General features: G+C 34.6%; 3 protein-coding genes across 3 annotated transcripts; 1 reads left to right on the top strand and 2 right to left on the bottom strand.

Moving 5' to 3' along the window:
- Window positions 1–2160: 2160 nt before the first annotated feature.
- LOC133198254 (uncharacterized) lies at window positions 2161–6422 on the bottom strand. The gene is made up of 2 exons (XM_061334378.1): window positions 2952–6422; window positions 2161–2835 (listed from the first exon to the last, which is right to left on the bottom strand). The coding sequence occupies exons 1-2, from the start codon at window positions 6420–6422 to the stop codon at window positions 2161–2163; spliced, it is 4146 nt and encodes a 1381-aa protein (XP_061190362.1).
- A 3275-nt stretch (window positions 6423–9697) lies between these two features.
- Window positions 9698–13549, top strand: LOC133193952 (cyanophycinase-like). The gene is made up of 6 exons (XM_061329867.1): window positions 9698–9878; window positions 10186–10418; window positions 11278–11414; window positions 12509–12641; window positions 12789–12927; window positions 13071–13549. Exons 1-6 carry the CDS (start codon window positions 9705–9707, stop codon window positions 13521–13523), a joined length of 1269 nt encoding a protein of 422 aa, XP_061185851.1. The 5' UTR covers window positions 9698–9704; the 3' UTR covers window positions 13524–13549.
- Window positions 13550–25534: 11985 nt separating this feature from the next.
- Window positions 25535–53809, bottom strand: LOC133198243 (cadherin EGF LAG seven-pass G-type receptor 2-like). Its single transcript, XM_061334369.1, has 20 exons — window positions 53791–53809; window positions 53104–53181; window positions 52522–52698; window positions 52295–52370; window positions 51888–52066; window positions 51240–51407; window positions 50896–51011; window positions 50559–50739; window positions 49201–49362; window positions 36282–36419; window positions 36075–36197; window positions 35753–35941; window positions 35400–35599; window positions 35029–35153; window positions 31356–31588; window positions 30870–31028; window positions 30331–30547; window positions 29425–29489; window positions 27624–27684; window positions 25535–25607 (listed from the first exon to the last, which is right to left on the bottom strand). Exons 1-20 carry the CDS (start codon window positions 53807–53809, stop codon window positions 25577–25579), a joined length of 2697 nt encoding a protein of 898 aa, XP_061190353.1. The 3' UTR covers window positions 25535–25576.
- Between the last annotated feature and the right edge of the window lie 18280 nt (window positions 53810–72089).

Here is a 72089-nt window from a genome sequence, read left to right as displayed (position 1 = left end):
GCTCTGTTAGAAGTAGATATAAAATCAGCCCTGTTAGAAGTAGATATAGAATCAACCCTTTGGAAGTAAATATAGAATCAGCTCTGTTAGAAGTAGATATGGAATCAGCCCTGTTAGAAGTAGATATAGAATCAGCCCTGTTAGAAATATAATCAGCCCTATTAGAAGTAGATATAGAATCAGCCCTGCTGTAGTAGATATAGAACCAACCCTGTTAGAAGTAGATATAGAATCAGCCCTGTTGGGAGTAGATATAGAATCAGCCCTGTTAGAAGTAGATATGGAATCAGCCCTGTTAGAAGTAGATATAGAATCAGCCCTGTTAGAAGTAGATATAGAATCAGCCCTGTTAGAAGTAGATATAAAATCAGCCCTGTTGGAAGTAGATATAGAATCAGCCCTTTGGAAGTAAATATAGAATCAGCTCTGTTAGAAGTAGATATAGAATCAGCTCTGTTAAAAGTAGATATAGAATCAGCCCTTTGGAAGTAAATATAGAATCAGCTCTGTTAGAAGTAGATATAGAATCAGCCCTGTTAGAAGTAGATATAGAATCAGCCCTGTTGTAGTAGATATAGAATCAGCCCTGTTTGAAGTAGATATAGAATCAGCCCTGTTGGAAGTAGATATAGAATCAGCCCTGTTGGAAGTAGATATAGAATCAGCCCTGTTGGAAGTAGATATAGAATCAGCCCTGTTGGAAGTAGATATAGAATCAGCCCTGTTAGAAGTAGATATAGAATCAGCCCTGTTAGAAGTAGATATAGAATCAGCCCTGTTGGAAGTAGATATAGAATCAGCCCTGTTAGAAGTAGATATAGAATCAGCCCTGTTAGAAGTAGATATGGAATCAGCCCTGTTAGAAGTAGATATAGAATCAGCTCTGTTGTAGTAGATATAGAATCAGCCCTTTGGAAGTAAATATAGAATCAGCTCTGTTAGAAGTAGATATAGAATCAGCTCTGTTAGAAGTAGATATTGTCACGACAGCCGTCGTGTTCTGTTCAGTCAGACACAACAAGATTTTTTTTTTCTATTTACATTTTTTTATATATCAATAAAATCAGTATTAACAATATTTACACCATATTTATATAGTTATAATTTACAATATGTATATCTTAAAAGTCTCTTTCAATCCACGTCATCCTGGTGTTCGCTCACAACCACGTCCAGACACGCCCCGTTTCACGACGGACTCCCGCCAACTGGCTCCCAGTGGGTCTCCGGTCTGTTGAACGTCATTGCCAACACACACATGACTAGATATTATCAGGATTATATCAGGAACCTTTAAATTAAATAACATTTTTAAGTCACACGTTACGTATACCTAAAAAAAAAAAACTAGTCACCATTGACTATCATTGCACAAATGGCACACCGTACAAACAGTAAATCTATCCAAACACTGTTATATATGTAGACAGCGTTAAGAATACACAATTTCTTAACATAAGTGATTTTAACAACTAAACCCACGACACCGACTGTATAAGCGGCAAAACAAAATACATTGCGTGCGTACATAACTTAGTACCTGCACAAAACCAGAACATTACACGCATGAGTAACTCTACTCAGCAAAACTTGTATACGTAAACAGTAACAAAAACATTACTTAACCCATTTTCTTACAAAGTTAACAAATCTTAATGCAATATCAAAAACTAAATAATAAGAAAATTTAACTTACCCCTCATGGAGAAATGGTTACCGTTGTAAAAACTACCTATCTACACATCTTGGATTGTACGTCAAGCATGTAAAAAGTATGAAAACGTGGACCCCGGCTACCTGGTCAGCAATGCAGCGATTTAAATACTCCAAATACAATAGGCCGTAACTGACCAATGCCTGCAATTTCTAAATTTGAGGTTCATTACAGGTAACAGAATAAAGAGGTCCCGTAAAGGAAAAATAAGTAAAAATCATAAACATAAATAAAACAATAATCGGGATTAAATTTTGATTGTGACATATCTCCCAAGCAAAAGAAAGTTCAATGAACTTTTGAAAAAAAAAACACAATCAATATGGCATAAAATCATCTATACATTATATACAACATAACTACATTCTGCTAAGACAATCAGCTCCTACGTTTTCTGATCCCTTGATAGAAATAATGCGAAACCTGTATGGTTGCAGTAATAATGCTCATCGCATTAGTCGTGCATTTGCTACTTTGGCTTTAGTAAGATAAACCAGTGGTTGATGGTCTGTTTCTAGTAGAAATTCCTTTCCATACAAATATCTACGAAATTTTTGAACTGCCCATATTATTGCATAGCATTCCTTTTCAATTGTTGAGTAATTTACCTGACACTTGGACAGTTTCTTGCTGGCGTATGCGACAGGTTTTTTCATACCATTCTCGTACTGGATCAAAACTGCCCCAACACCTCGATCTGACGCATCTGTCTGTAAAACAAAAGTTTCATTCAAATCAGGTAATTTAAGTACAGGTGTTACCGTTAAAGCAGTCTTGAGAGTGATGAACGCATTCTCTTGGGGTGGTCCCCATGTCACTTTGTTTGGCTGGCCTTTTTTGGTAAGATCTGTCAAAGGTGAAGCAACAGCTGAAAAATTCGGAATGAATTTGCGATAGAATCCTACCAGACCTAAAAATGAGCGTACTTGCTTTTTTGTTGAAGGCTGGGAAAAGTTGTGAATAGCGGAAACTTTGTCGGGAAGAGGTCTAAGTTCTTCGTTGCCCGCAATATGTCCAAGGCACTCAAGGCTTCGGTAACCAATGAAACACTTGCTTGGTTTTACAGTCAAATTCGCTGCACGAAGTCTTTGTAGAAAATTCTGAATCACATTGATGTGTTCCTGGAAAGTACGAGTATATACAATCACATCATCAATAAAGTTATCCACACACTGCATTCCATCCGCATCAGCCGACTGAAACTTGCGGAAGCGTTTATCAAGCCAAAGGGCATCACCCTGAACTGAAACAAACCAAGTGGAGTTTGGAAAGCGGTGATCTCCTTCGCTGCCTCATCCAATGGTAGCTGCCAGTATCCTTTAGATAAATCAAATTTGGACACATATTTACAGCCAGAGAGTTGCACATAGATATCATCAGCATTAGGAATAGTTTCTGCATCGAAAACAGTTACTTTATTAATTGCACGAAAATCGATACAAAACCTGTTCGAACCGTCTTTCTTCTTTACGATGACTATCGGGGAACTGTATGGACTTGTCGATGGCTCGATCACGCCAACTTCCAACATCTTCTTTACCTCGTCACAAACAACGTCTCTTGAAATAAACGGCAGAGGATATGGCTTGGTGCGGATAGGCTGGTCATTAGTCAGCTTGATATGGTGAACACCGAGATTCGTCAAACCAGGTACATCTGTTAAAACATCTGAAAAATCGTCTAGTAATGCCTTGATGTCTGCTTTCTCATTTTCAGTTAGTTCACTTACTTTCACATCTGTTGGTCCCTCCTTTCTCGTTTCAACTGGGGAATCGCACAACATCTCATCATCACTTTCTCCGTCATCATCTAGATCAAGAACAGCTGCACCTGCAGTACCTAGAACACCTGTTTCGTCATTTTTGTCGCTTTCTCTGTCAATGTACAACTTCAACATGTTTGCATGAAATGTTTTAATTTTTCCTTTCACGTTTATTCTGTAATCGACTTTTCCTACTTTTTCTATAATTTCATATGGTCCTTTCCATTGCATTTGTAATTTGTTACTGGCAGTTGGCAAAAGAATAAGAACTTTCTCACCTTTTGACATTTGTCTGTTCTTTGCTCCCTTGTTGTAATACTTCCGGTATTTCATTGACGACTTCTGTAGATTCTCTCTCGCAATTCTGCAAGTGTCTTCAAGTCGCTCCTTCAAATCTACAACATACTGGTATGTAGTTCTCACTTCTGAATCTGCTACTTCTTTAGTCCACAACTCTCTCAAAATCTTCATAGGTCCTCTAACTTCATGTCCGTAAACCAACTCAAACGGTGAGAATCCTAGACTCTCCTGAGGAGCATCACGGTATGCGAACAACGATGCTGATAGGTACTTATCCCAATCAGTTGGACGTTCCGCACATAACCGTCGTAGTATCTGCTTTAACGTACCATTAAACCGCTCTACTAGTCCATTGCACATGGGGTGATATGGCGTCGATGTTAACTGTCGTATAGAAAGTAAACGACTGACCTCTGTCATCAGCTCGGATGTAAATTGTGACCCCATATCCGTGAGCATTTCCTTTGGTACCCCAACTCTACAAAATACATCTACCAGAGCCTCAGCGACTCGTTCAGTGTCAATTTCCTTAAGAGCAATTGCCTCCGGGTAACGGGTAGCAAAGTCAACAACAGTCAAAATGTAACGATTACCCTTACTTGTTGCTGGTTGGATAGGTCCTACCAAGTCTACGGCTACACGTCTGAACGGTACTTCAATGATAGGCATATCTCCGAGTGGAACCTTTGTAGTCCTGCCTTTCGGAGTGGTTCGTTGACAGATGTCGCATGATCTGCAGAATCGACCTACGTCCGCTTGAACTCCCGGCCAATAAAATTCTGCTAGAACTTTGCTGGCTGTCCTAGAAGTAGCTAGTTGACCTGTCATAATAGACTCATGAGCGAGAGAAAGAACTTTAGTCCTAAATTTCTTTGGTACAACCAACTGTGTAAATCGTTTACCATTCTGATATTTATCTGACTGGAAAACACGATAAATGATACCTTTCTTACTGATGAAGGTTACCTTGGAGTCGTCGTCTTGGCCCACCAAAGAACGTATCTTGTTTAACGTCTCGTCTTTCTCCTGTGCTGCCTTGATGTCGTCGGGACAGATATCAGCGTCAATTATTTCTGGAACACAAAGAGATTTAGTCCTCTTACCTTCCTTTTGAGCTTGTTGCCTAGTCACAACTGCATGAGCTTGATTAGGTGTCCAGTCTTTATCTGGATCCTTTGGATCTCTTGCGTTCGGGATGTTTCCGATGATCAGGGAATACAATGGATTTTCTAAACACCAAGCGTCTATTTCTCCCACAAAGTATGGAGTGTCTATTTTCACTCGCGCAACAGGTGCTTGAATTCTAGATCCATCCGCCAGAATGCAAATTCGATGATTTCCTGTAAGCTGAACATCATCTATCAAATTCCTGCGAACTACAACGCCGTTACAACCAGTGTCCCTAAGCACTGTCACAAAATGTTCATTTAATTTGCCATTACAGGAAGGCATATCTCCAAGAGATGCACTAACGTTACATGATGAAGTGTTTACAAGGTCCATAGAATTTGATGCCATTGAAAATGTAGATGTGCTTGTAAAGGAAGTAAATGATCCACACTTGCCTTGTAATTCCGAGTTCTTCACCATAGATTCCTCCTCTTTTCGATCAACGACTGCATTCACTGAGTTCCGGTTCTTTTGAGTCTGATGGCACTGAGACGCTATGTGGCCCAGTCTGTCACACTTAAAGCAACGAACATCTTTCTTCATCGGCGTCTTCATATGTTGAGTCTTCCATCCTAGTTTCTGCTCCCGTTGGTCTTGTTCTCTCGATGCCTGACGTTTTTCTGGGGTATTCTCCTTCTTGCTATAATGAACTAGTGTTTGAATATTTACATGTCTTGCCTCTCTATACTGATCGGCTAAGGCACACATTTCTTTGATGTTTTTCGGTATACGTTCTTTTAAAAATAATGTTAATTCTTTGTTACACATAAACAAAAACTGGTCTCTAAGAAACATATCGTAGAGGCCCACAAAAGTCTTGTCTACTCGACCAAGTTCAATCCACCTATCGAGATAACTACCGAGACGAACAACAAACTGTGAGAAAGTTTCCCCTACCTCAGGTCTACTCTTACGGATCTTTTGACGAAACCCATCCTCCGTCTTTTCAAACCTCTTTAAAAAAGCCGTCTTCAAAACATCATAGTCCAAAGCTTTCTCCTGTGGCAGCAGTGCATACACATCCAGTGCACGACCTCTGAGTAGTGCGCTCAAGTTAACAGCCCAACTGTCTAACTTCCATTTCTGTGCTGCAGCATACCTTTCAAAGCGTCTCAAATAAGAATCAATATCATCCTTAACTTCATCGAAGACAGGCATTTTTGGAAACTTTGCATTGCTAGAGTTTTCTGATTTCATTTCTAACTCTTTTACAGCTAACTTTTGCTCCAATGTTTGAATAGTATGCATGAGTTTACTTTCAATCTCTTCCATACCTTTTTTCTCCTGGAGTTTGAGTTTCTCAATCTCAAGCGCTTCTTTACTTAGCACATACTCTCTATCCTGCTTCTCTTTCTCTCTCTCAGCAGCTCGTAGTTCACGCTGATGTGCCTGTTGTTGCTGTATAAACTGCTGTAGGTCCGCACCAGTCAAGTTAAGGCTTTGACCATATTCTGTTATCTCTCTTAAAGACTCCATCATAATAGTAAATACTAAACGATTAAATATGAAAAATATTGCTTCAACCCAGTAAAACAACATTGATTTCCCAAACAAAATGTCAAAAATCTCTCTCAAAAATGTATACTTTTAAACAAAAAATATTTGGTATACAAACTCAATTCATACAAAGCAACGGTAACCTAGCTTTCTCCGTTCGGGGCTCCATCCATAAACCAAGCACTAACACTCCGTAGTTGTCAAAAAAAAAAAAAAAAACGACAGTCTTTGCCTGTAAAAACAACAAAAATGATTAAACAAAATAACAAACTTGCCATATACAAATATATTGCTGACTGAACAGATCTATCCCACTTCTGACACCAATTTGTCACGACAGCCGTCGTGTTCTGTTCAGTCAGACACAACAAGATTTTTTTTTCTATTTACATTTTTTTTATATATCAATAAAATCAGTATTAACAATATTTACACCATATTTATATAGTTATAATTTACAATATGTATATCTTAAAAGTCTCTTTCAATCCACGTCATCCTGGTGTTCGCTCACAACCACGTCCAGACACGCCCCGTTTCACGACGGACTCCCGCCAACTGGCTCCCAGTGGGTCTCCGGTCTGTTGAACGTCATTGCCAACACACACATGACTAGATATTATCAGGATTATATCAGGAACCTTTAAATTAAATAACATTTTTAAGTCACACGTTACGTATACCTAAAAAAAAAAAAACTAGTCACCATTGACTATCATTGCACAAATGGCACACCGTACAAACAGTAAATCTATCCAAACATTGTTATATATGTAGACAGCGTTAAGAATACACAATTTCTTAACATAAGTGATTTTAACAACTAAACCCACGACACCGACTGTATAAGCGGCAAAACAAAATACATTGCGTGCGTACATAACTTAGTACCTGCACAAAACCAGAACATTACACGCATGAGTAACTCTACTCAGCAAAACTTGTATACGTAAACAGTAACAAAAACATTACTTAACCCATTTTCTTACAAAGTTAACAAATCTTAATGCAATATCAAAACACTAAATAATAAGAAAATTTAACTTACCCCTCATGGAGAAATGGTTACCGTTGTAAAAACTACCTATCTACACATCTTGGATTGTACGTCAAGCATGTAAAAAGTATGAAAACGTGGACCCCGGCTACCTGGTCAGCAATGCAGCGATTTAAATACTCCAAATACAATAGGCCGTAACTGACCAATGCCTGCAATTTCTAAATTTGAGGTTCATTACAGGTAACAGAATAAAGAGGTCCCGTAAAGGAAAAATAAGTAAAAATCATAAACATAAATAAAACAATAATCGGGATTAAATTTTGATTGTGACAGATATAGAATCAGCCCGTTGTAGTAGATATAGAATCAGCCCTGTTAGAAGTAGATATGGAATCAGCCCTGTTAGAAGTAGATATGGAATCAGCCCTGTTGTAGTAGATATAGAATCAGCCCTGTTAGAAGAAGATATAGAATCAGCCCTGTTGGAAGTAGATATAGAATCAGCCCTGTTAGAAGTAGATGTAGAATCAGCCCTGTTGGAAGTAGATATAGAATCAGCCCTGTTGGAAGTAGATATAGAATCAGCCCTGTTGTAGTAGATATAGAATCAGCCCTGTTAGAAGTAGATATAGAATCAGCCCTATTGGAAGTAGATATAGAATCAGCCCTGTTGTAGTAGATATAGAATCAGCCCTGTTAGAAGTAGATATAGAATCAGCCCTGTTAGAAGTAGATATAGAATCTCAGCCCTGTTGGGAGTAGATATAGAATCAACCCTGTTAGAAGTAGATATAGAATCAGCCCTGTTAGAAGTAGATATGGAATCAGCCCTTTGGAAGTAAATATAGAATCAGCTCTGTTAGAAGTAGATATAGAATCAGCTCTGTTAGAAGTAGATATAGAATCAGCCCGTTGTAGTAGATATAGAATCAGCCCTGTTAGAAGTAGATATGGAATCAGCCCTGTTGTAGTAGATATAGAATCAGCCCTGTTAGAAGTAGATATGGAATCAACCCTGTTAGAAGTAGATATGGAATCAGCCCTGTTGTAGTAGATATAGAATCAGCCCTGTTTGAAGTAGATATAGAATCAGCCCTGTTGGAAGTAGATATAGAATCAGCCCTGTTGGAAGTAGATATAGAATCAGCCCTGTTGTAGTAGATATAGAATCAGCCCTGTTGGAAGTAGATATAGAATCAGCCCTGTTAGAAGTAGATATAGAATCTCAGCCCTGTTGGAAGTAGATATAGAATCAGCCCTGTTAGAAGTAGATATAGAATCAGCCCTGTTAGAAGTAGATATGGAATCAGCCCTGTTAGAAGTAGATATAGAATCAGCCCTGTTGGTAGTAGATATAGAATCAGCCCTGTTGTAGTAGATATAGAATCAGCCCTGTTAGAAGTAGATATAGAATCAGCCCTGTTAGAAGTAGATATAGAATCAGCCCTGTTGGAAGTAGATATAGAATCAGCCCTGTTGGAAGTAGATATAGAATCAGCCCTGTTAGAAGTAGATATAGAATCAGCCCTGTTAGAAGTATATATAGAATCAGCCCTGTTAGAAGTAGATATAGAATCAGCCCTGTTGGAAGTAGATATAGAATCAGCTCTGTTAGAAGTAGATATAAAATCAGCCCTGTTAGAAGTAGATATGGAATCAGCCCTGTTGGAAGTAGATATAGAATCAGCCCTGTTGTAGTAGATATAGAAACAGCCCTGTTAGAAGTAGATATAGAATCAGCCCTGTTAGAAGTAGATATAGAATCAGCCCTGTTAGAATTAGATATAGAATCAGCCCTGTTGGAAGTAGATATAGAATCAGCCCTGTTGGAAGTAGATATAGAATCAGCCCTGTTAGAAGTAGATATGGAATCAGCCCTGTTAGAAGTATATATAGAATCAGCCCTGTTAGAAGTAGATATAGAATCAGCCCTGTTAGAAGTAGATATAGAATCAGCTCTGTTAGAAGTAGATATAAAATCAGCCCTGTTAGAAGTAGATATGGAATCAGCCCTGTTGGAAGTAGATATAGAATCAGCCCTGTTAGAAGTAGATATAGAATCAGCCCTGTTGGAAAGGAGCAGTGTGCACATGGTTGATAGCCAAAAAGGAAACCTATGATAATTTACTGGTGATAAAAGATGAATAATACACTGATCTTCGATAAAACCAGAGCGTCAGTTGAGGATCAATTCCCTAGTTACCAATGCGATAAAGTACTTTGTGCGATCTACTTGTACTAGTGCACTGTTATCAGAAGATATGGCTTCCATTCTTATACTAGTGACCTCCTTTCTGCTGGGAGGGAGTTCAGCGTTCATTTTGGATGACGCCTTCCTCCCCCAGTACTACAGGAATGGGAGAAGTCTCGTGTTGGTAGGCGGGAACTTGGCCGAGAATAACAGCGAGATTTATAATACCATCATCGAGTTGTGTGTAAGTTGGATACTCATAATAAGGAAATGAAAAATAATAACAAGTAAAAGTTAGAAAATTCACTCTAGGAAATGTGGACCCCCATAGAATCATAGAAAAAATCGTAGTTAATGAAGCACAAATAACAGTTTTCGTGAGAGGGTTAATGTGATACATGTATAGAGATATATATGTACATTATAGCTTTCCTTCTTTAAATAGGATTTCTTTTCCTTTAAAAGAAGAAAATAAATCGCATATCTATATATATGTAGCAGTTACTACCTGCATTTGTTTGTGGAGTTTCTAAGCTCTAATATTTTTGTAGGGCGGGAGAGGTATTGCAAAAATCGGGATCATTAACGCTGCCAGCCTGGATCCGGTGGGAGGGTACCAGTATTACAGGGACCTTTTTCTTAAGTATGGAGCACTGGAGGCTAATAGGATCCCGATTGACGTCAATCACACCCAAGCCAATGCAGACCCAAAGGTTGTGTCACTCGTACGGCAGCAAACCGGCTTCTTCTTTGGGGGAGGCGACCAGCAAAGAATCATAGACACGTAAGAAATACTGTAGAAGAATCTCTTTTTCATGATGAAATTAAAAAAAGTGAAGATAACGAACAGTGATCAAACTCATAAACCCAACAAAGAAAACAAATATGAACAGGACAAAAACACGAACCCCTGGAAATACCAAAGGTGGGATCAGGTGCCCAGGAGGAGTAAGCATCTCCTGTCGACTGGTCACACCCGCTGTGAGCCCTCTGTATTGATCAGGTAAACGAAGTAATCCGTAGTCAAAATGGTATAACAATGGTATTACAATTTGTGGGAAACGTATCAATTAAAATATGACTTGACGACAGGCTGATTTTAAAGGAGATTGTTAAACCCCTGTAATATCAACTTATTTGTCATTGGCTTCACCATTTAAAAAAAAAAACGTACTCAGACCTTGCTTTTGAGAATCGAATCTGTTAGGAGACATAAACACCATAATTATGTAGTTGACTGGGGAATACTACTACATGAACAGAGAAAGTTGACGATGGAAAAGCTGAAGCCATCCCATTTGTAACATAGTAAAGTTGTTATTTGGCTTTTAACGTCTAAAGTAAGTAAAATATTCAATTATGAAGCAAATTTGGCAGACTCTGTTTTTTTTTTCACTGGGATATATCGAATTGAAATATGAATGAAAATAACTATTGTTCATTGATACGTCGTCGATATATCGAAATAAAGAATTGAAAGCCACAATAGAGTTTTCTTTTACTCATGTAGACGGTTTTGAAAACTGCTTTATAAGAGTCATAAAAACATGTCAGCTAATAAAGGAGCACAAATAGTGTCCATTGGAGTTAAGGACATAAATTCAATTTTCTCTTCTGGCATTACCATCTTTCTTTTATTGAAGATTTTACAACCCCACACAGACGGGGCTGATGGAATCCCCAGTTTTAGTTGCTCTCAGGGAGCGCTTTAATCTTGGGGCTGTGATAGCAGGAACTAGCGCCGGTACTGAATGCCAACCAAACAAAATCATGATCAACAGTAAGTTTTTGTTGTACAATGGCATCATAGACATCCATAGTTTTATACATGTATAATAACAATATTTTACACCATGCGAAATTAGGGCACTAGTGGTCAGTTACCACTTCTGTGAAAAAAATGGTGATGGTACCATCTCTAGTTTCCAAGATCCACCCCTCAAGTTTTTATACTTACTATATAATATTAAGGGCCCGTGGGCAGGGGTCTTCGATGTCTACGAGCCTGATGTTTATTCACTTAATTTTATATAGTTGGTATAAAAACTTGAGAGGTGGATCTAGGAAACTAGAGATGGAACCATCACCATTTTTTCACAGAATTAGTTCCAAAATCTGATTGGCGCGAAATTAAGGCTTACTATACAGAGCATGGTAAAATCAAGATATTTGGTTAATCAACAACAGTAACTAAAATGAGCAGTGGTAATATTAGTACATAGATATATATGTATCTCTAACATACCAGTAACATGCAAAATTATTATCAACAATTAACAATATCGTACACAATAATACCTAAAAAAAACAATGATCAACTATAAATTTTGATACACGATATCTCTAACACATTGCACAATCATAGGAACATAAAATCTAGATCCTCAAATCCAGCGAGATTATAATAAACAGAAAATCTCATTACAAGTCAAAATCTCTGATATCTTGCAAGCTAAGCAGTTTATCTTACTGTATGCAACGATTTCTATGTAAAACATAACAAAATCCCTACCAACAGATAGTTATTTAGCCCTATCATAGCTCTAATTTATTTGAAAGCGTCACAGCAGAATTAACAATAACTATTACCATACAAAAGGGTATCTCTGACACTTTGGAAATCAAAACCAGCTATAAATATTACTAGGGAACTCTGATACGGAAATGAAAACTAGTTATATACCTTTGAAACCCAGCAAAATCACCATCTTCCTTGTTTCACGTCACAGTAGATCGAATTTCTTACATCAAGCAAAATGTTCCAACACCCCACAAAACTTTAAAGAAAAGGTGAAATGTGCAATAACAAATACACTGCCTCTATTCATAAGGAATTACATGTCTACAAATGGAGCATTAATTATATACATGTAGGTGGAGAGAGTTGGGAAGCGCTTACATATGGTGTACACACAAGCTATTCTGACAAACATCCACATGATTTGGTCTATAATCCTCATGGTGGGTTAGGATTTCTGGATGGATTCATAATTGATGCCCATTTTAGGTAATGGTTCAACGAATCAATTCTTATCATTGTAATTTGAGGGAAATTATGTTAAAATATTGCCTAATCCCATCTATTCATCGATCGATTGGGCCTATTCTGAGAAAGAATTTGAAATGAATGAAAACTTCTTGTTATTGCTTTCAGTGAACGTGGACGAGAAGGAAGATTAGCAGTGCTTCTGGACGAGACTCGTCGGAGTTCACACATCTCGCGAGGTTTTGGCGTAGATGAGAATACCGCGTTAGTTGTCACACACGCTGAATCAGATGCTATTGTAGGAAAGGTACAACACCAATGTTTCTTTAGGACGCCTCCATGGAACATATAAAAGATTTTTACATGTCTATTTTTATAGACATTTTTAATGTTCCTTAATCATGCAAATTATCAACAGTTAAAATATTTGTGCATTATATTGATATGTAGGTAATTGGACAGAATGGTGTGGTATTTATAGACGTGAGTCATGCCCATCACGATCCACACAGCACCTACTACTCCATCAGTAACGTTATATTTCACTACCTCACTGAAGGAGACCAGATAGGACTGAGAAATCTGAACATAACGTTTTCTCCTACAAAGACCCCAATGAGAGGACACGAAGCTTACGATCACGCACTTACTTCCTCTGATATATTTTACGGAAAGCATCGTGATAGTACGCATAAGCCCGAATTTACTCGAGCAGCCACGAGTGTGTTCGATTCTCGTTTAGACAGCACTACATACGGAGACACTTATGAATCTCATCCAACTTTTCGGGTCACTATGACCCGGACGTCGTATTCTGTTGGGTATGTAGAAAGGAAGTCATCATTCCATACTGATATCACTTCTTATGAAAATCTTGTTGTTAGTATCGCTGAACGAAAATAAACAAATCTTATTATAAAAATTGTCTGAGAACTTATTGAAATTTGATGTCTTGAAAAGACATTATGTAATCAGTGCTTGAGCTTCATGCTACATGTAGAAGAAAGGTTTTATTGCTGGTTTCGGACAATTGCAGAAAAAAGAATACACTTATAGTAAAATACACACTAGTACAGGCTTATATTGGAGCAGTGTTGTTACAACCATTCTAAAGCAACTTCATCATGGATGGGTGTCTGGAAGAATAACGTAATAGATAGGAACTGAAATATGTATCTGCTCCTATGTTTTATCAAAAATGTCAACTGAAACTTAACTATCGTCTAGAAACACTCGACCCAGTTCTATGTATACAACACAAGGTTATCCTATAACACAGGAAATGTATAGCATTTTTCTTGTAGCTGTTGATTCTAGGAATCCTTTACCGCAAAAATGTGTCTTGCTTCCATCAAAGATGGTTTTCAGGTTACTCATCCTGTCAATTCGTTCTTCATTTTAATGTATTCAACCGCTCTTACTCCATTCCTACAGGGGATAATAGGGGTTTAAAACTCTGGAAATGCAACCATAAAAAGTATGTTTTTAGCAGTTTTTAAAAACAGCAACATTTTGTGCATCTTTCAAGTGTTTTGGAAGTCCATTCCACAAACTGGCAGCAGCCCAACTAAAAGTCCGTTCTCCAGAAATCTTCGTGCGATCTTAGTACAACAATTCTGATTGATGTTTCCGATGTTGGTGATCGGACTGGTTTATAAACTTTAGTATGTTCTTGTAGATAGTGCCTCTTAGTTTAGATCACTCATACACATATACATGTAGTTCCTAAGTGTGTTAGTTAGAACACTAAGTCTGCATCATCAGGTGTAGCTATATACAGATGAAGTTGTTTACATATTTTTGAGTGATTTTTATTCTATAGTCACTTCTGAATTACTGAAGACGGAAGGACAGATGGTTCTTATGTCGCGCCTCAACAAGAGATTGATTTCAAAATACACCTAGCTTACACACGTCTCTATATGAGTGCAAAATTCTAGAACGGGACGTAAAACAACATACAATCAATCACTCACCTAGCTTACATATTTTATCTATTCTGATAAGTGTAAAGGTCTTTTCATATATGTTCCATCGCCAGGCATAATTTTTGACGGAATTCATAACATTTCAGAAAATTTTATCGCCATAGGTTATGACAGACGATGGGTTAAATATGAAGGAGAAGACATTGACACTTTGTCAGAATAGATAAAAAGTATAAAGTGGATGTTAAAATCTCATGTAAAACGATGGAGAGGGTACTTCAGATCCATATATCCCTCTGTATACAATAATTTAAAAGTGACTAAAGAATTACCTAGATAACATGATGAATATACTGGTCCCAGGTGATAAACATGCAGGTAACACCATTGTCTTTGTTTATAAGACTCATTATTACAATGCATTTTAAAGGAACTTGGATTTAATTCTACAAGTGGTAATCCAACTTATACAACGTATAGTTCTCTTTATAAGAAAGAAATTTTCAATATGCACATGTCACATGTCACTTTTAATATTTTCAATATTTCTAACAACCAAATTGATTTTGAATTAGCATAACTTTATTGGATTCTAAAACCTATTAAAATCATTACAAATGATACATAGCGGAATCAAGCAAATGTTCCACCAAGCCTCTTTCTTAACTCCTCACGAAAATATTAAAAGCAGTAAAGGAGAAACTTTAGCAGTACAGTGAAACAACATATTTGGAAGTGATGGATACTTATAAACTCCGAAGAACTTATAGAAAATATTAGATGACAAAAATTTACCAAAAGCAATAGCATCAAAAAGAATGAATTAAAAACAAGCATTTTGACATCATAGAGGATAGCTCTTGAAATAAGAAAGGAACGCAAATTTTCCTATCTTGTCACTGGTAATCTACAAACTTACTTTGTTAAAAACCATTCTATTTCTACACAAAGGTACTCTGAAGTTGACACATTTAAAGATGTTCGAGTTCCTCATTGACCAAGTTTTCAAACAATCTTTTGGAATTTCCATGGGTGTTAATTGTGCCTTATTATTAGCAGACCTGTTTTTGTATTCTTATGAAGAAGAACTTATTCAAACACTTGTACATGAAAAGAAATTTCTTGCCGTGGTCTTCAATTCCTCATATCGTATATCGGTGACATGTTATCGATTAACATTCATTGGAAGATCTGGTCTACAAAGACTACACAGATATTGCTAATGAGGTTGGTTGTTGTTGTTTTTACTCATATACCGATGAAGGGCTTCAAATTTGGACCAATACTTGGCACTCAGAGCCATTGAGCAGGGAGGATTCTATATCGTGCCAACGCCTGCCGTCACATGGGTCCTACATCTTTAAGGACATATCCGAAAGACCCGAACAATCACTGCCTATGCTATAACGTTCGTTGTATGTTTGACGGGGCGCTTGGAACAAGAATCGAACTCGTACCTCCCGATCACAAAGAGAACTTCTTATCTTGTTAATGAAGAACATCAGCATCCTTTTAATATCAGCCTCAGAGCACTTGTTTGTAGAGTCAGAATGTAGATGACCAATAACAAAATATGAAAATTTCAGAGTTGCCTTTTTTTAATTGAAGAAGCAGGTTGTCCAAATGTTTGGTCTTTAATTTGTCAAGAGGAATGGTTGTACAAAGTGTTAAATAGTCAACACATTTTAATGCTGTAGATTTTGGAAAAATGAGGTTTATAATAATCTAAAAGTTCTTTGCAGTTTCTCAAGTTCTACTTTAGATTAACACAGTTTTTCGAATATGTTGTTGAAAAGGTCGTCTAAATTTTCTCCTTCACTGCTGTTAATATTTTCTTGAATTGACTGTGTTATATTAATATAAAGTAATGATTCACTTCAAAGAGGACGTAAACAGTGTGGAGTTTTAATTTAATTTTCATTCGTAGGTTTACCTCAGGTCCAGTTAACATTATGCATATAATAACTCAAATTCATAGTAAAATACTGTAGATCACAAAATTTTGGTGACACCTTATTTTCGCGAGATAGGTATTGGGTATTTATAAGCCAGACAAAATTTTCACGAATTCTGGTTATTGGTGTATATAATCTATACTAATAAAAATATACGCGAGAATAAAATTTTCATGATCAGAACATCTAGCGTAATTAGCAAAAATAAAGTTTTGGCAAATAAAAAGTGATTTTCAGTAATTAAAAATTACAAGCGGCCATGTGCAGCATACTTACTTCTGTACATTTTTTCATGACCTGGACCCCACCTCTAAATTTTGAGGTCCGTGTTTGCTATGCTCCAAATTTGTATCGTTTCATTGGACTTTCGAGATTGAATACTGTTCGTTATCTTCATATTTCATTCTTACAGCAGAGGGTATACATGTATATGAAATTATTATACTTTTGTTAAAATGTTTTCTATAGAAAATCTAGTTAAAAAGCTATCTTTTGTAATCTGAATATTTTCACATATAGCAATCTGAAATGAGAAGATAACGAACGTAATCAAGCTCAAAAGTCCAATGAATTAATACAAACTGAAAGCAATAAAAAAATAGGAGCTCTGAAAACATCAGAGTTGGGATCAAGTGCCATGATGGAGTGAGCATCCCTGTCGACTAAGCCGCCGGGAAAACGGAAAAAATCCGTTGACAATTCACAATCTCCTATGCAGAGTTGTCGTTCGTTCCTCTCTCAGACACCTCTGCAATGGGCTCGCGTCAAGATTTTTGACATAAGGTAAAAACCATGATATTCCAAGGATTATTTCAAATTAAACTAATAGTTCTAGATCTACTTAGTAGATATCTGCCTTAAAACACAAACGTTAGTGCAGGAATTTAATTATAATGAATTAAAACAATCGCACTATTTCTTGTGCTTAACACTGTTATATACGCGAGCCAACGACAGAGGTGAATGTATGAGCCGATAGTAGAGAGTGGACAATTCAGTGTAAAAATAGTGGCCTAACAATTTGTATGAAAAACGTCAGTCAACACAACATTCGACCTAACTATTAATTGTATTTGCTAACAAGGTCATTGTATCGGCCATAGAATTTTGCGAAATGTTGACTGAATCGAGATTATTGATATTCTTGTATCATCAACTTATTTGTCTGCCTGTTTTAGATATTGTTCGTATGTAGAGCATGCTCTTGCGTATCGAATTGAATATACTCCATATGCAGATGATAATGGTATAAATAAGGAAAGTCGATGATAGAAAAGTTGAAGTCATCGTGCGTTTATCATAGAATTTAGTTAGTGTGCGATTAATGTCTTTTTCTAGTTTAACATCCAAACGATGTGCCTGACTCTGTTTGTGTTTTTATTTTTAGGAATGGATGAAAAAGGAGAAGATAACGAACACTGATCGATCTCAGAAAATCTAAAAACCACACATATATCTAAACAGGGCAAAAAACACAGCCCCCCGAAATTCCAGATGTGAGATGTGGTTGTTGAAGTACTTTGAACATCATTTGTCAATAGCTTTCCCCGGTTTAAAATTGATCATTTTAAAATTAAGAGCATGTCCTTGCGTATCGATAGACATAAACACCATATGCAGGTGATGTTGGAATATTGCTACATAAATAAGAGAAGTTGACGATGGAAAAGCTGACGTCAAGATCAATGATAAAATTTATACATGTTCATACTGAGACGACTCTCACGAACAAGTCCGTGTTGGGATGATATTATTTTTATGACACGTGACGCGATCATTCAGAGATCCATCTGTGACGTCAATGGTATGCAGTAACTGTTATGAGGCGTGGTCCCCAGAAAGGTCATAAGAGGCCGAGAGATTGTAAAAAAAAAACGCTGTGGGAAATATAAATGTAATTGAAGCATTGGAATTGACATCATACTTTGTAACTCAACAATATTATATTATTATAATAATATAATACATGTAGTTATATTATCATAATAAAAACATATACTCGTTTTCAACTTATTATCAGTTGAGCATGTGCGTGGAACTGTTATTATGTTTCAACTACAACTCGTTGGATTTTTTCAACATAAAGAACATTTATCGATTAAAAAAGTACAAATGCTCATCAAAGGAGGAAATATTTGTGTAAAATGTCTTTATCTTAAGTTATGCTTTTGGAATGTCTTCTTTTGCTTACTTTCAATATCATCAACGTAATGGATAGAATTCTATTGTAGATTGGATGCATTGATCTGTGGCCCTGAAAAGTCAAGGTTGTTGTCAAGGCGATTGATTCACTAGTAAGAGTTCCAGTGTTTCTGGCCTCTCCTTATTTCACCAAGAAAAAAGCCGAATACACCATACTTACTTTTATATATTGGCTTCTTCAAACTATTAATGAGAATTCTTTGTACAAATTCTCTGAAAAAGATCCTTACGAATAATCTATATATAGACAAGTTGCATTTGTTTCACATGGATGGTTTCAAAACTGAAACTGGTTCAAAAACTGAAAAGGCAAAATAAATCGGTTACAAAAGATTATTTCTCAAAATAAATGAAACATAACCCCACCATTAGCTGGAGTTAAGTTAAACGGTGTAGTAGTTATGGTCATAGATAAAGTTGCGGTGTCCAGTGGATCGGCATCAGAAGCAGACACGGTAGTTAACTGTTAACTTCTTTGAACTTTATTAAGGAATATACCTGTTTATGCCAATCTATACAATCATTAAATTGCTTTCTTTTTCATAATTATTAATTGAATATATATTGGGTTTTAGGTGAAGCCGTTCATGCATGAGTTACTATATGCCCCAAGACAGGAGTCAAACCTGGAAATCTACAGTTCCGGGATCCATATCTACATATAACTTCCATATGTCACACCACAGCTAGACACCCTGTAGTCAGGGTATACCAAGTCCTGTCAATCAAAGTTGAAATCAATGCACCAAGACCTGTCAATCAAAGTGGAAATCAATGTTCCTAGTCCTGTCAATCAAAATGGAAATCACCGTACCAAGACCTGTCAATCAAAGTGGAAATCAATGTTCCAAGACCTGTCAATCAAAGTGGAAATCAGTGTACTGAGACCTGCCAATCAAAGTGGAAATCAATGTACTGAGACCTGTCAAACAAAGTGGAAATCAATGTCCCGAGACCTGTCAGTCAAAGTGGAAATCAATGTACCGAGGCTTGTCAATCAAAGTGGAAATCAATGTACCGAGGCTTGTCAATCAAAGTGGAAATCAATGTACTGAGACCTGTCAAACAAAGTGGAAATCAATGTACCGAGACCTGTCAGTCAAAGTGGAAATCAATGTACCGAGGCTTGTCAATCAAAGTGGAAATCAATGTACCGAGGCTTGTCAATCAAAGTGGAAATCAATGTACTGAGACCTGTCAAACAAAGTGGAAATCAATGTACCGAGACCTGTTAATCAAAGTGGAAATCAATGTTCCGAGGCTTGTCAATCAAAGTGGAAATCAATGTACCAAGACCTGTCAATCAAAGTGGAAATCAATGTTCCGAGACCTGTCAATCAAAATGGAAATCAATGTTCGGAGTCCTGTGAATAAAATTCAAATTCAGATGCCTTAATTTACCTGATTATCAACATTTAGGGCTTTCAACAATGTTCAATGAAAGTGAAATCTATTTGAAAAAAGCATATTAAAGTAACGAAGATTTAAAAACAGTTGACCCCAAACTCTACCAAAATTTAGAATCTTTTATTTAGATTGAGCATCATCAAAAACAATCACTTACCAGTGTTGAGTTAAAAAAAGATAATTGCATATGTCTAAACAAATAGTGCTTAATGCAATATTCTTTAATAAGAAATTCTGAGAGCTACCTGTAATATAGGGCGACATTGAATTGTCAATCCTAACAGAGTTGTTTTTTCAATGGATATTACATTTCCCTCTTTTTTTTTTAAATCAAACTATCTCAATACAGGAAAGGGTCATTTTCATTTAAAATCATGTCAAATGAGGACCATTACACTAAAAGACCCAACAGGAACCATTTTGTGTCAGATTGAAAGAACTTCTCAAGATGCATTTTTAAAGTTGTTTACATCCAGGAGTTTTGGGATCATAATGCTGTAGAGTAAAAATCCAGATAAAAACAGTAGATCCTTTCAGTAAGGATTTTGTAGAAATGTTAGTATGTTCGATAATACTCGAGTACAAAGTCAATTAGAAAATAAAATACAACGTAAATTGAATAAAAAAAACAGCATTCCAATTTCCGTTTTCACCAAGATGAATTCTTTCCTAGGTAAGCAAAGGGTACTGGGTATTAGTAATTATTTGCTCAATCTGCTTTTCTGTAACTTCAAAAAGTATCCGACCTATATCTGTATCCATTCGGAACATCTTGTCTAGATTGTTCATTCTTGTTTCATCATTATAACCAAATCGTACCTGTCCTAAAAATAAAACAAATTATAACAATAGTAAAATGAAATATGGAGATAACGAACAGTATTCAAGCTCAAAGTCCATTAAAAAAATACAAATCGGGAGCAAAGCAAACACGGACCTCCAAAAACATCAGAGGTGGGATCAGGTGCCATGGAGGAGTGAGCGTCCCCTGCCGACCGGTCACATCCGCCGTGTGCTCCTTGTCATGATCGGAAAAACAGAAAAATTCATAGACAATTCAGTGTGTAAATAATGGCATAAAAATTAGTATGAAAAACTTCAGTCAGCATATGAATTAATGATAGATTCTATTTGCTGACAAGGTCATTGTATCGAGCATAGAACTTATGAAATGATGATATTAAACGAGACTGTTGATATTCTTGTTTCATCAACTTGTTTTTCAGTAACTTACCTCGTTTAAGAAATTGTTCATACATAGAGCATATTCTTGCGTATCGAATCAACAGAGAGATATACACCTCATATGCAGGTGATAAAGGTATATTGCTGCATAAGTAAGGGAAGTTGATGATTGAAAAGTCCTCACGTTTAGAATAAAGCTTTGCTGTTAGATTACCATTAACGTCTTTTTCTAGTAAAATATCCATATATACAACAGATGCGTCAGACTCAGTGGTATTTCAAGCTCACAAGGATATATCGTGTCGACATATAAATGGAAAAACTATTATTAATTGATAATACGTCGTCGATATATCTATATGTCGAGTTGAAGGCCACTGCAAGGGATTTCTTTTTCTCATGTATAAAATTTTGAATAAATTCTGCTTCATATGAATACAAAAATAGATCTGCTAACAGCGGGGCGCACTGCAAGGGATTTCTTTTTCTCATGTATAAAATTTTGAATAAATTCTGCTTCATATGAATACAAAATTAGATCTGCTAACAAAGGGGCGCAATTGGTTGGTACCCATGGAAATTCAACAGATTGTTGGAAGACCTGGTCTCCAAATAGCACATAGATATTGTCAATCAGAAACTCAAGAATCTTTTTCATATCAACTTAGAGTACTTTTGTGTACAATCAGAAAGCTTTTTAACAAAATAATTTTGCAAATGACAAGGTAAGTTAATTTACGAGTTCCATTTTTAGTGAAAAGGCAGCTGTCAATGATGTCAAAAACCTGGACTTTAATTTATCGTGGAGAATGGTTGTATATGGAGTTGAAAAGTCGTAAGTTTTTTATGTTATTGCTTTTGTGATTTCAATTTTTCCAAACGTTCCTTGGAATTTTTAAGTATCCACATCTGATTTACACCACTTCTCGAATATATTGTTAAACAGTACTCCTGAATTTTCTCCTTCACTGCTGTTAATATTTTAGTGAGGAGTAAAGAAAGAGGCTTGGTAGAACATTTACTGGAACCCGCTATGCATCTTTGTTTGTAAGGAATTTTATGAATATAAATATGGAAATTCAAATTCATTTTGATTGTTGGGAATATTAAAAATAATCAAACTGATATGTGATTTTGAAAAATTTCCTCCTTAGAAAGGGAGCTATGGATATAAGTTGGATTGAATCCCAGAATTAAATCCCAGTTCTTCTAAAATACAATTGAAATAATGAGTCTTACAAAGAAAGACAATGTTGTTACATGCTTTGTCAGCTGGGACCAGTACAAACTGATCGTGTAGTCTAATTCTTTTTTCAAATTTAAATTATTGAACATAAAAAGACAGATGGTTTTCATTTTGCCCATCTATCGCTTAGTGCGAGATTTTAACATACCTCTGATACATTTAATCCATTCCGACACAGTGCCAAAATATTCTCTTTCATGTCTGGCCCATCGCATGGCATTATCTTCCACAGAATTCATAATATTTATATTTCTAGTTGAAAGATCGGGGTTCCCTAAAGTTTGGCCCTTTTAAAATAAGTGACTCAAGTTCCTCATTATTAACTACTATAGTATATTTACATCACCAGTAATAACGTGTCCAGCAGGACTATAGTTGTAGCGTGAAGAACATGAACACAATGGAGGATTATGTTTCAGATGCTTAATATCCAGGCTCTGTAAAGTTTTCTTGTAATTAATAAGTTTCATAGCATTAGTCGATGTATATTTACAGGAAAAACAGGTAGTAGTCTTCAGTTGGAAATATGGTGGAATACAAGACTGGACCCTTTTGTGATTAAGAATATTACTTATATTAACTGCGTCAATTCCATTATTGGCATATTGAAGTTTAAGGAAAAAAGATATGATAGTTCTATTTTCTTCAGTAAAAAGTGGCGGTTTTAAAAGCCTATGATTTGCAATATCCATAACCACAGTCTTTATCCTGGTTTCGAGGAATCCAGATATGGACTTACCTCGACTAAATCTAAAATGCAACACATATAAACATAAAATTGAGTCAATTGCATTATATGTGGATTGTAATAACGAAGTTTGAAACTTATGGTCAATTCTATGCATTGCATATTATCAGTTGTTCTAACTTTTGAAAGATACAAACATATGTAAATTTTATTTGCAGAAACCAATATTTTTCGTATAATACTATTTGTAAATTCAATAGATTTTTGATTCATTTATTGGACAAGGATGTCATTGTCATGTGAATTTGAATATTTTTCACAAAGGTTTTGCATTTTGAAGGCTAGGTTTCATTTGTTACTAAGTAATGTTTTTGCATTCTAAAGTGTGGATAAAAAGAACACATACTGGGGAGGTATTTCGAAAAAAAAGATGCATAAAATATGGAGATAACGAACAGTATTTATGCTCAAAGTCCATTTAAACAATACAAATCGGGAGCAAAGCAAACACGGACCTCCAAAACATCAGAGGTGGGATCAGGTGCCATGGAAGAGTGAGCATCCCCTGCCGACCGGTCACAACCGCTGTGTGCTCCATGTCATGATCGGGAAAACGGAAAAATCCGTAGACAATTCAGTGTGTAAATAATGGCATAACAATTAGTATGAAAAACGGCATTTGACTTAATGATAGGTTGTATTTGCTTAGACCATATGACATGACTGATCGACCATAAAACTTGCAAAATGATGACATCTCAATATTTCACTTCCGTAATTCAGAAGTGATCAAAGAATTAGATAGAATACATTGTTTCACTTTTTGCTGGTTCCAGCAAGATCAAGGTTTGCAACAACATAATCTTTATTTGTAAGGCTCATTATTACAGTTGTACAGTAGGGGAACTTGGATTTAATTCTACAGGAGGTCATTCAACTAAAACTTAAGTTCCCTTTCGGAAGATTCTTCAAAATCATATGTCAGTTTTAAATATTTTCATGCTTTGTATACGAACAATTTTAAACTAAGGCATGATTCTGTTCAATAAGTTGATGTTACAAGTGTATTATCAATTTCGTTTTTATCTTAAAGAAATATCCCAAGACTGTCCGGAATGAATGGTATAGAAAGTGGCATTATTTTTTTTTATCCTTAAAACAGGCTAGTCTCTTTCTTATTGCTATCCTCAGTCCTGCATATTTATGTTCACCTTGATTTATTTTGAATGTAATCAGAACTTTAAAAGGTCCCATTTAAATCCAGTAAATTATTAAGAAAAACAATGCCCGATTTTTTATAAAAAACTTTTATGAAAATTGACTGGTCACCAAGAGTAACATTTGGATTATACCATATATGTTTGTGAAGAGGGGTAAAACCATCTATAATTTAAGTCCGATATATCTTATACCAAATGCAAAATATATCTTCCCAGAACTTATTCTTTATTCTTTTACTAAGATTCTTAATAAAATCAATTCCAAACATCCAACAGTGGTATGGCGCTCGCTTCGTGATCGGGAGGTCGGAGTTCGATTCTCGTTTGCCGCGCCGCGTGAAACCTAAAGCGTAAAAATAGGCAGTGACTGGGACGTTAAAACCGAGGTCCCGTGTCACGGTAGGCGTTGGCACGATAAAGAACCCTCACTGCTCAATGGCCCTGAGTGCCGACTCTATACAAGTAAAAAATTCTACGAATGGGACGTAAAACAAGAGACAACCAACAAACCAAACATCCAAAGATGATGTATAAAATTTTTATTTAAGTCGTTGTTTATGAGATAAACATATCGTCGATACTAAATTGACTATATACCTAATAAAATAAAACATATAAACAGTCATAGTTAATTGCATATCCGGTGTATCACAGCTACATATTGCTTTTAGTAATATGAAGACATGTTTTAACCGAAAAAAAATGAAATAAACTCTCTCCAATACTTTTACAAGAAAGACTTGCAGGATTATGAGAAAAGAATCTGAAAAAATAGATAATGAACAATACTGACATATTCCATCTCATGATAGATTTCCTAACTTCAAATTCAAGATAAACTAGAGGTAGCCACAAATACACAAGATTTAATCTACTCCCCCGCAAACGGGAAAAATCTACATGAGAGAAAAACTTTCTTTATCTCGAATTTGTAAATATTTTACATAAAATGCAAATAATCTTCCATTAACATGAAGAATTTAACCTTTAAGAAAGTATAATTCTGGAGATCATTGAAAAAATAGGGCACACTTTCTAATTAGATTCTGAATATGTTGCACGTTCATGATCGTGTGTTATCTTGCATCATTCTGAAACTCGGGTTATTCTCCAATTGATATTTATTTACACATGTAGAGTTCGTGAACTGTCATACCTGTAGCAAGAAAAGAAAAATAATAATTATAATCACGGGTACAATAGTTCAAATATACACGTTACTAAAGCAATTACTAATGGAGGTTTGTTATTTATTATCTGAAAATCTGCGGTTTATATTTAGATAAGAAATCTTTGTATCTGTATTGAGCTGTATATCTATAGATTTTTGATGATTTTTAGTCAGGGTGGGTGGGAAGGGGATTTCTTATCCTAAAATATTCATATTTAGTCCAAATTGCAATGGAGTAAACAATCTTGAATTCAAACTAAGTGAGGGAATATTCACATCAGTTCTTTACCCTGTCAACCTTAAACAAGAGGCCCATGGGCCACATCCCTCACCAGAGCACACTGGCTAGGAAGAAGCAGAAATCAGTTCAGTATTGAAAAGTTTTCAGGAGGAATATAAGTGCCAGAAAAACGAAGGTTGTATGTACCGTTTCGTTATTATCGTGCATGTCAAGGTCAGGTCACTTTTAGTTTTAACTGGTAAACTTGTAAACAACATTCGACTGGAACATGCAAAGGTGAGAAATATGTTCTAATTATCTTTTTTGAAGACTGTATCAAAATTCTTGGTCTACCGACATTCTGTTTTGGTACTTGAGACCATTGCAACTTCTTTAACTTTTCTAGGTACGCGTACAACAAGGAGAAAGAAATAAAGTAATATTTTTGTCTTTGGCCATACACAAAATTTTTTCTCCATAAAAGTGGATTTTTTAGGTTCCGAAACTTGTAATTTTCTGAAACCTAATACTTTCAGGAATTGAACAAAATTTGCACGAGTCATGCAAAAATTCTATGTTTGTCAATTTTCCCGTTTGTGCGTCACGGTGTCGCTTTAACCATTACACCTACATATTCCTATGTAAAACTTTGGCCCACTGTTGTGGTCCGCCCTACCCCGAGGGATCATGATTTGAACAAACATAAAACTACACTACCTGAGGATACTCATATATTAAAATATGAATAATAATGGATTAGCTGCTCTTAAGAACAATATTTTTAAAGATATTTCCTATATCTTCCTATGTTAAACCATGACCCCTGTTATGGCCCTGCCCTACCGCCAGGGTCATGATTCCATGGAACAAACTTAAATCTACACTACCTGAGGATACTTCAATTATTATATGACTTCTTGCGGCCCTGCCCTACCCCCGGGGGTTATAATATGAACATACTTAAATCTAGAGTTTGTATTGAAGCTTTCATATAATTTTCATCTTTTCTTGCCTAGTGGTTCTTGACAAGATTTTTAAAAGATGCCACCAAATTTTCACAATATCTTAATCATCTCCCCTTGAAAGAGGGCGTGACACTTTCTGTGAACAAACTTAAATCCCATGCACCCAATGATGCTTTGTGGCTAGTTTGGTTAAAACCGGCCCAGTGGTTCTTGAGAAGAAGTCGAAAATGTGAAAAGTTTACAGACGACAGACGGACGCCGGGCACTTTTTGATTAGAAAAGCTCACTTGAGTCTTCGGCTCAGATGGGATAAAAAGCTCTTACATTCCTTCACAAGAGGGTTTAATGTTAATTATGCAAACAATTAACATAAAAAAAGATTTTCAAAGTGTAATGTACATCCAATTTTGCACCACCATTGGACCTGAACGCTAAACCTAAGAGGCTCCAGTTTTACAAATTTGGTGAAGAGTCATCTTTTGACGTTGTCATCTCTGGCTCAGTGCATCGTCGTTGGAAACCCAGGGTCGGTCTCGGATTGACGAAAAATACCAACCCTAGGTTTCCTACTCTGGGCTCATTGGTTCTTTATCAGATTTTCAAACGACCCTGTCTGTATTTGAACTTTTGTTATGTCCTTTAAAAGGGAGATTATCCTTCAATTTAATACAAGAAATCGACAAGATAGCCAAGCATACTTTATGACAAATTTTCCTGTAATTTGCAAAAGGTTCGAAAGAAGTACAACTTGTGGAAATTTTTCATGAAAGAAGTAGCAATAGAGCAATATTCTGAATTCAGATCTTAAAATCTTACTTGTAAGATGGATTACTCCTCTCCCATGGCTTCAAGTCATATCTTTCTGAAATTAACGTCTCTGAAACCGAAAATATCTCAGTTATATAAATGGTGCTTCCAAAACGTGAACAAAGTGAGTGTATTAATGTGAGAATTTAATTCCAGAACAAATTGAAATTTTATAAAGAAATTTAGACACTGGATTACGTCTGGAAATGCAAACTTTTATAAACTTGGCAATTAAAAGTTTTCAAAGATCCATTGATCAGAATGCCTATAAGAATAAAATTTTTGACAAATAAAGCTCTTAGACCCCACAAAAATGGGCCCCAATTTAGCCTAGAGGCAAACAATTTGAACAATTTCAGCAAGTAAAACTTAAAGAATATTTATTTTGCATTAAAAAAAGATATACTCGTCATTCAAAAAGAAGATCCCCCAGAAAAACCCTACAAGCTTGATAAATGTAAACCTATAGGGTTTAGCACAGACATATTGTTTGAACATTTTAAACTTAGACAGTATCAATATCATTTTTAGTTATTAGTACTGAAAGTAAAATAAAATAAAAGTGTATTAAACAAGGATGTACATTATTAGTGTACCACATACAGTGACTTTATAATTGGAAAAGGGACTTTATGTTCATGAGCTATAATTATCTTGTTAGAACAGATTGGATTTTGTTGTTGGTACAATGAACTATAATTTTGTAAATCATTTTGTAATGGAATTGATCAGAATAGACCAATCAAGCCCATCGATACTAAATAATAAAATTTGAACGGAAATGCAATGGTATTATTAAGATTTTAGACCAAGAGCAATAAAATTGGGAACTTTGAAGTAAATAAGTAAAAGAGCTTAGGGCTAGAACTCCTGGGGTGTAGAGATGAGGACTGAGCCCATAAATATTAGTAATGAGTGTTTACTTGCATTTGAGGGTGGTGCCATGTTGGGGTTCATAGGTCAACGGACAGACCTACGGACTAAGCGTAGGTGGTATGGTAATGTTAAGTCAGCCAATGAAAAGTACTTTTATATCCGGGACCATGAATACCCTCTGAGCACAAAATACCCTGTTTTGCCGGAAAACGGCATTCTAATTCGATTCTATTCTATGACTCTATTCTTTGCCTCGTTTGGAATACTTTTTGGACTCTAATTTATTTGCACCTCACCTTAATTATTACTTTTGGAGTTTTAGTTCTACGCTCTTGGGGAATCTTTGGGACGGATCTTTAAAACTTTTGCTACAACTAGAGTATTGGTCTATTCTGGTGAAATTTCAGAAACAAGCATTTAAAAATCTATACGATCACGGTTGTTTAATAAACTTTTCAAAAAACTTATAAACTTTGTTATTGGCTTACATAAATATTTATTTGCGCAGCAACTCACATGCTGCTGAAGTTATCAGGTTTCCTTGTTCTAGATGACCTTTTTGTGCAGCGCCCTTTTGCTATTATTATTGTTTGTAAATATTTATAACTTTTGTCATGTGATTAGTCATGTGACTACTAAGGATGTTTTTACACTTTAACTAGTCAATTTTAGCATTACTATCCTTTTCTTTTCAGCCCACCAATTTAATTGTTATGTAGGATTACATAATATGTAAATTTAGTTTTGGTCATTTGTTTGTCTTAATAAATGAAATTTTATTGGGGTCTTATTTCATCTGTACATAAAAGGTTTTCTGCAAAAACAAACTGCATGTAGCTAGAATTGTTTCCTCTTATTACAGAGAAGCCACTGGCTCAGGTGCGTTATTTATAGAAACACCCTGGAATTTCTTGAATTCTGATATCAGTCTCACTTTTGTTTGCAGGGTTTCTCTTCTTGTTGTATTCATGTTGAGACCATTTAGTTGTGTTCACTTTGCTGAAAGAGATATGAAGCTTTTATAAGATAGACCAGAAGTCTCTAACGAGACTGTAGCTCTATTGGTTTGTACTCTTAACAAAGGAAGGGAAAAGTAGCGCTAGAACTTGAAACTATGCAAAAGCAATAAATAATAATAACGATCCTTGGTCTGGTCTTGAAATCAAAATCCGATATAAAGAATTATGTATCTTAGTGTAGTCCACTTATGTGACAAATAATACTGAAATCAAACCAAAACTGTAGGAATAGTAGCATTTTGAATGAATTTCACAGAAATTCTCTTTTTAATAACCATGGCAATACCATTCATCAAAATCAAAAATCAATACATAGAATTACATGTAATTATCTTAGTGTTGTTTATTTGTGTGCCAAGTTATATTGAAATCAGACCAAAACTGTAGGAGGAGTAGCGATTTAAAAGAATTTTACTTTTTTATAGTGACCAAGGCAACATGCACCGTTCATCGAAATTAAAAAGCGATAAAAAGAATTATGTATCTTAGTGTAGTCTACAAATGTGCTAATTATATTGAAATTGGAACAAAAATTAGGAGGAGTAGCATTTTGAAAAATTATCTACAGACTAACGGACAGACGACTAAGAGAAAAAAAGATAGACAGAGGATCAACAGACACCTTACTATCGCATAAGCTCTTTCGGTCTTTTACCAGTCGAGCTAAAGAAAGAGCTGTGAAATAGTGAATATATAATAACTATATAGCATCTGCTTGTACTTTTTGTTTTATTTGTATGTCAACGTGAAGAAGCGTCATCTTTGACTATTTAACATAATATCAAACAAAAAAATTACACAGTTGTAAATGTTATAATTACCTTTCATGGCGTTTATATGTGTGTTTCACACATGGGAAGTTTCCATATCTGGCGAGAAGATAGGAGCAATATGTAATGAAGCCACAAAGCAACACGGAAGCGACAGTCACCCAGGCAATGTTGCCCGTGTCTTCCCAGAACGTTAGGTGACGATCAGTAGTGGTTACCGGGGCAGCGGTGGTGGATTCTGGGATAATGACTGTTATGGTGGCTGTGTCTGCAATATACAACGCAGACATTCTCAAACGTAAAAAAATATATGACAGCTTAGAGTTCTCTAATATTTTGACCAATCAATTTTATTAGAAATTTTATGTTAATAAATTTACTTGCTAAATATTTTTTTAAAATAATCTATATAATATTCCAAAATACATGTATCATAGATTGGAAAAAAAGAAGGAAATTTATAAAATAATTTAAAAAATTGAGTTATGTGGCAGTTTATTTAACTCTAATGCCTTTTACTTTTTACGTAATGGCTTAGATCACAAATCTTAAACAGAGGTAGGCCTATTTGTGTATCTGTAATGACGAACCCTGCAATCCACCCTTGTCTCGTGCCGTGGCTGTCAAACTCAGAGTTATTCCGGTGGAGAAGCCAAGCAAACTGTTCTTTACGTAAATGTCCCCATTAGTCTTCACTCCAAAGTATTCATTCCCGAGGGAGATTTGATCCAAGGAATAGGAAATGTTTCCTTTACAAAAATGTTAAAATTGAAATGTAAAACTAAAATATATTAATTTTAACAATAAAAAAAATAGGGAGAGTTCCAGGATAAGAGAATATTTCTTTAAGATGAAAATATATCCATTGCCAAATTAACGAATACCTTTAAAGGTTAGGAATTGTGAATTGAAAATAAAATACTTTATACATTAAGGTAACTGTTTCATTATACAACATTTCTGAGAGAAAATTGTCAACCATTACAGTTTCAGATTTTCTTGCGTAATAATGATGGTTTGAACAGCTTCAGAATATATTTAACTGTAACAACACTCTGATTATTTACTTTACCTACCAAAAGATCCCAGATCTCCATCACTGGCTGTTATCACGCCAATCACGGTACCTACACCGGTGTTAGGCGAAGCATAAAATGTATAGGTAGGACTACCCATGACAGGGGTGTGATCGTTGACGTCATTAAGTGTGATGACCAATGAGGCTGTGTCTTTCAGGTCACCGTCGGTCACTGTAACTGTGCACGTGACTGACGTGGCAGTCCCAGCGACGTCTAGATCGTAGTCATGGCTGAAATATTTCACTCGAATAAAAATCGGGGATGTAAATATTGTAGATTCACATATCTTAATGTTATGTGCGTTTGATTAGGCTTTCTAATTAAGATGAACAGTTATTTCCTGTTCGAATAGAATGATAATAAACTTTTTTATGATTATCAGATGAATATTTTGCATTCTTTATTAAAAAAAAATCCAGGGCTTTCATAATATTACCATTAAGGTTTTCATTAAATACATTTACATTTATTTTTTTTTTTTATTTCCTGACAGTTGTTTAATTTTGTGTATGAAAAGAAAGCAGCGAGTTGTAATGTCTGTACATCAAAGATGAAGGTAAAAATTTACACAACTTATTCATAAAAGTGTTATTCTTAAAGGGGCTGGGACACAGATTTGAAGCTCATGTTTTCTAAAAGTTTCAATATTATAGCTTATATGTTGCATTTCACACCGAAATATATTAAAAGCGTGTTTAGAAACTTCTTTATTCTGGAAATCATTAAAACTATGAATTTCGGGACGCGTTTGATTGACACATATCCTTGCACTTTCACAAAGTAAACTTTATCCATGATACCTAGAAAAGTAAAAATTTTATAGTGTATTAATTAATTGAAAAATGAAAATAATAACTCAGAAAGTTCAGAGTAGAAACGCAAGACAGCAAAACTAACTCACCAGTAGTGTCAGTTCCTGCTCAGTGATGTGTACAGACTAAACAAATTGAACATACACGGTAAAACGTAAACACTAACAGAGCTCGTGCCCTGTTTATAGACACGTGTTTGACGTGATCTTTTGAGGAATGTCGTTGTCATTGAATTCTTATAGAATATTCATGCAAGTTCAAATCATTAAACTGCAGTTATTATTTGAATAAAAATAGACATTTAAAACTGTAAACAATGCAACTGTGTCCAGGCCCCTTTAAGAGTTTTTTTTTTCGTTTTTACAGATGTTGAATTTTTAAAAATGTTTACACATTTTTGTACTCATTTGTCGAAATTTCACAGTTTCAAGTTTGCAGAACGTACCTCAATTTAGAAAAGTCACATGGCTGCTATATATTAGTGAGCTTGCCAAACCTACGCAATATAGCCCCAAATTTCATATTGTTAAAAAAGAAAAGGAAATCTGAATCAAAACAGTGAATATGATGAAAATAAACGACGAAATGTGTTTTCATTGTTCATGGGAGTTGTCATAGTTGTAGGAACATATTTATGATGGGTTTCTACGTGTTATGTAATAGCAACGTCATTTACCCTTTGATCACAATAAAAACACACTTCATGTTTTAAACCAATGAAAAAGGTGAAGATGACGAACAATGATAAACTTAAAAAAAATCTTTAAACAATACAATTCTGTGAAGAGACATAAAGCACGGACCCCTGAAAATTCCAGAAATGGGATCAGGTGCCTAGGAGGAGTAAGCATCCATTGTTGACCGGTCACAACCGCCATGAGCCCTATATAGTGATCAGGTAGACATAGTCAAATTTAGTATAAAAATAAAGGCCTAACAATTGGTATGAAACAGGTCGGCCAAAATACGACCCAATGATAGGTTATATTTGCTAACAAGGTAATAATAACGACCATAAAGGACAAGTGCACTTAAGCAATGCTTAATGGACCCTTTTTCAGTGCCGTTTTACTTTAGAATATATTATCAAATTGTTCTTTTTTGGTAATGGTTATACACAAGTGGATATTTCTAATTAAAATCATGTTAAAACATCACCTAAATCAGCATGGATTTGAAACAAATGAAGATTTCTATATGCCTATAGATACCCCAAATCCGGAAAAGTCGTACCGAACCTATTTTGAGTTTCGTTTATTTAAATCAAGGGGAGGTGACATTTAAATCGGACACTTCAACAATCTGATGGTGGATCATTGACGGGCGCGTTTTCCGAATAATATTTCTTCCGCTATTTTACCTGAGAAAAAAATGAATGAAGTTGTATAGATGCCTGTAGCCATAGTGATCAAACTAAGAAATTTGCACGCTTGCATTTGAAATAAATAAATAAAATACAATAAGTACTAACATTATTTCCTTTAAATTTTAAAATGAAAAAAAGTGTATTTAGGTGGCTTTAAATACCGGTACCATTGTCTTGCATGAATTTCAAAAAAATGTTTGACGCTTTTATGCATAATGACATTTTGACGACACTAAACTCCTCTAACCCTCCCGTGTTCCTAAAACCAAATACATACAAACTTCTCTATGTGGCACGACTTCGATATAATGATACAAAACGTGGCTGTGGCTACCTTTTACAGTGAGCACCTTTGAGGAATGTTTACCTGGGTAGAACTCACGTGACTACCGGTGTTTTAAATGATTTATTCCACGGGTGAGTTCAACATAGGTCATACAGGTAAATAGTTCTCGCTTGCTATAGGAAAAACATTGAACTTTTCATACATTTTTAGTATTTTAAGCACACGCCTAATCTTGTACAAATTTCCTACTTTCATACAAGTTTTAAAAATGTATAATGTGTTTTTTGTCGTTCGCACAAGTTTGTACAACGTTAGGCTGACAGTAAACAAAAGCTTTGAAATGAATGACCGTCCTCGATTTACTATAGAAAATCACGAATGTCGGCTGACCCCTACCACATTTTATAGCTTTGATCTTTGTATATTCATGAATTTCAGCGATAAAATTTGTTGAATCTCATGGTTTAGATGTCAATTAATGATCTGAGATGAAAAATTATACTTAATTTGATTCTTCATTTTTTTCACATTTTACCGGGGCCCATAAGTGCACTCGTTCTTTACGAAATGCTTACTTTAAACGAGGTTGTTGAAATCCATGTAATAGCAACTTATTTGTCAGTAGCCAGCCTCGGTTTAAAAATTGATCGTACTTGGAGCATATGCTCTTGAGTATCGAATAAGTTGGGAAATGTAAATACTATATGCAGGCAATAGCGGGATTTTATTAAATAAATAAGGAAAGCTGCCTATGGAAAAGTTGAAGTCTACAATTTAGTTGTTAGTTGGCCCCTATCGTCTATAGTCAGTAAACCTTCCAAACATGACACAGATGTGACAGACTTTGTGGTGTCTTCTATTTCAATTTCTTTAGGATATATCGAATCGACATAAGAAGAAAAGTAAATTTTGTTAATTGATAATACATCGCCGATATATATATAAATGTCGAGTTGAAGGCCACAGCAAGTGTTTTATCATATATAAGTTTTTAAATATTTTCTCTCTCATTGGAATATGCAAACAGGTCGGCAAATTAAAGAGCACAATTAGTGACCATCGAAATTCCAACAGCTTGTTGGGAGACCTGGTCTCCAAAGGCTACAAAAATGTTGTCAATGAGGAACTCCAGCATCCTTTTAATGTCAACTTCAGAGTAAAGACTTGTAAAGGCTTCTAAATTTAAAACTTCTTTACAGTTCCTACCTTAATGTGACGACCCCAGTGCCTGGGTTAATATTAAAGGAAGGACAATCAATTGAGTATGTCTGTGTGTCTCCCGAATCAGGATCTGTGACGTCAAAGGATGGGTTACTAACAACAGCCCCTGCCTTATTGAATATTTACAGATTATTATTATCGTGCTACACACATGACATTTTTTGTACATGCAAATGGAAAAAAAATACTTGTATTTGTCAAATGAATTTGAAAATAAATGTTTTATCAGACGATGTTACACTTTAAAGCGTATTGCAAAAGAGGGTAAAAATTAAGTTTCTCTGTTCTCTGGAAAAAACAAAATAAAACCACTTATTTATAATTCCACTTTCATAGAAAGGATACATATTCCATACCATGCCTTCAGTGCCGGATATGAAATACACATCCTTCCCGAACACTGGGGCCTCGTTCTGATCTGCAATGGCGACGGTAAAGGATGACGTAGCGGTATCGTATCCATCAGACACTGTGACGGTCATCTGAAAGCTGGTGGACGTGGTGGACACAGACTCGTAGTTGATTGTCTGAGTAGAAGAGGTGGTGATCAGTCCATCTGTAATTAATTTCAAAGGATGTTGTCCGGTTTTCGTGAATTAAAATGTGGGTTACCATTCTGTAATGTGTACTCATATCAAGATCTACAAAGTATCAATGTTAACATATGTTATGTTTTGTTTTTTTTCCAAAAAAAGATACATTTGCTTACTTGTAGAATTAATTGAAAAAAGAGTTGAACCAAGGCTCGGATTGCAGTAGAGGTGATAAGTATGATTTTGTCCAGCGTCTACATCGGTGAAGGAGACCTGGAAGACCGGGGTTGATAGGGCAACGTTCTCTTGTACAGTGATCGGCGTCAACAGAGGGAGGTTGGTGATCGTTGGCACTGAATTTATTCCTTGTAAGCAAAGAAGAAGTATCTCCGTACTAAATATGCCCATACCTACATGTACTTGAGTATGGTATGCTTTTAATTTGTAATGATTTACACGATCACTTACGCACAATTGTGTATGATTTTCAATGTATACCTTCAATGATTACGGTAAGGGTACGAGGTCCCACCAAGGTGTTACCATCTGTGACGTAAATATACAGGTCATATCCGGCCACGGTATGGGAAGAGAGGTCAGAGGTCACGATAACTTCACCGTCTGAAAAAAATGGATATTTCACCTACTTAACATAGACATGTACATATTGAGCACATCAAATCATTACAAAGGAGTAGAGCATACAGTTGTGTATTGTGAAGGGACAGGAAGCAGGAACACATGTCATGTTGTAGTACAGTTGACTGGAATCTTCGTCAGTGGAATTCACTGTATATATGATGTTTCCTTTGGTAGACGTGGCAGCTGGTATCCTCGTTGTCGCTAAACAACAGAAAAATAAGGTTGAAATAACATATTAAAATGGTTTCATAGTCGGACATAATTTAAACCTTAATTAAAAAATAAGTCCTATCTCGGTTACTTTGACCTCTTCAACCTTCAGATAATACTTAATGTCATGAGCAAAAACATGCCAAAGTTTCAACTTAGGCACTGTTTCAACATGGAAAAATGATGGGAAAGATCAGTGATAAATTCTGTAAAAGTACAATATGAAAATAAAGAACAGAAATCAAGCTCAAAAGTCCCTAAGAACTATACAAATTTTGAGCAGAGGAAATACGGACCTTTAAAAGGATTAGAGGTGGAATGAGGTGACATGGAGGAACAATCATCCCCTTTCAACCAGTCAAACCCACCATGTGCTCCTTGTCAGGATTGGGAAAAACGGAAAAATCCGTAGACAGCTCAGTGTGTAAATAATAGACTAACAATTAGTATGAAAACGTCAGTCAGTATTTGACTTAATGATAGGTTGTATTTGCTGATAAGGTCTTTGTATCGACCATAAAACTTGCGAAATGATGACTTAAAACGAGACTGATGATATCTTTGTTTCATCAATTTGTTGGTGAAGAACATGAACATGTTGGATTGATTGATTGATTGAGTATATGTTGTCTTACTTCCCGTACGTAAATCTTTCACTCTTATAGAGACGCCACCTGATACCGATGAAACACTTCAAATTTAGACCTTTACTCGACAATCAGGGTTCTTATCGTGCCAACGCCTACCGTGACACGGGCCTCGGTTTTTAAGGTCTCATCCGAAAGATCCACACTTTTCACTTCAAAGTGCCGAGTGCTTGACAAGGGATCAGTTGCTATCTATTTTTTATCGACTTAGGTCAGCCGCTGCCGTGATTCGAACACACGACCTTCCGATCACGCAGAGACCGCTCTACCGACTGAGCTATCGTGACGGTCGAACACGTTGGAGGATTATGTTTCAGATGATCCATATCTAAGCAGTGTTGAGGCTTTTTGTTATTAAATTTCGAAGCAATGGTAGAAATATTTCAAGTCATATTTCAATTTGAAATATTCTGGTACACAGGACTCGGCCCTTTTGTAATTAAGAATATTAGTAATATATACTGCGTGCAATTCTTTGTTGGTAAATTTAAGTTTAAGGAGCCTACCGGTTACTTGTGCAGTATTCCCTCTGATAAAACTCGGCGGTTTAAAAAGTCTGAGGTTTGCGTATCCATATTTTGGTGTCGATGAATCCAAATATGGATTCTCCTTGGTCCTGTCAAAAAGACCATTTAAAACTTTCAAAAGGAGAGAGTAATGATTTATTGATTGTATGTTGTTTTACGTCCAATTCGAGAATTTTTCACTCATATAGAGACGTCACCATATACCGGTGAAGGGCTTCAAATTTTGACCTTTACTCGGTACTCAGGTCGATTAAGTAGGGAGGGATCTTTATCGTGCCAACGCCTGCCGTGACAAGGGGATTCGGTTTTTAAGGTCTCATCCGAAGGACCCACAACTTTCACTTCAAAGCGCCGAGCGCATGGCGAAGGAACAGTTGCTGCCAATTTTTTTTTTATCGTCTGTCGCGGCCGAGATTCGAACTCACGACCTCCCGATCATGGATCAGGACAGAGTAAAGTTTGGTGCGAATGTGATAAAGACCCGTTTATTTACTTAAGTACCAGTCCACATAAAAATCAGACAAAGGGTGATATATGAGGGTTCTCAGAATTTGATGATTTTCCACACATAGATTTGTTTTGAACTATGAACAATGTATGTAAAATGAAAAATGCTTTGAGTCATGGTTACCATGGAAACCCGGCCAAAGAAATTTCCTTAGCAACCAGCAAATTTTTCTGTGTTGATGGACAAAAATTCACCTATCTTTAAGGCTTAAAATAAAATTTTAATACCATGAGAATATTTTTCACTTACTGGTGTAATAAAGATACGAATATTAAGTGTTTTAATAATGCAATAAAAGAAATTTAGGTCTTAAGTTAGTTCTGTGCTAGCCATTGGAAGGTACACATGTTTTGCAATTTTTGCTGATTCAGCATTTTTCGTGATTTTGGCAATATTCAAGGCCAAATTTAAAAAAAGGCCAGATTAATACAGCTGTTGCGTGTATTTCACATAAAAGCAGATGAATTTCTCTTTTAGAATTTGAAGTCAAATCCACGGGCCTTTTTGAAAATTGAATTTGTTGCCTAGCAACAAATATGGGCATTTTGATACATAAAATGAGAAACAATGTAAAAAGTTTACGGAAAAATCAAATGAATTGTTATCTACAAAAACGAAAAACAAATTTTAAAATAGTAGAATTAAATTTGGACTTCCTAGCAAATTATTGAATATTGTATAATTATTTATCTCCATAGCAACAACATGTTCTCCATAGCAACGGGGCAAAGAAAGTTAATTTTGACATGTATTCATGTAATCTTATTAATATTTATTCAAATTAAGTCAGAAAAATGTCGTTGAGCAAAATTGACAATGAAATGTTGGTCTTATTAAAGTTTTTTTGGTACTTAATCAACCCATGGCAACTATTACCAGTACATGGCAACCAATGTACCCTATGCCTCCTGTAAGACAGATTTGACTTTGGGATCATATTGTTTGTGATGGAAATGAATATTCAATTAATGTGTTGATGATTGTATATGTTGAGAGAGCGGAAAGAATATAAAATATTCTATCAGTTGTTGTCATGGCAACATGTAATCTCCTAATAATTAAGCCATGGCAACATGCAACCCCCTTAGCAACTAAACATAAAAATTCATATTTCACCGAAAAAACATTCCAGTTCAAAGTAGGTACGAATGATGTCGAATGGAATGTAAAACAAATTCTGCAATACAGACAACTAAAGCAGGTCTTTTCAAAGTATTTTATAGCTTTATACACCTTAAATAACAACACTTGAAAAGTTAAGAAGAATTAATTTTATTAAGAATGAATGTAACAACAAATCTCTTTTTTTACTCCTACTTCGACCAGTGCATATACCATTTTAGCCCTCTGTGTAAATTTATTTAGAGCTCTCAGAAGTGTAACTTATTCAAGCTCTCTAAAATAAATTGATCAAGATTCCTCAAATTACTGATACAAAGAAGATCGGCGAACAAGGCAAGCAAAGTGCCTATAGTGTAACAAACATAAAGGTGAAAAATTAAATCTCAATTACAGCAAAATTTTCTTTGATATTTCATCTAACATTAAAGTATACTTTATGTAAAATTTCCACAATTTGCAAAAATCTCACGAAGATTGAAATTATTTGCCTATGAAATAGCATACACACACACTAAAGATGGCAAAACGATCATTTTTCTCATACTATAACATTTTTTTTTATATGAGTGGGTCATCGCTCCATTTTATTGAAAGGTTACCGTCAAAGTTTGCATAAATATATACATTTTTTAGTAAACAAAGACATGGAGCAAAGACCCACTATACCTTAAAAATACACTTTTATGACACAACATTCGCATCCTCTGAGAAATACTTTAAGGAGGCTGGGGGGTCAACAAATTAACCATCAGATATAACTTAATTTTTTAGGTATGATATCTTAAGCTGTCAACTTTCATTTGGCAAAGAAAAATTTCAAAAATTTTAGTTTTAAAATTTGATCATTTTTGTATATCTTCATATGGAGCTCTTCTTCTAAAGGAGATCAATATAGTCTGAAAATGGCCACAACCCCCCAGCCTTCTTAAGTCCATTTAGTCAAGGGTCATATCACAAACATGATTTAAATGCCACCATTTATCAGGAGTTGTATAGCGTAGTGGTTAGCGCGTTGGTATCAAAGGAAAATGATACTCAGGATTTTTATTGCTAGGGGGTTCGATCCCCATGAATACCCCTTTAATTTTTAATAACAGAATAATTTTTTGCCGGGAAAATTTTCCTCGGAAAAGTTTTATCATAATTTCAGGAATTTCAATAAAAAGAAATTTACTAATACTAATTTCACAAATTGAATTTGATTTTTTACATATCTGAAGCTATAGGCATTCTGCACGCCTTGTTCACCCATCTCCTTACATCTATCTCTGATCTGTTACCAAAATAAGGATGTATTCCATAAATAATGTTTTTCATGTAACTTGTACACACACATTAGTGTGTATTGTGGATTAAATCCAAGACATGTGCACGATATTATGGGCATAGTTTCAATGGCTGCATTTCATTTCCGGAATTTTTTTAAATTTTCATCTTTTATTTCCAACATTTTAAAGTTTTTAACTCCGACATTTTTCAAGTACCTTTCTGCAATGAAAGCAGGATTGAAGACTTCACTTATGAAAAATTTTAATGAATAAATCATGGAGAAATCACTGAAATCCAAATTATGAGTTTTGCTTGAAGCCAAAATAATGATTAAAAAGATTCCCTGAGACACATGTAAGTATTGTGAACTTTCGTCATCTCCTTTCTTAAATGTTCAGATTTAAGTTTGAAATCAGATATGCTAGGATGGAAATTATAAGGCATACAGAAACCAGTCGACGTAAAAACAGGCCCAGAGGAAGCAATTTCAGTTTGAAGGGGGGGGGGGGGCAACCATACACTTTAATTTGGGAGGCACTATCAACTACAAAAAATTCCTTTTCAAAAAAGGTCATCAGACATTATTATTGAGTAGGCACAAACATATTGTAGCGAAGTTTTCTATAGTATTCTATATATCGGCAAAATTATCGGGGGGGGGGGGGGGGGGCATGGGCCCCGTGCTCCCCCGGTTCCTATGGCCATGAAAAACCATCGTTGAAGGGATTCTCTAAGGACAGGAGAATGTTTTTAAAAACAAAGACATCGCATTATGCATGTACATGCTGCACAGGGAAAAGGAAAAATGCTATAAATCTTAATGCTACCTGTATAAATGTATTGTATTATATGTTTTTATTTATATTTTGAAAATGTAGTTTGAAATTAATTCTTTAAAAATTCTATTTCCACCTATTTGGCTAACGTAAAATTGCCAGAAAGGTATCCTGCAAATATTCTGGAAATACAAAAAATTGTCGGAAATGAAAAAAAAAAATGTCGGAAATGAAATTAAAAATATGTCGGAAATGCTACGCAAAATACCAGAAATGAAATGCAGTGACAGAAAAGGTAGAGATTAAGTGAGCAAGCACATAAAATTATACTCTATACACCTAATAAAACCCTTAACCCTGGTAATGTTGATCTAGCATATATTGTGTTCATTTGAGATAATTTCCATTTTTCAAAAGATCAGATATAAGCTTGTATCTTTTACTTGTTGTTAAGAAGCTGACATATACTTTTCTGTCTCTGTGTAAATCCAAATTATTAGATTTAGGTTAAGAATTGGATGAGGTTTAAAGGGGGGGGGGAGGGACAAGTGGAAAAAACAACCTCGAATTTGTTACATGTACGGAGGCGTCTATGATAACCCATTTTAAGAAACATTTGAATAAATGTAGGGAGATTTTTGTTCAATGGAGTATGGAACTGATCTTCATTGAATGTAAAGATATTAAAATATACCACAGAAGTAACAATCAACTATGTTTATTAAATATTTATATAAATTATAAAATTACATATCACTCCATTTTGTACAAATTTTTAACATCCAGTGATTTAAATACATTAAATGTATTTACGGGGCTTGCCGGAAAGGCCTGAGAAGATGCAATTCGGGGGAAAAATCTTAAAGAATCTTCTTCTCAAGGACAACAAGATTATAAGTATATTGTGACCAAGCACCTCATTCAGTGCAGATTCAGTTTGCCAAAATCATGGACCCGATAGGTAATCTGGCATGATCATATTAATTTAGGAAAGGGTCATCTCAACTTCTTAAGAATACATAGCGAAAATATTCAAATAACAGCAGGAACAGTTAGATTCAGGTGAGACTTGTGTCCCATGACCCCTTATTTTTCAAAAAGAAATCCTGGAGGGAGATATAGTTTTTTTAGTGAGAAATTCAACAACAAAAAAATTCAAACATACATAAATAAATAATGCATACAATAGCAGATAAAAAGCAAAAACAGAGATTTAATACATAGATTCCCCTAAAATGTTTTGTTCCATATTTTAAATGTATGATATTGTTGGTCTCAATTTAATTTAAATTTGTTTAACACAACCTGTTTTTAAGTCTACGTTATTCTTTTAGTCTTTCGAAAACCTTACATCCCAGTCACATTTCCAAAAATGACCAATGGCCGAAGTTTTTTGAAACAAAAATAGGATTCTTCGGGGGACAGTCGGCAGTTCATTGTGTGTTGTCTTGTCTGATTTTGACTTTTTATTTTGCCTCGACTGGCCAATTTTGTGTCTGTCGGGACAAGTTATACTTTTTTCTGCGTTGCTAAGCGACATTTCGTAGCATCGAGGATCTGATTTTAATCAGATTGTTCTGCGTTGGTGGCCGATTCCTTCAACATTGCTAGGTTTGAAATTATAAGGCATCATTGTCAATATAAGGATCATTGTTCAACCATCACCAGACAGTTTGTCATGTCGGTCGTAGGTCGATCGACATTTCGGGATTGGGTTTTCATGAAATGTCTGCCGACGGTGAAAATCAAACAGCGGCTCAGCGAACGATGATCGGGTAAGGGTTGGTCTACTTAGAAATTTTTAACATGTAAAGACATCGGTGTTCCTAGGAATTAAAAGGACATTGGCAAGGTTCCTGGTTATCGTATAGAATTTTTCAAGAACTCTTGAGTAGGTTTAATTGTATTAAACAGGCTATATTCTGGATTGTTTAACCTACCAAGCCAACCTTCCTTTTTAGATTTTGTCATATCAGTGTTTTTGCAATTCTCAATGCATATCCTACCGGTATGTAAATGTTGATAAAAGGGACCTACATAATTTTTCACCATAATATTTCTCCAAAACCCACTTATTTCATATAGTTTTTGTATTATATACATTATTGTATCTTCATTTCCTATGACTTATAGATATTTTGACTGAAAATGTATATATAAGACATGGACATACCAGCAACGATCTTTATTTTTGAGTTAATTCCCTTAACAGCTATAATTACATATTATTCATAATGGTCAAGAGAGTCAGACTGGTTTATTGATTCTATCATTTAATTGACTAAATTGATTGAAACACATTGTCATAAAAATATTGGCATGGATTTATTTCAATTTTTATTCGTTGTTCCTAAATGCTGCTTCCTTCATACAACATAGGAACTGATCTCGGTCTACCTTTCGGCATATGTCACATATCTGCCCTTCCCAGCATACTGAGCACAACTATGGTAAATGACGACCTCTTGGTTCTTTGTCCCCTGAATACAATGTATAAAAAAGTCATTACTACTTTTCTTTCTTGCTGTATAGATGATTCTACCCATTGAAGGAAGTACATGTGCTTTTGTTTATACCTCTGTAAACATTGGCTTTAATTGGTTTTCACCGCTTAGAGAATTCTACACGGGAGATCACTCTCAATCACTATTTCATAAGTAAAAAAAACCCTGTATTAATACCTTTTTTCTCCGGAAAACCTTGACTTGCCAATGTCCTTAATGTGACTACTCTGCATCGCCCGATACTAGAATCGTCTGATTAAGTTTTTCAGCAGATGATACGATAATAATTTGGTCGCCCGACCATCGGCTTAAATCACTTAAGTATTACTCGAGGTTATTGATGCATAAAACTCTATATTTAGATATGAACAAACGTGTTTATCCTCTTACTGTTTGAAAAGAAAACAATATTCTTTTTATTTATCTATTTATTTTCATGAGGAATAATTGTTACATTGTAATGCTTTCTGTAGTGATTATTTGAGAGTCGTACATGTATCCCCGAAATCTGTGATGAATGCCAAATCTTTCAATACAGCGGTTACAGAGAATGAATCACATACTGACAAAATTGTTGGCTATGTGCTAGGAATCGTTGCTATGGGTTAAATGAGTACAAAAATACTTTCCTAAAACAAACATGACAATGTCAATTTTTCTCAAACACATTTTTGTGACTTGATTTAGATAAATTTTACAGGTTTACATGAATATGTGTCAAAATTAAGTTTCTTTGCCTCGTTGCTATGGGGAAGTGTTGTTGTTGCTATGGAAATAAGTCAATGAACGATATTCAATAATTTGCTACAACATTTTATATTCTTTCCACACTCTCAGCATATACAATTATCAGCACATTACTTGAATATTCAATTCCATGACAAACAATACGATCCCAAAGTCAAATCTGTTTTACAGGAGGCATAGTACACATTGGTTGTCCTGTACTGGGAATCGTTGCTATGGGTTGATTAAGTACCAAAAAAAACTTTAATAAGACCAACATTTCATCGTCAATTTTGCTCAACGACATTTTTCTTACTTAATTTGAATAAATTTTTAATAAGATTACATGAATACATGTCAAAATTGACTTTCTTTGCCCCGTTGCTATGGAGAACCTTTTGTTGCTATGGAGATAAATAATTATACAATATTCAATAATTTGCTAGGAAGTCCAAATTTAATTCTGCTATTTTAAAATTTGTTTTTCATTTTTGTAGATAACAATTCATTTGATTTTTCCGTAAACTTTTTACATTGTTTCTCATTTTATGTATCAAAATGCCCATATTTGTTGCTAGGCAACAAATTCAATTTTCAAAAAGGCCCGTGGATTTGACTTCAAATTCTGAAAGAGAAATTCATCTGCTTTTATGTGAAATACACGCAACAGCTGTATTAATCTGGCCTTTTTTTAAATTTGGCCTTGAATATTGCCAAAATCACGAAAAATGCTGAATCAGCAAAAATTGCAAAACATGTGTGCCTTCCAATGGCTAGCACAGAACTAACTTAAGACCTAAATTTCTTTTATTGCATTATTAAAACACTTTAAATGTGTATCTTTATTACACCAGTAATTGAGAATAATTTTCATGGTATTAAAATTTTATTTTAAGCCTTAAAGATAGGTGAATTTTGTCCATCAACATGGAAAAAATTGCCGGTTGCTAAGGAAATTTCTTTGGCCGGGTTTCCATGGTAACCATGACTCAAAGCAGTTTTCATTTTACATACGTTGTTCATATTGCAAGAGAAATTTGTGAGTGAAAAATCATCGAATTCTGAAAACCTTCATGTATCACTTTCATACAATTTTGTCTGATTTTTATGTGGACTGGTACTTAAATTACACGCAGTGGTGAATCAAAAGAGAGATCGTGTTTAATAGGTTATTGTAAGACCGATACCCATGACAACGCTTACATATCTGTATATTGTTAAAAAGTCCCATCAATATGAATTGTAGAACGGACAAAAGTTGGACCTCCGGAAATATCAGAGGTGGGGTCAGGTGTATAGGAGGAGATAGATCTTCTGTCAACCGGTCACATCCGTCTCGAGCCCTCTAAATTAATCGAGTAGGCAGAGTAACCCCCCTAAAATCAATATAAAACAATGGCCTTATTATTTGTCGGAAATATAGCGGTCAAAATACGACCCAACAATAGGTTGTATTTGTAAAAAAAATGTCATTTTAACTTCCCTTATTAATGTAATATTATTCCACTATCACCTAAATATGGTGTTAATATCTTCCAGCTGATTCTGTAAGCAAAGAATGTGCTCTGAGTACGATCAATTTTTAAGCACAGACAGGCTACTGAGAGATAAGTTGATGTTACCTGGCTTTTATTAATCTTGTTTAAAGTCAGCATTTCACAAATTCTGTTGTGGTTATCATGACCTCGTTTGCAAAAATCTTTCTAACATTGGGTCCTATTTTGACTGACGTGTTTCATTCCTATTGTTAGGCCTTTGTTTTTATGCTCCGTTCACCTGATCATTATAGAAGGCTCACGGTGGACGTGACACGTAAGAAGGGAATGATAACTTCTAGGCACCTCTCGTGTTTCCAGGGGTCTGTGATTTTTTTCCCTCTTCACAATTAGAATTGTTTGAGGAATTTATGCGATTTTCACCTATCGATAATAGAATTTGCAAAAGGCGAGAACCTTTTAACGTCATCTTATTTGTCAGTAGCCTGTCTTGGTTTAAAAAATCAATCATACTTAGAACATGCTTTTCCAAACCGAACCATTTGAGAGACATCAACATTAAATACAGATGAAATTGGTATATTACTACTTAAACAGAGGATTGATCAATTGATTGTATGTTGTTTTACATCCCATTAGAGAATTTTTCACTCATATAGAGAGGTCCCCTATACCGGTGTAGGATTTCAACTTTAGACATATATTCAGCACTCGGGGCCATTGAGCAGTAAGGGTTCATTAATGCGCCAACGCCTACCTTGACATAGGACTTCGAATTTTAGTGTCTCATCCGAAAGTTCCATGACTTTCACTTCTAATGGAGGTTACTTAGCAAAGGAACACTCTCTATCTATATTAACGTCATAGATTTGAAGCGGAATGGCGAAAGAAAATCAAACCCGAGTCCTCCCGATCACGAAGAGAACCACCTACCACAAGGCTACCGTGACCCGTAACTTGAAGATGGAAAACCTGAAGCCATCCCGTAGTTAAGTTGTCAGTTAGTATTTAACATCTATAGCCAGTGAAACGTCCAAATACGAAAGACATTTGGCAGACTCTGGTGTCTTTTATTTCGGGTTCACTGGGATACATTAATTGGACATGTTATATTGAAATTAACTACTGCTTTTTGATGAAACATCCTCCATATAATTAATGTGGAGTTGAAGGCCACAGCAAGAGTTTTCTTCTTCGTATGAAGATGTTTTGAATAAATTCTGCTTCATAAGAATTAAAAAAAAATTGGGTGGCTAATAAAAGGGAACACTTTGTGTCTTCGAAATTCTAACAGTTTGCTAGAAGACCTAGTTTCAAAACACTACATATTGTCAATAAAAAAAGTCAAGTATATTTTCAACATCAATTTCAGATTACTTGTGCTTGAAATCAGAATAATTTTAACAAGACAACTTTTAAGATGGCAAATCACAAGATGTGAAAATTTCTTCATAAAAGTTGACTTAAAAACTCCAAAGAACTTTTAGAAAAATTGAAATCACAAAATTTTAACAAAATCAATAACATCAAAACGTGCGAGTTTTCTACACTTTATACAACCATTCCCAACGATTAAAAAAGTCCAGGCTTTTGACATCAAAGATAGCTGTTTTTTCAATAAAATGGAACTTGTGAATATATTCACCTTGTCATTGGTCATTTGCAAAATTTTGTTAAAAACCATTCTGATTGTACACATAAGTACTCTGAAGTTGATATTAAAAAGATGCTTGAAGTTCTGATTGACAATATCTTTGTAGTTTTTGGAGATCAGGTCTTCCAATAATCTGTTGGAATTCCCATGGTTAGCAATTGGGTCCCGGTATTACTGTTCCGTCCTTCGTACGAATTATTAAAGGTACGAGTTGTTAATACAAGTTGTTCTAGAAGCCATGAGCCTGATGAGGCTGACCCATTGTTTAGCTGTTAATTTTTTGGAAGATTAGGGAAATCACTGTGTAAGTAATTGAATACATTTGTAAATTTATTCTTTTATGTGTACTTCATTTGATGTGTAATGCCTAGCTGCAGTCTGGAACTTAAATGATAGAAAATTATGATTTTCGGTAACCGCATGTGCACGAAGTACGGCACGCCATTGTTGTCATTATTATATCTAGGATAAACAACTTGTTATAAGTAGCATAATATTACTGAATATTTATACTGCTTTCTTTCACTTGGATAAAATGAAATATATGGAGATAACGAACAGTATTCAAGCAGTAAAGTAAAGTAAAGTAACTTATAAGAATATAATTTTATGCAAATAGTAGAATTTAAGATAAATACATTGCTGTTTGAAACATTTTTTCTATGGAACGCCATAACAGTCATCATCAAAGTTGGTAAAGTCGTGCACTAATAGTATATTATATTGTGAACATTTTCTTATTAGTCCTTTTGTTTTCTTTGTAGTCCTTTACCACATGCCATCTTACATATTAGTCAATAAATTCATCAGTTTATATGGACTTGGAGTATTCTGTGTAGATGCGTGGTTATCTGACTGTGCTAATCACGAGACAGTACAATTACCGGACCTATTTTTTTTATTCATATGAAGTAGAATGTATCAAAAAATTTCTACATGAGAAGAAGAAAACACTTGCTGTGGCCTTCAACTCGACATTAAGATATATCGATGACGTATTATCAATAGTTTCTTCCATTCATATGCCGACTCGATTTATCCCTTGAAATAAAAGATATCACAGAGTCTGAAACATCTGTTTCATATTTGGATATTTTACTAGAAAAGACGTTAATGATATCAACAGTCTCGTTTGAAATCATCATTTTGCAAGTTTTGTGGTCAAATGCTGACTGACGCTTTTCATACTAATTGTTAGGCCATTATTTACACAATGATTTTTTTTCCTTTTTCCCGATCATAGCAAGGAGCACGCGGCGGGTGTGACCGATCGGCAGGGGATGCTTACTCCTTCAAGGTATCTAATCCCATCTCTGATATCGATGTTTTTCGAGATCGGTGTTTGTTCTGCTCCCGATTTGTATTGTTTAAATTGACTTTGAGCTTGAATACTGCGGGACCACATTTTAAACGACCGGTCTCGAACGTGCGACGTAAGGATCACCTTTTGCGGGTTACGTGTAGTGTGTGATATTAGCGCCGCCTGAGCAACTGTAAAGGTGAATAGAAAGGACCATAACCAAAGTAATAAATGTGTTCAAACCTTGTAAGTTGACAAAAACAGGTGGGTTGTTTCGGGAGATATATATTGTAAATACTTCCGTCACGGGATCTTTTCCGTCTGTACACCTCACTGTGACGTCATACTGCCGGGCGGTGTCATAATCCAACGAGGGCTGTGCTTTCACGTATACTCCGTATAACGCTGTAAACAAGTGAAGTTCAAATTAAAGTTAAAGAATATTATTTAAAGAAATACAGCTTGTTTTCATGGATTAAATATGTATTAGAATAAGAAGAACATCACATTTTCATACAAAAGCTTCTTAAGGCTAATAATAAGCCAGAACTTAACTCAATCATTGGATTCTTCAACAGAAAAGTTTTACAGGAAAATATATAATACAGAAAAGTATTAGTAACGCAATTTCAAAAACTATACGTTCGAAATCAGTTACTGATATTACTCCTATTATCTTTGTAATTGAATGTCATGTATTTTGGAAAAGGTAAAGCAAAAAAATTGATTTATTTTGAATGTAAAATTGGAAATATGCCATTCTGCTGAGAGATTAAAGCTATGCATATTTAGTATATCCTCAGATGTCAATTTTTACTTTAATTGTTGAAGGTTAAAAGGAGCTATTCCTATTTGGTTTGTACTTATACGCATTGACATTTCTTCATATTTGGAATTCAGTGAAGTCAGAGTAAATTCGGATTGTAGCTCTATGCAAAGAGTACATCTGTTAAAATTATTGATCAAACTGTATTTAGTTTGTGCTTGCCTTTTCTCCTAACTATAACAGATTCCATTTAGAGCTCAATTTTTATTTAGATTTTTGCACTGAAAAAAATTTAACACAATTAAAATGATGGCTTATTCTGAGAGAACATTCTTTTTTCTTAAAATAGGTCTTTCCCCCTCCCACTGAGTACTCATCAAATAAAAAAGTCATTTGAATAAAGAAAATCTTTATACTTTTTCATCATCCAAATTTAAAACAGATCTTATACGTGAATATTTAAAGAATTCTTTAAAGTAATTTGTCACGTAGGCACATTCCATGAAGTACGCTAGCGCTTTTAAACATTTTAGTTTAAAAAAACGAAACAAACATATTATGTGTTTCAATTTTCGCTGCCCTCTATCGTTATTTTTTTTATCAACGTGTCTGTAGCCTCATGTGTGACGTCGCTTTAACACCAGTTTCTCCATGTAAATAAAAACGCTAGAGTATACACGAAAATGCATTCAAATCAATTTCAAAGTTGATTAAGTAGAAAAACTCAGCAAATGAATATACATGTATAATGAAATGAAATTCATATATGTGTTGCTGAGTTAGAACATTTAATTTGCCATACAATAATGATACAACAAAGGAATAGAGCTATTACTAGTTGATCCAGTTACTAATCTGGCGAAAAAGTTGTCTGTGGTTGGACTGATGCCGTTGACACTACACGTAACCTTGTCTAGGGAGGAGGAGTCAGTGGCGTTTATCGTGTAAAGTAGTTGTTCCGAGGCGTGGTCCTCCGACAGGTCACATGATGCTGGCAGGTTATGAATGACAGGGGGCTGAAATATAGTTATGAATAGAAATTGAATATATAGAATTGATTTTTCATTATCTAGTTAAGAAAGAGGGAAAATGTTATGAATAAAAGTATCTTTAAATTATCTAAAAACAAATTAATAACAAAGGTATTTGATACCCTAATATATGGTACTCACGATATTGGTGACGACAATTGTCAACGTTTTTGTGTCTGTTCGCCCACACGTGTCTGTCACCCGAAACGTTAAAGACGTGGTTCCACTGGGAAGAATCCCCGTGTTCCTAACTTCTCCTACAAAGATCTACTCAATCAATTTTGATTTTGTAGATTACGACGTAATAACAACCAAGTTTATAAGATAACATTTATCAAATCATGGATTTTTATCTTCAAAATGAAATAAATCAGAGACTTATTAGTAATATTTAAGTTACATTGTAATAATTTATAATAACATTCATTAGACAACAGAAGTACTAAGAATCATTGAAAATTTTAATTTTTTTTTAAAGATGTTACCCGTTGATTGGTCAAAAGTAAAATAAGATGATAACGTAGTCATTTCAGTTGTAATGACGTCAGATGTGTCACTATCGGTAGCAGTTATAGTATAGATGAGAGTGTTTACTGCTGTATCATCTAAAAAAGACAACGAGTTGTCCAAATTTGAAAGACTTGGCCTGTTTCCTAGAAAGAACAAAAAAATTAAGCAATTATTATTAGTATGTTTGCACTTATTTATTCATTTATTCAAGAGCCTATACTTGTATTCCCCGGCAAATTTCACAACTTTCAACCAAGCTCTGAACAAATGTTTTTCTTCTATCTTATTCTATTGGCCCTTATTTGAATAATTCTATCAAAAACAATGAAATAAAATCATTGTATCGAGCATAGAACTTGCCAAATGTCTTTTCAGCATTTAGCAGCTTAACTGGCAAGAAAATAGATTATTATTAGGTTATAAAATTAAGTAACGGACCCACATCTGCAGTGTCAATTAGGGACCGCTTAATACTAAAGTAAAAAAAAATGTTCTAGGTTGGTTGGGTGTCTACATTGATGTTAGAGATTTTTTTTAAGTCTTCTGTTTTTAAGTACTTTAATGTACTTTGCCGAACTATTAATCGAACTATTAATCCTAATAAGATAATGATAAAATCCTGCCTGGATCCAACTGGACATTGATGGCGTATTCCCGTGACTCATGAAAAGAGGTGGCGGACCCCCAGTCATAAGTGTCTCCTACCACAGAAGATCCAATAGAATCTGACGACGTCCAACCATTCGAATTCCACCAACCGCCCTCTCTTTTGTAGGCTACTATAGGATTTCCAGCTGTGTAGCTAAAGACAAAGGGCACACTGACACTTGGTCTTCACTTTATTTATCGATAAAAGATCTCAAAGAGCAACAAAAGCGATGTTTGCTAGTTTCTTCTCTGCTATACCGATAGTAAATAAATAGTCCAGACTTGAGCTGAGAGTTGAATTGAGACTTAATTTGAAACTCGAGCTAAGAATTGAATTCAGACTTAATTTGAAACTTGAGTTAAGGGTTGTGTAAATACTTACAATCCTATGTAGTCTCCGCTTTTCACAGGTATGCGCTCCGAGACTGGAATAGAATATCTTATCTCCCTGTCCGTGTCTGAAAACAATGTACTCTTAAATATGATGATGCCATCTATCTAGATTTTCATAAAATCTTTGAATTAAAAAGTCTTAACACTCAGAAACTGCTTGATTGAACTATCAGATGACAAATACATGTATTTAGTTTAAGGACAACTTCAACAAACTTGTGACTGTGTAGGAGTTTTGGCCAACTAATGTGTAAATTCCGCCTCCTATTGGGCGCCACACTTGTAGATCCACCACCCCTGTGTTTGACTTGGCATAAAACTCCCAGGCATCGACAAAACCACAACATTTAATCATATACTCATTATCAGAAGCGTCCAACAATAACCCAAGACCTACAAATATAAACCATGAAGACAGAAACGGTAATGATGTTTAAGGAATATTAAACATTTATTTAGAAATGGAGAGCAGAGCAAACAAGGACACATTAAAACATATAAAAGGTGGGACCAGGAGCCATAGAGGAGTAAGTTCCCTGTTAACCGATCACACCCAATGTAAGCCTTTTGTTTTCATCGGGTAATTTGAGTAATTCGTAGAAAATTCAGTAAGAAAAAATTGCCTAATAATGAGCACACGGTGGGTGTGACGGGTCCGCAGGTGATGCAGTCTCCTCAATGGCACCTGATCCAACTTCTGATGTTTTTGGAGGTCCGTGTTGGCTCTGTTTTTTAAGGAGGTGACATACCAGCTGTGGTGTCCTCTCTGATGTACACTATCATTTTACTTAGACCTACCCGCTGTGTTGTCCACTTCGTCGTCTTTGTCATCCGGGTTGTTTTCCCCGTCCCTATCGTTGTTATCACACAGCTGCCCTATGAAAACAATGTTAAAATGGAAAATACATTAAAATATTCAATACAAAGGAAATCCATAAATAAGTAAAAAAAAATTAGTTCGAATTTAGCTAGGATCTTGCAAAATAATTCTTTTACGTAGGGCGGGGGGATTTTTCAACTTCTTTTGTAAAATTGTTTTTGATTTGGAGGGTATATACATTTTGCACTCTATCAAATCAGACGTTAAAGCAATACGCGCTATACAAATACCGATTTTTATGTGAAATAAAATGATTAAATGATTTGAGAAACATGCTGTTAAATGAAAAAAAATACTTTCCATGAAATTTTTCTAATTGAATCGTTGTTATAACAAAGCCATTAAGCAAGTTCTGCACCTTTTCATGAATATTGATGAAGGAAGTGCGTAAGCAATCGAACATGCATGTCTGCATTATGAGTATAATTATGTAAAAAGGTTAAATATTGTCAATACAGAGTAGATGGTTAATACCAGTTGCTTTACAAGATAACTATCATAAAAATACAGAGTAGATAGTTAATACCGGTTGTTTACAAGATAGCTATCAAAGATTAAGATTTTTGCCATTCATGTCAAAGTTAATTGTATAAAAAACAGCCTACCTCGTTTTCTAGACGCCATGTTTGCTCTGCTCCAAAATTTGTATTGTTTAATAGACGTTTTGGCTTGAATACTGTTCGTTATCGCCATACATTTTATTTTTTTATCAATCTTAAAGTAGCGACATTGTCAAGTGATTAATTCAAACAAAGACATTACTTGCCTAGTAGGAAAATAAATAATTATAATTGGACATCTTTATAAAGCGTTCGATTTCATTTGTGTAATTTACAGCATTTTGGTAACTTTCTTTGGTAAACAAAAATAAATAAATTTCCAACTTTATTTTTAAATGACGCAAATAATAATGTGTATAGCTTTAAAATTTAGCTAACTGAATTCTATACAGCTGTATACCAGTGTAATTATACAGTAGTTAGCGTTAGCTAGATAAAATTTATATAAAAAAATAAATAAATATATAGGAGAAATATATCTAGTGGTAGTTCTGGTAAGAATGGTTATACGTGACATCCTTTCAAGGACAACTGAAGTCAACAAATACCCAGCTTTCAAAATTACTTTTTGTTGAGCAAAGGCTTCTTTTGTAATATGTTTCTAAAGTTTGAATTGATGGACATTAATCAAATATTTAAAGAAGTCAAATTATTCGCTTCAAAATATGAAATAATGACCACCTTTGTCGAGAGTAGGGGATCGGAACTATAAATGTTGTATACACGATAAACAGTGACTATGTATGTTTGCACTTTAAAAGCTATCGACATTGTGTCTTTAAAGAATGTTGACCACAGAAAACAATGAAAGATGATAACTTCGTTTTAAAAAATCTGTTTACAGGGTACCTAACAAAATCCACATAACCTGTAATTATATATTATCTTGTCGGTAATAAATAAATGATAATGATAAGTAAGGTATTTAGTTATCATTTTGATCTCAATTTTGTATATCTGGTAATTTAATTGCACTGGCTTAAAAATTTTCGTACCGTCGACTTTAATTATGAATTTTCTAGAAGAGATTTATAAACTATCAAGAGTTATATCATATAGAGTATCTAAGAGTTCTTCTGAATCTTATTCTTACCTAGTCAAATAAGATTTCTTTTATAAAGCGTCATTCCAAGTAGACAAAACCTGATTTTAAGAATTTCAGATTCTTTAATAGCAACATTTTCCCCCCGTGTTTTTGCCTTTTTTGTATTACTTATTGATATCCCTCTTTCAGTAATGATTACCATTTTAGCACCACAGGAGTATCGGTTAAGATAAATTCAGCCTGGAATCATGTTTTCTAGGCACCTGATTCCAGATCTGGAATTTCCGGGGGGTTTGTGTTTTATGCCCTGATCACAAATTTGTATTATTTGCAGATTTTTTTAGATCGATTACTGTTCGTTATCTTCATAATTTTCGATAAAATTTCAATAGAACTTACAGAATGAGGTAAAAATTGTAAATTTTACGGAACAATTGTGTCATACCACATGCCTGAATTTACAGGATTTTTGGATGACAAATGCTCATATCAAAAGAGTTTTTCTAAGTTACACTCAGGTAAAAATATTATGTTCGAGGTTGCGCCGCCTGGCTCTATTTGATAACCCCTCGTATACGAGGGTTGCTCGAAAAGTTTGCGGACATCTGTCATATTTTTTTTTAAATTTAACATCATATTATATATAAATTTAGTAGACATGTTGTATTATTTAAGAAAAATTCAAATGGCTCTTGCATTAAAAATTTTACATAGATCATTGATAAATTTTCGACTTATTCAAAATAAAAACTGCAAAAATTGGATTACGGGGTAAATCAAAATTCACAAACAATAAACTTGATAATATCTGTAGTCATATCTCCGTAAAATGACCCCAAAACGAAAATAAAAATCTAGATATTCGTAGTTTGAATGTTGCATTATTTAATATGCTAAATGGTGACATAACATTTTGGTTCTTTGAAAAGAAATCAGGAAATTTGGAAGATACGTAGTCCTCATTTAAAAAGGCAGATATGATAAAACAAAATGAAATAATATGAAAAAATATTTTTAAAAAATTAAAATTTAAAAGAAATTAAGATAAAAAAAATAATAAGAACAAAAAAGGACGATGTCATTAAAAAACCGGAGAAGCCACTAGCAAAACAATTTTGTGTTGCATTAAAAAACAAACAAACTTAAGAATAAACCCTGAAAATACTGGTGGAAGTGGAAAATATGTCAAAAATGAGCCATGCATTTGTGAATAAATTGCCTAGGTGGTTTTTGAGAGGTAGCGACTTTTGAAAGTTTTGAAAACAAAATGAAAATACTGAGAAAAGAACTTATTCTACAATTGTTAGCAAACTAAAGCCCAGTAGTGGAAAAAGTGATTGTTAAGTGTCTATGATCACCAGAGATGAACCAGGTGTCTAGGCACACCTGACTGTGTTTAAAATGTGATCCCACCTCTGATGTTTATGGAGGTCCGTGTTTGCTCTGTCCCCGATTTGTATTGTTTTAATAGACTTTGAGCTTGAATACCGTTCGTTATCTCCATATTTCATACATAGGGAGAGTATTTTTGAGAAACTTATTACACGCACTACATAATGTTTTTGACTTTTCAATGCTGTAATGCGCGATCCGTGGTAACAAATCATGTTAATTTTATAGAGAAACATGAGTTCTATTTAAATATATGGACTGAAACTTTACACATCAACAAATGGATATTTTTATATATGGTAATGTATTTATCTCATATTTCTTGCATATAGCATAAAAAAAATTGACACTGTCCGAGAACTCTTGGAATATTTTCGCAAAGCAAAAATTGTAATATACATAAATAAACCCTTTATCAGGTTAATTAGTGCATTTTTTCAAACAAATTCGGTCGGAAAATGCATGGAAAAAATGCAGAAATTTTAGTTTGCAGCTTTCAAGGCGTAGGGAATACCTACAACTTGTATAAAATAAAATTCAGTTTTTGAACTTAGTGCTTGATTCAGATGTTTTTTTTTAAATTGATAAGTTATGAAGATTGCCAAACGTATTTTCTATGAAAAATACTAATCAGGGAGGATGTAAATAACAAATACTTTTTAAGGGGAGATTGAACCAAAACGATATCTTGCTCTCAAATTTCGTCAGTGATACGGAGACTTTAACCGCTAAATCATGCAATTCTTTATACAAATATTACATGACTAACATTTTCAATGTACAATGGGTTATCGCTCCATGCTTTCATAACCGAAACATTTATATTTTTACTGATATTTTTTTTACAAAGAGAGAGGAAACAACGAGAGAGAAAAAGAAAAAAAGAAAAAATACATAGTACGTGAAAAACGACCATTTTCTCTACTTCGGTGCTTGTTAGCAATCTAAAATATAAGTTCATAAACCTCATGGTATTGTAGGATATAATATTGATTAAAATCACGTCTTCGAAAAAAAAAGAGAAAAAAAAATATATTTTCATCTTAAACATGGATGTTCATGTTTTTCTTCTTTTTTTCTTAACCCTAACCCTGAAAAAAAAAACCACCCTACGAATTCATGCCCTCTATGATTTTGTTTTCATGAAAAAAACCCTACGAATTCATGCCCTCTATGAAATGTCGTATATATTTATATATATATATATATATATATATATATATATATATATATATATATATATATATATATATATATATATATATATATATATATATATATATATATATATATATATATATATAAAACATAACTGCACTAAATGAAGAAATATTATGTTAATATAGAAAGCAAAGAGAAATCCACATCATAAGTATACCCACATCCACCCCAACCCTTAGTCGAACCCTCGACCTAAGGAATCTCAATCCCCACTAACCAATTAAAAATTTGACCCTTACAAAAATATGTGATTGTAAAGATAGCAAACGTCTTTTTAAGAACGTTCTCTGAAAGTAATCATGATAAACATTTAGCCTACTTAATTAAACAGGATTATTTTTGTTTTGAGTCGCTATACATGAAAATTCATGAACTCATTTTATTTTGGAGCACATCTAAATTAACCAAAGTGTTCTTGACAATAAGCATGTGGTAAAACATTAACAAAATGCCATCTTATTCATTTCTGTCATTAACAGACTTTTAACAAATTTTTACAATCTTTTGGTTAAAGGGTTTGGGATTCAGGGTAACCTGATAATTCTGAGCACTCAAAAAAGTGCAATGCAGCCAGACAAGGCAGTCAAATTTGTTTTTCTACAAAAAAAAAAAAAAAAAAAAAAAAAAAAAAAAAAAAAAAAGATTGTACGTATAATTGAAGAATGCTTTATCAGCATATTCTAAACAATGAATTGTTTGTCAGTTGTGATTTTTTTTTTTTACTTTAGACAGAAAATGTTTGTTTGTTTGTTTATTGTTTAACGTCCCTCTCGAGAATTTTTCGCTCATATGGAGACGCCACCACTTGCCGGTGGAGAGCTGCAAATTTTGACATATACTCGGCACTGAGGGCCATTGAGCAGTGAGGGATCTTTTTCGACTGCGACACGGGACCTCGGTTTATACGGTCTCATCCGTAAGACCGGTCTCCAAGTCCCACAGTGGGATTCGAACCCGCGACGTAAGGATCAACTCCTTACTCCGCAACTCTAGAGCGAACGCTCGCAAAATGTACACAAGGCCATCTTTGGGCAAAGAACGCCTCTGAATGTGAGAAATGTGGTTAAGTTCAGTTTTTAAAGACAAAATATTTTTGTACCTTTATCTAAATAACGTGTCTTAAATTTGAAAAGAAAGTTTAGAGATGTTACTTATTATTAAAAAAGACAAAACAAAATACTTTCAATAACATTATAAATAAATACATTAATTAATAAATCAATAAATAAATCAATAAATAAATCAATAAATAAACCAGTAAATAAAAAAAATGAATGTTAAATGAATTAATAGATAAAATAAAACCTACTGCTTTAGATTCGTTTTAATTGTCATTTTTCTTTAAACATTAAACATACCTTTCACTAAGGTTAACATCAGCATAAGGATGCACAAATGAATGAAAACACTTTTGCACCCAGCCATTTTAACTTTATTGCGCAGAAGTGAATGTGTCCAAGTCTCACCAAATATTATATTTGTCTGCAAAAATTAATCTGAAATAGTTTTATCTTTCCTTATTTACAACTAAATGTACGTGAATGATCTAACTGTTATAAGCAGACCAGCACGCTGGCGTTTGATCTTTTTCAAAAGAGGCCCATGGGCCACAATGCTTATGTGAGTTACCAGAACAATGCTGCAATTGTTGCAATCCCAACCCTGGCCCCAAGAAATCATGACTATAACTTGAATTTACATTAAATGAGAAAACTTCAATATCAAAGTCATTAATATGACCTTCAGAAGAATTTGGAAAGACTTATTTTTCTTTAATTCACAAAAAGCCCTGACTCATGGTTTTAGAAAAACTCTTGCTGAGGCATTCAATTCGATATATTAAGATATAAATGTTTTATCAATCAACAATAGTTACTTTCATTCATATGTCGACTTCTTATATATCAGTTAACTCAAAATTAAAGACACTATAGAGTCTGCCACATTTGTTTCATATATTGGTGCTTTCCTGACTATAGACGACAGTGGCCAACTAATAACCTATTTTTATAACAAACGGGGTAACTTCAGTTTTTCCATCGTCTTCTTCCCTTTTTTGATGTAGCAATATTCCAACACCTGCATATGGTGTTTATGTCTCCCAACTGATACACAAGAGGATGCTTAGAGTATTAATAATTTTAAGGAGAGGCAAACTACCGAGAAATAAGTTGATTTTACATGGATTTCAGCAACCCGTTAAAAGTCATCCTTTCGCAAATTGTACGTTCGTTATAATGACCTTGTTTGTAAATACGACCCATCGTTGGGTCTTATTTTGTCCGATATATTTTATACCATTTGTTATGTCATTTATTTTACTAAATTTGAATACGGTGCACTCCGTATACTTGATGAATATACATGGCTTGCGGCACGTGTGACCAGTCACCAGGGGATGTTTACTTCTCCTAGGCACCTTATCCCACTTCTGAGGGGTTTGCGTTTTTGTTCTGTTTATGATTTACTTTGTTTACTGGATTTATGAGTTTGATAACTGTTTATTATCTTTACCTTTTACAAAAACCTAACCCCTGGGACCATAAGGGAATCTGAATCCAAAGTTCGGAATATTTGCATATAAACATGTTCTAGCTTGGACTTGCTACTCTTGAGGAATAATATTTATAGATTTTTTTTTTTAATCCACTTTTTCTTAAGTTTAACAGTGAATTTTATTTCAGTCACATCCTAATCCAAGTGGCCATGATTTGAACAAATTTGAATTTGCACTATCTGAGGATGTTTGCATATTAATATGACTAATCAAGGACCTGCTATTCTTAAAAAAAAAATTATAGTGATTTTTTTTCTTTATATTCTCATTTTCATTGTTGCCACATCCTACCCTGGAGGCCATGGTTTGTACAAATTTTAGTCAACCCTTTGTCAAAAAGCAGCTCTACAAATTTCATCTTTTCTTATCGTATGCTTTTCGAGAATAAATTTTTTAAATAGACCTCGTTTATTTTTGGCATTTCTTCATTATCTTCCCTTGGAAGGAGGCATGTCACTTCATTTGATTTTTTTCCCAAAAAATATATCCTTCATTCAAAGATTCTCTATCCCAGGTTTGGTTGAAATTGACCCCATGGTTTTTAAAAAGAGGCCGGACATGTTTAAAATGTACATGCAGAAGGATGGACCGAAAGACAGACAGACAAAGACAAGACAGTCGGTAATTATAAAAGCTCACTTAAACATACAGCCCAGGTGAGCTAGAAAAGGGGATAATGTAAACACCGGGCGGCTGAATGAATTCGAAATGATATTAATTTCTATTTAAAGAAATCTCTACGGAGTTTAAATATTATTTGATAGTAATTTTACTTGTACAATGTCATGGTTTCATAATGACAAGAAGATAGAAACTTCGTGATGAATTTGTTATTGAATAAAACCTTTTCATTTCTGAGGACAGTAACGTGCTGAAATTTCTACCTCCTTATCTTATTGGTAATTAAATTTGGGAAAACACCACTAGTTTGGAAACGGAATTATTTCCTCTGGCTCAATTTTTTGTTGGCGTGAAACATTGAGATAACAAACAGTAATCAAGCTCAAACGATTACTAAAACAATACAAATATTAAGAAAAAATATTAAAAATTTAAACTTTTCGTAAATACTCTGGCAATCTGCAATTATCTATTAAGTCAATTGCATCGGTTTGGTTCTTGTTAGATTTTAAAAAAAATCCTTTCTATGCAAAGACAAATGACAAATTAAGAAAAAATGCGTACAACTACGTAAATGAAGTCCTTTCACGGATAAATGACACATAAGGGACCTTTCCTTTAATTAAAATCCTCGACCAAAAATATGTTGTAGTGCCCACTTCACACATTTTGTATACATCTGCGTTTTAAAAGCTCTGGCGCAAGCTTGTGTAATGGGCTAAAAAATAATGTTGGATAAATTTTGATCTTAATGCATAGAACTGTAATTAAGCGTCCAATCCTATGCAAAAATGACATGGAAGTGAAGAATGAAAGTTGATTGGTGAGATAGCTACAGCCCTGTAGCTGTTGTACATGTCATCAAACTTTATGGAAACATCATCCCAATAACCCTTTCCCCTAATGCTACGAAGTATTAAACATGTTTTCATATGCATTTAAATCTATTGAGGATACAATCTCTGCTTTTATTCGATAAAAATTTTTTCTTTTATTTTGTAATTACATATCATATATTTTTGTGCACATCTGTTTATCAACATTTAAAGCTGAACACGACTCGTAAATAGGCATATGCCATTTTCGATAATACTTTATACGATATCAGCACCGGGGTATACCCTTCGCATTTGTTACACCTGACTGCTTTATTGTCACGGGTATCGGCGTGGAATGGCGACAGGTGCTAATTATCTTACATAACCTTTGTTTACATTTTATTGAAGTTATGTGTATATGTGTTTGTTTGTATACTGCACTGACCTGTGCAACTGTTGCAAGTTTCTTTGGTATCTTAATCTCCTGCATTAGAAGAAGCACACAGTTATTTTTTGTCGCTAACGAGTGCTGTGTAGCATACGTCCGTCTACACCGGTGACGACTGATTACACTGAACAGTAAATAAGTGAGCGGTTTTATATAGGGTCCCTCAGATATAGCGAGTGAACAATCGAATATGGCGGACAAATTTCTTTTACGAATCGTGCTCAGCTTTAAGTTTTGCTTGATTACCGGTACTTTAATTTAAACCATATTTTATTCACAGAAGTGAATAGGATTGGGCAGCAGGTTCAGCCTATTTTAGCCTTCTCTACTTGATTACTTTGATAGAAACAAGGCGGGGACTAAAGTGGTATGTTTCTTTCGCAATTCCTAGAATAAAACAGTATAGAAGCTTTACAGTTCAGTGACCTTGGGCGTGGAACACTCTTGCAAGCGTCTTTTAAGATCTGATAGCTGAGGGTCATTTTCTTCATTACCGGATATACGCTTGTTTAAACGAAGATCGTATCTCCACTTTATCCACATATCCTGTTTCAATAACTTACAATAAAATTTTTAACATACCCAAGTGCTTCTAACCTCTCAGTATGCATAGCCAACACTGAACAATTAATGTACATTCATTTTAAAAACTAAAAAAAAGGGTATTTTTTCGATTTTCTTTGTCCTTGCTAAATCAGAAAATAGTCCTGATTCCAGACAATATACAAGATGCTGAAATGAGGTTCCAGTTTCCTTTATAGCCTCCGGACTTTACTCTAGTTTGAATTGAATTTTTAAAGCATATAAATTAAGCGTCAAATATTGAAGAAAAACCACTATTAGGTCGTATTTTGGCTGACATATATCATACCAATCAGAAGGCCTTTGTTTCTTAACTAAAATTTACTACAGAGTATTCCGTCTTCCTGATCTTTACATAAACAGGAATATCAGCAGTCTCGTTTAAAGTCGTCATTTCGTAAGTTCTATGGTCGATACAATGACTTTCTCAGCAAATACAATTTATCATTAAGTCAAATGCTGACCTATGTTTTTCATACTAATCGTTAGGCCATTATCTACACACTGAATTGTCGACGGATTTTTTCCGTTATTTCCCGATCATGACGAGGAGCACACGGCGGGTGTGACCGGTCGGCAGGGGATGCTCACTCCTCCATGGCACCTGATCCCACCTCTGATGTTTTAGAAGTCCGTGTTTGCTCTGCTCCAAAATTTGTATTTTTAATGGACTTTTGAGCTTGAATACTGTTCGTTATCTCTATATATTTCATTACATACGGATGGTGTGACCGGTCAATAGAGAATGCTAACTCTTTCTAGTTACCTGATCCCACCTCTGGAATTTCTAGTGGGCCGCGTTGAGTGCCCTGTTTACCAATTTGTATTCTTTTTTTTTTTTAAATCGATTACTGTTTGTTATCTTCTCTTTCATTTGAAATAAATGAACAAACAACTCAAGTCATGCAAAATACGCATTAAATTTAATTAACTCAAGTGTTATGATGGCATTGCTAGTAGCAAAATATATAAACCATATAAGAAAAATATTAGACAAGTTTTAATAATCGGACTTACCACACAAAAATTACAGTCGTTATACTATAAACACATCCTTTGTAAACACACAATTTCATATTTAAAAACAAAACAAAACAAGATAAATGTTCCTTCTCACCTGCAAACCCTGTAACCAAATCTGACTGACGTTTTTCAAACAAAATGTTAGGCCATTATTTACACACTGAATTGTCTACAGATTTTTCCGTTTGCCCGATCAGGACAAGGAGAACATGGCAGATGTGACCGATCGACAGGGAATGCTTACTCCTATATGGCACACGATCCCACCTCTGCTTCCAATTTGTATTGTTTCAATGGACTTTTGAATTTCATCATTATTCGTTATCTTCATATTTCATTTACAGTAATAAAAACATTATCATATAATGGGATTTTCTTCGTGTTTTTAAAATTATACTAGAAATTCGTTTTTTAAATAAATAGTGCATGAAGAATGTGATGTGATTTTACTTCATTAAAACAACCCCAATAACGAAATTTTTAAATCCTTTACTGCTGCAGACAAAAGTTAGATCAGATTTAATCGGATATGAAATCGTGAATATTCCTGAAAAGGATTGAAATTTTTCCCTTGGAAGATATTTTTTATTTGTTTAAAACGGAAAGTTTGGCTTCATGGAGTTGACATCTTTTGGACATGCGTAGAAATTTAAACTCACGCGCAGCAGTAATCAATAACTTTCTTTAAACAGTTGACATGTTGACAAAAGATATGAAAACTATGTAATCTGATAAAATCAATCATTTTTAAACCTTCGAATGAATATCTTTCAAAATTTAATTGCAATATTTGGGTACACGGGAAAAAAACTCTAGACAATCTAGTGTAAAATTAATGGCCTAACAATTTGTATGAAAAATTTCAAATAATGATTTTGAAAATTTGAAATCACAAGATTTTAGCAAAATCAACAGTTTACAAACTTACGACTTTTCAACTTTATACACAACCATTCCCCACGATAAATTAAAGTCCAGGCTTTTGATATCATTGACAGCTGCATTTTCAATAAAAATGAAACTCGTAAATTTACTCACCTTGTCATTGTCATTTGCAAAATTATTTTGTTAAAAAACATTCTGATAGTACACATACTCTGAAGTTGACATTAAAAAGATGTTTGAGTATCTGTTCGAATAATTTATATCGTTGGTTTGTTGCTATAAATATCCGGTTTCAGTTGAACTTTAGGTTAGGATTTTGTAAAGGTAAATTCATTTCAGTGCTAAGGTGCATAAAATTTTGAAGTGCTGAGGGTCATTTGACGACCGTTAACCTTTTAGGTGCTGAGGGTCATTTGACGGCCGTTTGCCGGTTAGGTGTTGAGGGGCATTTTACGACCATTAGTCTTTGAGGTGCTGAGGGGCATTTAACGGCCATTAGCTGGTTAGGTGTTGAGGGTCCATTAACGACTGTTAGCCTTTTAGGTGCTGAAGGTCATTTGACGGCCGTTTAGCCTTTTAGATACTGAGGGACATTTGACGGCCGTTAGCCTTTTAGATGCTGAGGGACATTTGACGATCGTTAGCCTTTTAGATGCCGAGGGTTATTTGACGGCCGTTAGCCTTTTAGATGCTGAGGGACATTTGACGGCCGTTAGCCTTTTAGATGCTGAGGGTCATTTGAAGAGCATTTGATAAATAACAAATGTGTCATGTCCAAATGTCGATGTTGCATATGGTTAGATTGGATAATCGGAGTAGAAGGCGATGAACCAGGGACTGCAGTTAAAACACTACCATCTGATGACGGTAGACGTTCCATTGATCATTATACCTGGACTGGTGTCATATGATGTTTGATTTCCGGAGTGAGTGGTGTTTAAAGCATTCAATGTGAAAAGTAACTTGAGTAACATTCAGTGGTTTATAAAAGCAAACATTCATATTTCAATATACATTTTATTTTTAATTGAATTCAATTGCGCTTTTTCGGAATATTATTTAAAACAAAAATGGTGAATCATCTATTTGTTATAATGTTTGATACTAATTGTAGTTAATAATTTAAAGATTGATTGATTGATTGTATATTGCTTAACGTCTCATTCGAGAAAGTTTCACTCAAATAGAGACGTCACCGTCTGCCGGTGAAGGGCTTCAAATTTAGACCTATACTCGGCACTCAGAGCCATTGAGCAGTGAGAGTTCTTTATCGTGCCAACGCCTACCGTGACACGGGACCTCGATTTCAAGGTCCCATCCGGACGACCCGTGACTTTTGCTTCTAGTGCCGTGCGCTTGGCGAAAGAACAGTCACTACCTACGTTTAGATTTGACGCGGCGCGGCGAAAGAGAATCGAATTTAAGACTCCCGATCTCTTGGACTTGCTACTCTTGAGGAAGAACGTTTAAATAATTTTTGATTTTCCCGCTTTTTCTTAAGTTTAACTGTGAATTTTTTTTTAGTCACATCCTAACCCCAGTGGCCATGATTTGAACAAATTTGAATCTGTACTATCTGAGGATGTTTGCATATTAATATCATGGACCTGTCATTCTTGAGAAAAAAAAAATTTAGTGATTTTTTTTTCTTTATATTCTCATTTTCATTGTTGCCACATCCAACCCTAGAGGCCATGATTTGTACAAATTTTAGTCAACCCTTTGTCAAAAAGCAGCTCTAAAAGTTATATCTTTTCTTATCGTATGCTTCTCGAGAATAAAGTTTTTAAACCTCATTTATTTTTGACTTTTCTTGATTATCTTCCCTTGGAAGGAGGCAGGCATGTCACTTCATTTGATTTAAAAAAATATATATATCCTTAATTCAAAGATTCTGTGTGTCAAGTTAGATTGAAATTGACCCCGTGGTTTTTAAAAAGAGGCCGGAAATGTTTTAAATGTACATACAGAAGGATGGACAGATAGACAGAAAGACAGACACAAGACAACCAGTGATTATGAAAACTCACTTAAGCTAACAGCGCAGGTGAGCTTAAAAAAGGAACAATGTAAACACAGGCGGCTGAATAAATTCGAAATGAAATTAATTTCTATTTACAGAAATCTCTATGGAGTTCAAATATTATTTGATAATATTTTTACTTGTGCAATGTCGTGTTTTCATAATGACAAGAAGATAGAAACTTCTTGATTAATATGAATTTGTTTTTGAATAAAACCTTTTCATTTCTGAGGGCAGCAACGTGCTGAAATTCTTATATCTTTACATATATCTAATTGGTAATGTTTATACATTTGATAAATTTTGGAAAAAACACCACTTGTTTTGAAACAAAATTATTTTCTCTGTCTCAATTTTTGTTGGCGTGAAATATTGAGACTACAAACAGTAATCAAGCTCAAAAGTCCACTGAAAGAATACAAATTTGGAGCTTGTAATGTTTAGAATTTTTTTTTCGTGATTACTCTGGCAACATGCAGTTATCTTACAAGACAAGTGCATCGGTTTAGTTCTTTATAGATTAAAAAAAAAATAATCCTTTCAATGCAAAGACAAAATAATGACAAATTAAGAAAAAATGCATACAATTACGTAAAGGAAGTCCTTTCACGGATATATGTAACATAAGGGACCTTTCTTTTCATTAAAAATCTTGACCAAAAATATGTTGTAGTGCGCACTTCACTCATTTTGTATGCATCTGCGTTTAGAAAACTCGCAAGCTTGTGTAATGCGCTCAAAAATTATGTTGGATAAGTTTTGATCTTAATGCATAGAACTGTAATTAAGCATCCAATCGTATGCAAATAGACAAGAATATGAAGAATGAAAGATGACTGGTGAGAATGCTACTGCCTTGTAGCTGTTGTATATGTCATCAAACTTTATGGAAACATCATCCCAAAAACCCTTGTCTCTAATGCTACGAAGTAATGACGTATAATCTATTTTTGTGCACATCTGTTAATCAACATTTAAGTTGTTTTTCTTGATTACTTTAATTTAAACAAATGGTTTAAATGGAATATCGTATCTCCACTTCCTGTTTCAAGAATTTGCAATAAAAGTTTTTAACATACTTAAGTGTTTCTCAATCCTCGGTATGCGTAGCCAACAATGAACAATTAATGTACATTCATTTTAAATGAATTAGAAAACAATTAGATAATTTTTCAATTTCGTTGTCCTTTCTCCTTGGGAAAACATTTTTACAAAAAAACTTTTAAATAATAGAAAACAAAGATGGGAGGATACTGAACCACCGTACCCTAACGGTTTAATCAGAAAATAGCCCTGATTCATGACAATATACAAGATGGAGGGATGAGGTTCCATTTTCCTTCATAGCCTCTGGGCTTTACTCTAGATTGATTTGAATTTTTAAAGCATATGGAATAAACATCAAATATTGAAGAATAAACTATCGTTTGGTCGTAATTTGGCTGACATATTTCATAATAATCGTAAGGTCTTTGTTTTTATACCAAATTTGACTACGGATTATTCCTCTGACTGATCTATACATGCGGCGGATGTGACCCGTCAACAGAGGATGCTTACCCCTCCTAGGCACCTCATCCCTCCTCTGGAATTTTCAGTGGTCTGTGTTTCATCCCCTGTCCAAATTTGTATCGTTTGTAGTTTTTTTTTTTTTAGATCGATCAGTTTGTTATCTTCTCCTTTATTTGAAATAAAAGAATGTACATCTTTACAAGTCAAGCAAAATACCAATATAAATTTAATCAACTCACATTTAATGATAGTATTGCTTGAAATAAAATGTATATGAATCATTAAAGTAATATATTAGAAAAGATTTTATAATAGGACATACCACACAAAAATTCCACTCGCTATACTATAAACACATCCTTTGTAAACACACAGTTTCATCTGAATACCACAAAAACTAAGATAAATGATCCTCCTCACCTGCAGACCCTGTAACCAAATCTGACTGACGTTGTTAGGCTATTATTTACACACTTAATTATTTACAGATTATGTTTGCCCGATCAGGACAAGGAGAACACGGCGGGTGTGACTGGTCGACAGAGGATGCTTACTCCTACATCACACCCGATCCCACCTCTACTCCCAATTTGTATTGTTCCAATGGACTATTGAATTTGCTTACTGTTCATTATCTTTATATTTCATTTAAACTAACCATGATGGCCAATTTTTTTAATCCTTTACTGTTGCAGACGAAAGATGAGATTTAATCTACAACGAAGCAATATTTCATCACTATTTTTAAGCTTTTTGCAGTGGTAAATATTGTATTTTTAAGCATGCCTTCACTTTAAAGATTATGAAAATTTGAAATATTTGTGCACTTAATATTTTGCTGAGAGCAAACACAAGAATAGAGGGAAAACGAGTGAATCTATCATTAAATCAAATGCTGACTGAATTTTTTTTATACTAATTGTTAGGCCATTATTTAAACACTGAATTGTCTACAGATGTTTCTGTTTCCCCGATTATGACAAGGAGCACACGGCTACCGACCGGTAGGGAATGCTCACTCCTCCATGGCACATAATCCCACCTCTAATGTTTTAAAGGTTTGCGTTTGCCTTGCTTCTGATTTGTATTTTTTGAATGGACTTTTTGAATACTGTCTATTATCTCCGTATCTAATAATACAGTAATGTTTTTCATTTCAGTTACCGCAAAGAAGAACAATCCTCTAGATTCAAAAAGGGAAATGTGCCCACCCTGATAAAGGTTTTGTTAGATTGGGCAAATCGAGGTTTGTGTCTAGTAGCGTGACCAGCCGGAGGTGTGCCACATATGCTGTTTTCCTTTATATGATTTATACAAGTGGCGAATTGTTCGCTGAGATATAGCACTGAATTTGACTGGTAGCCATATAACTTGTCTATTGCAGCGTGTGCATACATTACTAGGGGCTAAGACTGTTCGAATAATTTATGCAGTTGGTTGTTGTTACTTATTTCCGGTTTTAGTTGTACTTAAGGTTAGGTTTTCGTAAAATTAAATTCATTTCAGTGCGTAAGGTGTATGGAGATTATCGGGTATAATGGTCGAAGTGCCGATGGGCATTTGACGACCGTTAGCCTTTTAGATGCTGAGGCTCACTTGACGGCCGTTTGCCAGTTAGGTGCTGAGGGTCATTTGACGGCCGTTTGCCGGTTAGGTGCTGAGGGTCATTTGACGAGCATTTGATAAATGGCCACATGTAAAAAGTCCAAATGTCGACGCCGTAATTGTTTGGTTGGTTAACCGGAATGTGAGGCAATAAACCCGGGGATGCTGTTCAATGAACTACATATGGTGTTAACAGACATTCCTAGACGTAGACATACCTGGCTTGGTGTCATATGACTTGTGATTTCCGCAGCACTTGGTGTTCACAGTATTTATTGTGAAAAGTAAATGAGTACTAGTAACTTTCAGTGGTTTATGAAAGAAAACGTTCATATTTGAATAGACATTTTATTTTTAATTAAATTGAGCTTTTCCAGAATATTTTAAAAGAAATATTTGGTGATATTTGTTTATTCTTATTGATATCGTTTTCCTTCTCAACTCTATAATATAAAAACACAGACACATAAGCCGTTAAACTCATGGAATGTGTGATCCTCATATTGCAGCTTTAAGTAAAATGAAAAAAAGTTTTATTCAAAGCTACTTCCTTTTAGTCCCAGTGACCATTGACTCATTGATTTGTAAAATAAATAGTGAATTTCTTAACTTGGTATCGGTGCTTTTTTCAGTTTCAGTCTTTTGAGACTTTCATCCAACGTTTTCAGTCCTTGTTCGCCCACACAGGAAACACTTAACAACAATAAACTCCTTTGAAATTGTATAAATGGTCCTTGTCTTTGCAGCATTAATACGTTGTAATTGTTGTTTGGTTCTTCCATGTTTTGGTGCTGTTCTTAAACGCATACAAAAGAAAGAAGTTTAAAGGACAACTACTGGTTTAAATCATGGAGCTGAATATTCCAAAAAAGTGAAGCAATATCGCAAAGTATTGTTGAATTGTCACAAATTACCCGTTATACTTGTATAGACTTATGATACTTTTTAATTTAAAGAAATTGCAAACAACTTTTTTTCTTCTTGAATATTACACAAAAATAGGATCTTTATAAAAAAAAAAACCCGTTGGCTTTAGCGAGGCAAATAGTATAAAAAACAAAGGACTTGGTATGTAACATGTCAGCCAAATACGACCCAGTGAAATATTATATTTGCTAACAAAGTCAGTGTCAGCTTAGAATTTACGAAATGCTGGCCTTAAACAAGGTTGATCAAATCTGTGTAACATCAACTTATCTGTCAGTAGTCTGCCTCAGTTTAAAAATTGATCGTACTCAGAGCATGCTCTTGAGTATCGAATATATTGGGATACAAAAACGCAGGTGGTAGCTGAATATTACTACAAAATTAAGGAAAATTGACGATGGAAAGATTGAAGTCATTTCGTTTTTCATACAATTATGTTGTAAGTTGGCCTTTATCGTCTTTAGTCAGTAAAACATCCAAATATGAAACAGATGTGGCAGAGTTTGTGGTATCTTTTATTTGAAGTTCATTGTAATATACATGTACATGTATTGAGTCGATATTTTAATAGAAGTAACTGTTGTTAATTGATAAAACGTCGTCGATATGTTTTTTTTTCTTCTCATATAGAAGTTTCTGAATAAATTCTGAATGGAAGGTAAAGTATCAGAATTGTTCATATTAGGATTTGTATCGGGGTTAATGAGTGATCGCGTTTTCTTATCATTGCATTTTAAACTTTATTTAAGCAGATATATCCCACTGAGCTTGATACCACAGCGTCTTACACATCTGTTTCATATTTGGATGTTTTACTAGAATTTTTTTTACGGTATCCTAACAATAAAGCTTTATGATAAACGTGATGACTTTAATTTTTCAATCATCAACTTCGCTTACTTATGTAATATTATTACTTAAACCCTTATCACTTGCAAATGGGGCTTTTGTCTGCCTCAAGGGCATGCTCTATTTATGAACAATTCCTAAAACGAGGCAAGCTATTGACAAACAAGTTGATGAAACAAGGATATACCATAGTCTCGTTTGAAGTCATAATATTGCAAGAAGTTTTATGGTCGATGCAATGGACAGCTGTCTGACGCTTTACATACTAATCATTAGGCCATTATAATTTTGCAAGAAGTTTTATGGTCGATGCAATGGACAGCTGTCTGACGCTTTACATACTAATCATTAGGCCATTATAATTTTGCAAGAAGTTTTATGGTCGATGCAATGGACAGCTGTCTGACGCTTTACATACTAATCATTAGGCCATTATTTACACACTGAATTGTCAACGGATTTTTCCTGATCATGACCAGAAGCCAACGGCGGGTTTGACCGGTCGGAAGGGGATGCTTACTCCTCCATGACACCTGATCCCACCTCTGATGTTTAAAAGGTCCGTGTTTGCTCTGCTCCAAAATTTGTATTCTTTGAATGGACTTCTTGATTACTGTTCGTTATCCCCATATAAGTCATTCTTTATACTAAGCACGAAGAAGAACGACAAAGTATAAATATGTAATCAGTTTAAAATTAAGAAGGGGGGTAAATTTCACTTTATATTTTTTATAAAAATTTCACTTAACTACGTGATAAATAAGTTTACCATTTGTGCTGAATTTTAAAATCACAAGATTTCGCTGACAGTGGAGTACTCAGGAAACTATAGTTAT

The sequence above is a fragment of the Saccostrea echinata genome, unplaced genomic scaffold, assembly GCF_033153115.1.
Source record: "Saccostrea echinata isolate AGI-Se365-2 ecotype Australia unplaced genomic scaffold, CSIRO_AGI_Sech_v1 ptg000001l, whole genome shotgun sequence".
Taxonomy (NCBI): Eukaryota; Metazoa; Mollusca; class Bivalvia; order Ostreida; family Ostreidae; genus Saccostrea; species Saccostrea echinata.
Note: the sequence above shows the minus strand (reverse complement) of the source record. Positions and strands in the feature narration are given on the sequence as shown.

What these genes read in the sequence shown, in the direction of transcription:
- LOC133198254 (XM_061334378.1), bottom strand. Translation starts at nt 6,422, where the DNA reads ATGGAGTCTTTAAGAGAGATAACAGAATATGGTCAAAGCCTTAACTTG. An exon ending in TTGGTTTGTTTCAGTTCAGG is followed by an intron (nt 2,836 to 2,951) that starts GTGATGCCCTTT and finishes CGTACTTTCCAG; the next exon opens with GAACACATCAATGTGATTCA.
- LOC133193952 (XM_061329867.1), top strand. Translation starts at nt 9,705, where the DNA reads ATGGCTTCCATTCTTATACTAGTGACCTCCTTTCTGCTGGGAGGGAGT. An exon ending in ATACCATCATCGAGTTGTGT is followed by an intron (nt 9,879 to 10,185) that starts GTAAGTTGGATA and finishes ATATTTTTGTAG; the next exon opens with GGCGGGAGAGGTATTGCAAA. An exon ending in AAACAAAATCATGATCAACA is followed by an intron (nt 11,415 to 12,508) that starts GTAAGTTTTTGT and finishes ATATACATGTAG; the next exon opens with GTGGAGAGAGTTGGGAAGCG.
- LOC133198243 (XM_061334369.1), bottom strand. An exon ending in AGCGGAGACTACATAGGATT is followed by an intron (nt 52,067 to 52,294) that starts GTAAGTATTTAC and finishes CTTTGTCTTTAG; the next exon opens with CTACACAGCTGGAAATCCTA. An exon ending in TACTTTTGACCAATCAACGG is followed by an intron (nt 51,012 to 51,239) that starts GTAACATCTTTA and finishes AGATCTTTGTAG; the next exon opens with GAGAAGTTAGGAACACGGGG.